Source organism: Abrus precatorius, unplaced genomic scaffold, assembly GCF_003935025.1.
Source record: "Abrus precatorius isolate BTA unplaced genomic scaffold, Abrus_2018 Scaffold11, whole genome shotgun sequence".
In the NCBI taxonomy this organism is placed as follows: Eukaryota; Viridiplantae; Streptophyta; class Magnoliopsida; order Fabales; family Fabaceae; genus Abrus; species Abrus precatorius.
Genome location: NW_020874303.1, coordinates 1,441,702 through 1,513,790, shown reverse-complemented (window position 1 = coordinate 1,513,790; position 72,089 = coordinate 1,441,702). Strand labels below are relative to the sequence as shown.

At 26.4% G+C, this 72,089-nt stretch overlaps 5 protein-coding genes across 7 annotated transcripts in view; 1 reads left to right on the top strand and 4 right to left on the bottom strand.

Annotated features, from left to right (window-relative positions):
- Positions 1–217, bottom strand: part of LOC113856392 (HVA22-like protein f) — a 1,574-nt gene extending 1,357 nt beyond the window's left edge. The window contains exon 1 of the mRNA XM_027488189.1: positions 115–217. Within this exon, the coding sequence (XP_027343990.1) occupies positions 115–161 (47 nt within the window). The 5' untranslated portion in view covers positions 162–217. The remainder of the gene's footprint in view (positions 1–114) is intronic.
- Positions 218–12,611: 12,394 nt separating this feature from the next.
- Positions 12,612–19,702, top strand: LOC113854034 (agamous-like MADS-box protein AGL1). 2 transcript variants are annotated; one of them, XM_027484848.1, is made up of 7 exons: positions 12,612–12,841; positions 16,340–16,421; positions 17,388–17,449; positions 17,533–17,632; positions 18,229–18,270; positions 19,375–19,416; positions 19,535–19,702. In XM_027484848.1, the coding sequence occupies exons 1-7, from the start codon at positions 12,612–12,614 to the stop codon at positions 19,700–19,702; spliced, it is 726 nt and encodes a 241-aa protein (XP_027340649.1). The 2 variants fall into 2 exon arrangements, with proteins under 2 accessions (XP_027340649.1, XP_027340650.1); XM_027484849.1 differs by having other exon boundaries at positions 12,660–12,841; positions 16,361–16,421.
- Positions 19,703–23,862: 4,160 nt separating this feature from the next.
- Positions 23,863–31,985, bottom strand: LOC113854990 (probable galacturonosyltransferase 15). Of its 2 annotated transcripts, none has more exons than XM_027486383.1 (6): positions 31,332–31,985; positions 30,336–30,379; positions 27,112–27,255; positions 25,541–26,116; positions 25,133–25,435; positions 23,863–24,742 (listed from the first exon to the last, which is right to left on the bottom strand). In XM_027486383.1, exons 1-6 carry the CDS (start codon positions 31,564–31,566, stop codon positions 24,452–24,454), a joined length of 1,593 nt encoding a protein of 530 aa, XP_027342184.1. In that variant the 5' UTR covers positions 31,567–31,985; the 3' UTR covers positions 23,863–24,451. The 2 variants fall into 2 exon arrangements, with proteins under 2 accessions (XP_027342184.1, XP_027342185.1); XM_027486384.1 differs by having other exon boundaries at positions 23,874–24,742; positions 27,112–27,247; positions 31,332–31,377.
- A 20,708-nt stretch (positions 31,986–52,693) lies between these two features.
- On the bottom strand, positions 52,694–54,803 carry LOC113854209 (trifunctional UDP-glucose 4,6-dehydratase/UDP-4-keto-6-deoxy-D-glucose 3,5-epimerase/UDP-4-keto-L-rhamnose-reductase RHM1-like). The gene is made up of 2 exons (XM_027485098.1): positions 53,289–54,803; positions 52,694–53,140 (listed from the first exon to the last, which is right to left on the bottom strand). Exons 1-2 carry the CDS (start codon positions 54,801–54,803, stop codon positions 52,694–52,696), a joined length of 1,962 nt encoding a protein of 653 aa, XP_027340899.1.
- A 6,645-nt stretch (positions 54,804–61,448) lies between these two features.
- LOC113856454 (protodermal factor 1) lies at positions 61,449–62,990 on the bottom strand. The gene is made up of 3 exons (XM_027488272.1): positions 62,846–62,990; positions 62,339–62,645; positions 61,449–61,779 (listed from the first exon to the last, which is right to left on the bottom strand). Exons 1-3 carry the CDS (start codon positions 62,988–62,990, stop codon positions 61,449–61,451), a joined length of 783 nt encoding a protein of 260 aa, XP_027344073.1.
- Positions 62,991–72,089: the final 9,099 nt, after the last annotated feature.

Below are 72,089 nucleotides of genomic sequence, written 5' to 3'. Positions count from 1 at the left end.
AAATACTACGTGTCATTACTTAATCTAAAATCTTAATAATAGAATTATAAGAAATTTTAGCTAAGATTTCTGTTAATAAAAAGAACTGGCATAATGATAGAGAAATTAAATTACCCTATTACTGTGTCCAAATGTCTTGCCATTGTTCCAAGGAGGCCCATGATGAAGAAGATGAGTAAATAAGATCTTTTGTGGTGAGTATGTTTAAGATCGCGATTATAAGGTATGATGGAATATGAGTTGGATCTGTACTTAGTTAGATATAGTTGCAAGAAGTTCAGAGGGTATTTGAAATGTATGTATGAGGGTAAACAAAGCAAGCAAAGAATGTTTGAGGGACGACCCAAAAGTCTTCTTTTCCCTAACGAGAAGAAAGAACCATAACGGTTAAGTATATGCAAAAGATTGGGATTTCCATGTTCTTTTGAACATCTCTATGTATATATTTAAAATGAACTACACTTTAGTATTGAGTGTCTACATATATATAATAAAAGTATTATTAAATGTTATAGTTATTACTTATAAAATATGTATAAAGTATATGGCTTTTCATACTACTAATTTTTTTTTAAAAAAATGAATACCAAATAAAAATAATTGTTAAAAATTTAATATAATTAAAAATTATTATTCTTTTGGATAAAATTTAGTTTATAAACATGTTTTAAAATAAAATATAAAAAATTATCATTTTAAATAAATTATTATGATTTAATTTTCATTTAACATAATATATTTATAAGGTGTTTAGCCTTTCATAACAAAAAATTTATTACAAATATAAAACTAAACAAGAATGAAATTATTATAATTTAATATCTAAAACATTATATTGAAAAAATCATTTTGTTAAGTATTATTTTAGAAAAAACTAAATTTATATCTGTTTCTTAAGTTTATAGGTTTAATTATTTTTTAAATAAATTATTATAAATTAGTTGAAATTTATAGTAAAAACAAGATTTTTATTTATTACTATTTATAAAATATTTAAAAATGTCAACATTTAAATACATATTACTATGACTTTAAATTCTTTAGTTTTCTTAAAATTTTAACAATTTTATATGAATATTATTATTTAACTGCATAATTAATTTTTGCTTTTATTTATAATAAATTTATTTTATTTAATAGAAATAATTAAATAAAAATAAAACATATTGTACAACATATAGATTTTTTATACCTTAAATAAACTAAATTGCATTATTCTGTACATATTGAATAAAAGAACAAAAGTAAAGAAATTTATTTTATAAATATTTACATATACTATTGAGAAATATAATAAATATTGCGAATTCATCCTTTCCGTAGTATTTTTTGGTAAACTCCTTTTAGTCATTTGGATTCATTAAAAAAAAGAAACAAAATTACACTTAAATTACAGAAACAAAATTGCACTTAAATTTAAGCCATTAAAGGAGTCTGTTGAATCTTTTGCCTCTCCAACTATTGAATCTACATCTTCATCTTTCCTTTTCACAAATCTCACCAACTTTACTGTCTCAAATGTTCAACTCAAAGCTTCTGTTATGTTAGCATTGCTTTTCTTGAGTATTACAACTTTTTTACTTTTAATTATAAAATTATTAACTTATTTTTGTTTGAATTTTATTTTTAAACATTTATAGGAAACCCAAAAAATTATTATTATTATTTGCAAATATTTGAAAAATAAAAAGTATAATAAAACTAAAGTGATACTTCTGTAATTAAAAATTAAATATTGTGTAGAACCAAACATCATTGGGTGATTTGAAATACCTATTTCGGTACACAAATCACAAGAATATGGATTTACTAAACTGTTCATTCTTAATTTTTCTTTTTTTTAATTTTTTGTTCAATTTAGTTGTACTGGAATTTACAGAAGAAAGAGATAACTTTACAAAATTAAGAAAGCTATTATCTAAGAATGCTCAACAAATTTAATTCAGTATTTAACAAGTTTATCATGAGAGTTTATATCACAAGATTACCTCTAAAATTTACTAAACAAACCAAGAACCATTTATTTTATTAAGTTTGACTGTAAATTTTATTAAAATAAATTGAAAGAAGTTAGAAATAAACTAAAGAGGATATTAAAAGGTTATGACTTTAATCCAGTTTTAGTTTTTCTAAAATTTCCCTTTTGGTCAATATTGGTTTTTTTTTTCTTCAAATTTTCGGATTGTTTATTAAATGGGCCAACCTCTGATTAGGCCCATTTTCCTCATTGATGGGGACAAGGTATGTGTGTTTGCTATTAGATAATTATTAGAAAAATAAAGGTGGGTCTATTATAATTTTAAAATATTTATTATCATATATTTAATTTTATTAGTTAGTTAAATTAATAATAATATTTAAATAAAAAATTCTTAATAAGATATAATACTAGTAATTGATATTTTAAAATGACAATAAACACTCTCAACGAATAAACTTCTAATACATTGAAGTTAATTTTAGTAAATGTTAATAGATTCAAATTTTGGATTCAGTCAAATCCTTCAAGCAGAAGGATGGCTGTAAATATATCTTTCATTTGGTTATATAGGACAAAATTTTCATGAAATAAATAATTTAATTAAACAGAGGTTCAAAATTGGAAGAGGTTTCATCAGAATTTATAGATCTAATAATTCGAAGTTTTTTAATGTATAATTTATATTTAATGTTTAACTTCTAAATTGACAATTTAGTAGTTTAATGGTCGTTAATACAGGAAAAAATATGTATTGAAGAATATCAAATAGTAGGAAGAAGAGAAAAAATAGTAAATATTTTATTTTTAAAAAACTTATACAATATTTATAAAAATAAATAAAATATGCATACATTAAAATTATTCTAATTTATTATTTCATTTTAAAAATATTTAAAATTAGACAATATTTATTAAAAATAAAAAAATTTCTTCTCTTTTTTCTTAAAATACAACTCCCAACCTGCTCTATTGATAAAAGGTAAAAGGAATACATTCTCATAATAAAAATATACATGTAAGATTAGAACTTGAAATTCTGGTGACAAGCACACATATTTCAATATAACTTGTGTTATCATAATAGTTTCTAAAATTTAAACAAAAGCAAATGGTTGATGTAAGATTTAGGGCAAATCATTTATGCTTTTTGAGATTTAGCAAAGTTTCATCTGATATTCTTTTATTACATATAAACTTTCTATTATTTATGTAACAATATAATATCGTATATTATTCTCACTTATATAAATGATTCCTATTTTATATATATAACTACATGTGTGCAAGAAAGATTAAAGTAATGTACGAATATAACAAATATGAAGTAAAATTTTTTAAAACTTTATAGAGTGTGAATTTAATTGTTTCTAAGATTTAAATCTCCACAATGTATCATTTGGATAAAAGAATTTTATGATGAAAAAAAAGAAGCTTAGAAGAGCTCGATATCTTGTTGCTAGATTGAATTTATGAAAAAAAAAAATAGAAAAAAATGGTAATACAATTTGCATCTAAAATTTTGTTGTTATATTAATAAAAAAAGCACAATAAAAAGAGAGAGGTAATAATAAGCTATCATATTTTATTACACCGTAAAGATTTATATCATGTAATTATAATATTACTTTATAAAAATTATCGTTAAAAGGTGACAAGCTATCTTTATATGTGTAAACTCCGATTGTAAGTTTAAGCAAGTGCTGTAAACTGAAAAGTCAAAGAAAAACTAGTTGAAATAGTTTTGAAGTAACAATATAAAATTTTTACGCCATCTTAAGAAGTCTTATCAATGTAGAACCAAACAATTATGATACTTAATCATATCTAGAAAAGGTTCAATTGCATTGAGTTGAAGATTGCCAAGATCATAGATTCATTTTCTCCTTCCTCCATCTTCGTTTTTACCTACACGAAATTGAAATGTTTTATGTGTAATGGATGCTACGTGTTCTATCACCAATGGTTGAAGAGGAATAACAACAATTCATGTGGATAAGCTTTGTTTTGATTCTTATCTTTCCATTTTTAGTTTCAAATCCAACTTTACGCTTTTGAAACCTATGAATCTTAGGCTGAGTTTTTTGCCAAATACAACTTGAAATGGATGAAGGTGAAATTTTGACCAATTGTTTTATAAGTTGAATTTTAGTGTATTATTAATCTAAACGTTTTACTATAAAAATTAATAATTCTCATTGTCACAATTTATAATTAGATGAGAATTTAATTATCAATGTATTGAAATTAAAATTCTTATTTTATCTCGTCACTTTTTAATGTTTTTAAAGGCAACTTTTAATATTAAAATTTGTAATTCTATTAAAAATATTTATATTTTTTGAGAAAAGCTTACCATTTTTAATATTTAAACTTAGTATTAAAAACTAAAATTAATAAAATCATAAAAGTATATAATTTAAATTAATTTATATATCAATTTTATTCAATAACTACAAGATAATTTCTTTAAGAACTATGAATGGGCCAGGATTAAGAACTTTTTTCCCAAAAGAAATTTTTTATGTTAATTTGTGGGCATTCGCATTCTACAGATAAAAGGAAATAATCTGTGTTTTATTTTCTTAAAATATAAGAGTGAAAAAGGCAATTCCTCTGAGTCCACGCAATCAATTTTTTTTTTTATTCCATGAATTTTTTAGGACAAAAATTATATAATATTCTTACAATAAATTTTTATAATAATATTTTTTATTATTTTTCTCTATTACATCACTCATCTTTTCGCTCTTTTTCCCAAAATTGTATGAATCTTTTGTATAAATAACATTTCTAAAAAAAATGTACAAATATAAAATTTACTTAATATAAAATTATTTATTTCATTTTGTTTTGTCAAATTTAAATTTAACATATTATATATATGTATGTATATATATTGTGTTATGGTTCCTGTCCAAATCAAATAAAATATAAGAATGAATTGTCACTTTGCTGCTATTTGTATTTCTGTTGTTTTGCCTAAATAATCTCATCCAATAAAACATGACCTCACTGAACGTTTTCAAATGAACTTTAACAGTACATAATAAGGAAACCAATTACGTATAGCGTAGGAATGAATAAATATTGCTATTTTCTTTTATATGTCGTATTGGTAATGTCATATTTTATATACTCAGAGAAAAAAAAAAAGAAAAATACTAATTAATGTAATTAAAATATTATTTAAGATATTAAAAAAATAACAACTAATATAACATGAAAAAAGGTTCTTGAATTTAAATAACTAGTGATACTTTAATACCACTATAAATTCTTATAACAGCACGTAATTGTTTTAGAATTGAAATAATTAGACATAAATAATTATTACGAGATGTATTTGTTACCTTTGTTTGGATAAGATATTTAAATTTTTTTATGATTTATATATTTAGATAATAAAAAATAATATTAAAAGATTATAAATTTTTAATAAAATAATTTTTATGTTAAATACAAAAAATTTAAATGACTTATGTTTAGAGAGAGAAAGTTATTGAGTAATTTAGTATATTTTTTTAAAAAAATAAATAGTCGATAATTTAGAGATAGTTTTGCAAAATAGATCAAAATACCCTTAAAAAAATTCTTATTAAAGAAATTTGAAAAATATACAACATAATATGAAATGCACACTATTTCAAGACTATTTATTTTAAAAGTTTTAAATATGATTAAAAAATATATAAATTAATATTATAATATAAAGGCAATAAAAGCATGTGAGTTTGAAAACATGTATGGAAGTGGTGTGATTTTGAGTGGTTAATTAATAGTCTACCTTTTTGGAATGTGTATAGCTTTGATGGTTGGGTTCTTGACATCCATTTTTAGGATCAAAAGTATAAACATAGGTTGTAGTTGTGTCCCTCACCCTCATCTACAGTCGCTAGGCCCACTACTACTAACGCATTCACAAGACTGTGAATGATAATAATTTATAAGGATATGCTTTGTGTATGTTATTAGAAGCTCTATTCTCCAATGAACCAAATAAGACTCATATGACATGTTATTCCAAGTTAGATATTTCTGTCAACTCTCTTACCATGCATGGCTTAACCAATTCTCATTCTTAATTTTTTGACCCTTTTCATTTACATAACCATGCATGTATATTGGGGACTAATAATCATGACTTTACAAACTATATATTGTAATGATTCATTTATGTGAATCCCTAACGCCAACTTAAACTCTATCATGTGATTGGTGAGAAATTGTCAAGGAGAATGTGATTATACTCCCAAATACCAGACACCATGATTAGGGGTTGGTATAAAAGAATAATTGCACTTATCAGAGGGTTATTGTCAAACCCCTTTCCATGTTACAACAATGTGGTCCTCAAAGAAGAAACTTCAAGGAATCATATTTCCTTTTATGATGTATGGTCACCTAGACATGCAATATAGCCTTAATAATAATGGCATTAAACTGCTTCAGAACAGATGGCATGGGCAAAAAATTGCATTTAAAGATGAGCAAAAAATCGTGCATTGAAGAATCATATGTAGCCATAGTATCATAAGCAAATTGACAAGGATTAGGAAAACTAGATATATGATGAACAGAGACCAGTCACATAGCAAACTTGATCTATAAATGAACCTATTAAATTGATGGCACTACCAAGCATAGGCTGTCTCTGACAATATATCTATAATTTTGTACATTGTACCTATATGAAACTCATTGCGTTTTGGTATTTGCAATTGAGAGATATAATCATCTTATGGTCCACATCTTCGAGTCAATTATGCCATGGAAAATTTGATGAATCATTACAACTAGTACTTACAACCAACCTATGCAAAAAATGAAGAAAAAGTGGAGACATTGAGAATGATAATTATTTGCTTTGCATCCTTTCTTTGAACCTTGTTCTTTCTTTCAGATACTCCTCTATGGTTATTTGTGTGGAAGTAGATAAAACCATTTTCCTTCATATCTCAGCATCGTGCTTAGCCTATTGAAACTATATATTTATATAACTGAAACAGAAACTTTTTAAAAGCTAGTTTTAGATTTCATATTATCAGTGATTCAGTAAAATATGAAGATGGTGCCGTATAGAATGCAAACTCCTTCAACAAGTGCAGTTCAAGTCAATAATTTATTCAATTACACAGATACCTACTCCACTTGAGTGAAACAACTAAATTGCTATATAGGTAAGGTTAAGCCTAATAATGTGCAAAATCGATTTTTTTTTTTTTTTTTTTTTTTGTATTTTATGAATATCTCTTCAGCATAAAACATAAAGCCTTCCTACATCAAAATAAAAATATAACAAAGCTTTCCATAAAAAAAAGAAGTGTAATGGATGAGAGTGATATCTTCTTTAGTTTAGAAAAGAAGAGGAGAAGAAAAATAAATAAATTTATCATTATGTATGTCAAGTGAGTACTTAAATTTGAGTAAGAAAAAGATTATAGCCTCCGCCCTTTTCTTTTCTTTCTTTAAAAATATTAAACCAAACTTAATCAACAAAAATTACTTTTCTTTCATTTCTTTCAGAAAACACTGTACATGAAGAAGCTAAAGTAGCAGTAAGAATCAAAGTAAAATGTAACTGCTGTTTGTTAACTTCAGTCTCAAGTTTAAGCTAAGGAAATTTTTTTATCACTTATAATAATTTTATTTAGCTCAATCAAAATTGCTTTCGGTAAAAGAAGCTGATAATCTATTAAAAAAACTTGAGTTTAAATATTTAAAAATAATAATATTTATTATATTTTTATATTCTTATGGTAAAAAATATTTTCTTATTTAATAAAAAATTACCATTTAATAATGCTAGTAATACACTTCTTCCTGACACACTCTTTGTAAATACTTCTTCCTGACACACTCTTTGTAACATACTTTCATGTTAGCTAAAATCATAAGAGTCACATTTTATTTTTTTTCATTCTTAAATTAATATTTCTCATTTATAGTTTTAGTTTTCAATAAATGTTAAGTAACAACAAAAAATTGTGTTAAAAAGAGAAGATTAGAGAGTGAGTTGTTAATATTTCTCTAATTTAAAATAAAAAGTAATTATTTTAATGATATAATGGTATTTAACTGGTGCGAATATTCTATATGAGAACTGGCGAATTAATGACTTACGAATCAAACAGCCATGACTACTGTACATGGTGGGTAGGAGAGTGGCATATGAAAGATATTTTTCAATGTGACTCTTAAGAATGAGATTCGTATAACTTACGCTATGAAATTTTCGTCATTTCACTGCTAAATGCAAAACTTGTGGTCTCATCCAATCGTTTTCTCTCTAATGGAATTTGTATTATTAGGAGAATTCGTGCTCAACTTCGTGTAATTCCCTTTGTGATAACTTGCAATGTTCTATAATTATTTCATCTTTGCAAGTGTCAAGGAAGTGTGTGTGAATTGGGGTTAGACTTCATTGACAATATTATTAATATAACGGATTGATTATAATTTTTATTTTCTCTATTTAAAATACAAAATTATATAATATTTTATAACGATTATCAGATTATTAAATAATTTTCATGTATGGTGTGTAATTAAAATTCATTATTTTACCCTCAAATTTAAAAGCCCCTTTGTGCTCACCGTTGGAAAGTTCGAGAGTTTAATTCCTCACTCTTTCTTTGTATGTTACATGCATTTTCACATACTTTCCAAGATACTGAAACTATTACAAAAATTTGCTTTGGTCGAATGGAAATTTACGACATGAAAGGAAACAAACTTTTTAAATTTTATCGAATTTTATTACTTATTTTTTTCTCTTTTTAATTTTTTTTTCTTTCTATCTCCCCTTTTCACCCATTTAACACATAAAAAAAAATATCAACGTATCACTTTTTCTTATTTTCAATCTTTATTATGTCGCATTATAGAAATCAAAGGTTCATGGTGATCCATGCCCTATTTTCTGGCAACAGTACTAACAATTGTTGTTCATCAAATTAAAGACCCTGAGAACACACTCATGATTCTCAAGCCTCAGTCAATCTAATATTAATTGTTGCATGCGTAACTTCACATTAAACTGGCAACAGGAACAAGAAAATAACTTTATTGGCTTTTTGTTTACTATTACATGGCTAGTTACAATGAATATGGCTCAACAGTGTGCTCTTTGTCAAAGAAACCTGCGAACAATTACTAGGTGGCTAGATCAACTTTCCTTTCTTAGACATTCTTAGCATGTACGTGGGGCAGAGACGTTGGTCAGAATTCAAGTTCTCCCAGCACAGAATTTTCTCGTAGACTATACTCTTAGTCTTTTGTCAATTAATTCTTGGACAATAGATTCAAAGTGAATGCAGGAGCTTTTATGTATACGACCGTTAACTCTGTTTACATTATTTGTTTTCGAGAAAATAAGAACTATCGATTCTATCATGACAGATATTGACTTCTAATACAAACAAGTCATATATTATTCATGAAGAAGAGTGTTTTAGAATGTATTCTCTAACATATTTTAATGTATTTTCATTAAATATCATGAAATTATACGTAAAATCAATAAATAGAGAATATATGTGTACATTATTTCATAATATTTAGTAAATTTTAATTAGTAAAAAACATGTTTAAAAATGCAAAAATTGTTTATAATTATTAATATTTTTATTAATAGTCAAGATCCGTGGAATACGATCATACAAAAAATGCTTTATTAATATTTTTTTTTACTTTTTTAATACGTGTCTAAGAGCGTGCAATAAGATTTATGTATCATAAGTTTTTATTTTAAAAAATATATATCATAATCTCAGTTACTAATATTGAATGTTACCGTTTTCAATACAAATATATTAATTTTTAACGTGTTTGTTGGCACACATTTAAAAAATTGAATTGTTTTTTATTTCAATACTGAAATTTAATGATTTTATTTATTCATTAAAAGTGTAAAAAAACATATTTTATTTTTTTCTACTTTTTTATAAAGCAAGTTAGATCTCTATGAAGATATAACAGCAATTCTGTTTTAACTTAGAAAGTGTTTAGAATTATTTTTAAATTTTGCACTATCTAATGTGTTATATTTAAAAAAGTAGTTAGATAACCGTTCTAAAAAAGTACATGTCACTTAGAGAACAGTAAGAAAGATAAAAACAAATATGAAAGACACCAACTTTGTTAACACAAAAAAAATGAAAAAAAAATTTAAAAATGTAAAAGATACTAAATTTGTTAGCTATAAAAGATGAAGAGAACTTACATATATAAAAAAAATTTATTAGCAAGATAAAATTCATAAAATATAAGTTAAGTGTGTTTCATTTATAAAATTAAAAAAACTCTAAATAACAGTTATTTGTTAATTGTTCTCAAATATTATTATAGAACAATTTTTACTGACTATTATTTAAGTTAAAGAATATTTAAAACTTTTTAAATATTTTTTATATTAAAGATATAAAAATATAATAAATATTTATTTTATAAAATCTTGCTATTATAAATTGATTACATTCCACCCTAAACTATAAATTAATGAATAATATAGTTGTGTCGGCGTAAACCAAAAAGATAGTGAATAATATGATGTGAAAAGAAAATATATAAAATGAATATAGAAAATGAATTTTATATATAAAAAAATCATGTTAAAAGAGTAATTACCATTCTTTATCGTCAAAATTTGTATGCTATTAATTCTCAGTTGCTTATTTTTAGGTTTATGCTTAATGCATGGTCCAATAAAATCATGAAAATTTATGGGTCTTGTTAAGCAGCGATTCAAAGATATTAGTTAAAGAATTAATGCATTAACAAGTATAGATGTGAATTTATTTTTATATTTTTTTAATAAAATACTTTTATTTATAAATTTTTTAACAAGTGTCCTAAAAGCATTTGTTGGGATTTTCCGAAGTTTATTTATGTTGTATTCGTGTTGTTGAATGAATTTACTCTTACGTGTATGAGATAAAAAAGAGTTTTGAAATTATAGAGAATAAATTTATTGGCAAATGATTCACATAAATAATTTTGAATATTTCTAAAATTTTTATATATAATTTATATGTTTAAAATTTTTTATTTAATGGTTGATTTGAAAATTAAATTAGTTAATAAAAAATTATTAAACAATGTAAAAGTATGTGTAAAAAGCATATATATATATATATATATAAAACGTGCAACATGTTAGTCAAACTGATATTTCAAATATTTACATAAAAATCATATACTCATGAACCGTTGCCTAACACTTTATTAATAGTTCATTCAAATGTTTAATTAGATTTGCTAAGATATTAACTATGCCATCAAAATCAATGTGAAGAAAAGGGAAAACGAAGAAAAATTGCAACTGAAAAAAAATAGACTAACTTTCCCATCACCACAAAGAGTAGCTAAATATAACGAGAAGAATTGAAGATTGTGATCAGACATCACGTGGGAACCTTACTCACTTAAAATTGTAATAAAGAGAGAGAGAGAGAGAGAGAGAGAGAGAGAGGTTTCAGGCATTGGGAACTCAGGTTTCAATTTCAACTATACGAAATAAAGAGATGCAAAGCTCAGATGCAGGAAACAAATCTACTATATATAGACATATAATTCTTTGAAATAAAAAGGCCAAAAACTAAAATCCAACAAGTAATACAGTTCTTTTTCTTTAAGGTGGATACTAACTAGTGTCTTTATATATTAAAAGAAATTTTAAAAATTATTAAAAACTATTACCTTTATCATGGTTTTTAATAAAAATATTCTATTTATTAATTTTTTTATTAATACTATTAAAGCATTAATTAATTAGAACTCTTAAAGTTAAGAAATTTCGGAATTTTACATTTAAATTTTTATGTTCATGTTCCTCTCATAGAAATTGAATCAAACCCCACATTAACAAATTAAAGTCACTTTCGAAAAGACCCTTTCATTATCTTCCTCTCCTTTTCCCCATACATGAAGAAATGGATGGTTTATGGAGCATGAAGGGTGAACCTCAAGTCTCTTTCTCTCGCTCTCAAACTTTGAATTATTTTAATTTATTTCTAAAAAAACTCTGAATCTGAAAATTTTGTAAAAATAAAATTAAAAAATGTAAAAATTTAAGTACGTATTTTTTTAAAATTTCAAAATATGTCCTCCTTTATCGATAGTATAATTGCATTTGTTTAGAAATAGAATATAAATTGCTTAAAAGTAGTGCAATTTAATTCTCCAACACGAGAAGTTAAATTTTAGAGCGGGTTGAGATTGTTGGAAGGTCTATTTTCAGTCCATAAATACCTGTCTGCTAGGCCAACCCACTTCCATATTTTGCATCCTTTGTACCTGAGTTCAAGATTAACACCTTAGAACTACATATAGTGCTGATTCACAAGGTAGACATAATAGCCTTGTTTGTTTCATCCTCTTACCCAAAATTTTCTTTGTCTATTATTATCTCTTTTCATGGTTAGTGGACTGCTTATAGCACACCAAAGTCTAGATCACAAAAAACCATTAGACACATCCATCCATTTAACACCATTTTTTTTTATTTTCTAAATTTCCCTTTCTCTTGAGTTTATTTAATTGTTATATTTTGCAAACATATATATTTTTAAATTATTGAATAAGGGTATTGGGTCATTTAATTAGTTTTGGCTATTTCTTTTAGTTTCAAACCATGGAGCTTCCCAATAATCAAGCTCAAGAAGGATCTTCTCAGAAGAAAATGGGAAGAGGGAAGATTGAAATCAAACGGATCGAGAACACCACAAACAGGCAAGTCACCTTTTGCAAGCGCCGCAACGGGTTGCTGAAGAAAGCCTATGAATTATCAGTGTTGTGTGATGCTGAAGTTGCTCTTGTTGTCTTCTCAAGCCGTGGTCGTTTGTATGAGTATGCCAACAACAGGTTTCACAAACACAACTCCTCTTAATTTTCCAACCTCCAAAATCTTCAAGATTCTTAATTGGTTCTATCTGGTTTTGTTTATTAATGGCTAATATTTGGTATAATCGTCTTAAAATGTGTCAAACTTGTTATAACCTTATATTGGGTCATGAAAATTTTGGTTTTTAAATATCATAAAATTGATACTTAAAAAAGTTTTAATTTAATTTTTTTTTTTTAGGTTAAGACCAGGTTGCAATTATTTTCTTCATTTCAAAGTGACTATTTGCTTTCTCCTAAAATCTTAAATTTGTCCCTTTTGGTTTTGTTTTCTTTCATTAATTTTATTTTCCTCTGAGCTTTGTAGTATTTGTATAATTTATTTATCTCTCACCCTTATTACATTTTTATTCTTGTTCCTCCAACTGTTCGTTTGAAAAGTTGCAGATCTGTAGTAAGGCATAGAAATAGGTGTTAAGAAGATACTAGGAGTAGCACATATATAATAGATGAAGAAAAGGAACAGCTTTAAATATAGTTGCAAAGATTTGCAGGTCAGAGATCTTAGCTTCTTTGTGTATATTCTCCCATTCTCTTAAGCTTTTTCCAATTCTTTTCCTTTCTCTCTCTCTTTCCCTCAACACGTCAACCATAAAACCCACCAAAGCCTGCCACATGAAGCTGTCTTACACTCCTTGATCCTCTTCTCTTCTCTTCATCACGATCACTTTTTCTTGATACTCCTAATTAACTTGTCAGCTCATCAAATTCCAAGTTAGGGTTTCAGATTTTTCACTTGTTACACCCAAATCTGTTCATGTCTAAGTCTTTTAGCGAATCCGAGATATAGACATGTATACCAATTCAATTACCCCATTTTGTAAATGGAAATAATAAAACATGTCTTGATTTATTACCGTACAAGTTCGTAATGAAGAATAACCTATCAAAAAAACAAATATTAGGGCTTCTGGGGTCAACGATTTCATATTCCTTTTAAAGTTGAAAGACATTTTTTCTCATTATTCTGTCACAAATTAAGTTGTATGCAGAGGTTCATGAAAGTCTTAAATTTGTTCCCCACATTATTCTGTCATAAATTTTGTCCTTTACATTATGGTCGAAGATACTTGCTGCAGTTAGGGTTTCCCATCTCGTGTTGGATTTATCAATGTCAATAACTCATTGTTTCCACAAGAAATTTCTGGCAGACGGGTTTGATATATTTGCAATTAGTTTCCAAAAATATCTTGAAATGATTTACTAAAACTATATTGAAGCTTATGATGGAGAATTGAGTAAAAGTTATGAACTAAGGTCCTATTTATATTTTTTTTATAAATAAAAGATAAACAGAAAATATTATTATATAACAAATGTTATCCTTTAAGAAATTTAAAAAATATTTTAAAATGTCATTAAAGTTTTCTTTAGTTTTTAATGTATCTTAACATGATTCCTAATAAAATCATTATTTTAAATTTTTTTAATTAATATATGTTCTACTTAGCAAGACTCAAAATTCTTTAAACTTTAATATTCTTTTCTTATTTGTTTTTAAGTAAAATAAAATACAGCCGTTTTCCATTAAAGTAAGGGTCATAAAATACGATTCATCAGTCATGTGAAGTATTATTTCTTAGTTTTTCACTAAGAACAAATAGGGCTCAGTGATATTTATTCTTCCCCGCAGGGTATTTCATTCACTATATATATGTATATATAATTGTCAAGATAATTTTCTTTCCCATTTTGCAGAATTTTTAAAATATTAATATCTGGAAGAGGTTATATATTATAGTGTTTTGGTGTTATTCTTTCTGGATCGTTTGTTTTTTACCCTGAGTTGCTAAAAGTAACACCATGATATCAGATTCTAAGAATGGCTAAAAGCAAAGCACCCCTCTCCTCTCATCTTTTTTCATTGTTTTCATCTTTGAGGAAATAAAGCTTCTACTCTTGACGTCAATTTTCTACCTACTCTCAATTATGTGTTTTGGGAATTTCAATGAAAAAGGAAGGTTACATTTACATTATTACAGCCTTATATATGAATATAGTGTATAGTCCTCTTCGTACTCAATGCATTAACTATTGGTATACTAGTTTGTGTTTGAAGTTTGAATTTTAAGAATTAGTTCAGAGAGAGAGAAAGGGGTTTGCATTCTTTAGAATATTTCAAAGAATGAGACTTCACATATACGGATTCAGCTTCAGCTGGATAGTGTTCTTATAAAAATATAAGAAACAAAGAGAGTACGATCCAATGAAAATTTCTGAGTTGATGACATTTGTTTCTTAGTTTTCCAAAGTTCACTGACACTATATATCTTTTAGTTCTTCGAAAGAGTAATTTGAATAATATTTGCAATTCAAAGGGTTTGTAGCAATCGAGGCGTAAGAATTAGGGATTCTCACGGTTATTAGACCCTCGGTAATGGGGCAGTAGTAACACGTTTTCTCAACTTAAGAAAAGGTTTTATTATTATAGTTCACCCAATAAGTTTGCAAGATATATATATATATATATATATATATATATATATATATATATATATGAATAAGTTAGTTTTATGAGCATTGCAAGTCTTTAATTAGTGGAAGAATTGTAGTTGTATAAAGTTTATAACCTCAAAGTTCTTTACCCTTTCATTATTTTTCACTACATGATTGCATTTATAGCTTAAACCTCAAATTGAACCCAAAATTTAGTCTAAATATTTGATAAAATCAATGATTTTCAGAGAAATTAAGGTTGTGTTTAAATAGAAAATTTTAAAATTTTAAAAAATATGAAATTAACAATGAAAAATGATAATCAAATATAAAAAAATAATGTATGATAGTTATAAAAAAGTTAATATAATAGAAAAAAAAATTAAATTTTCTTTTAAAACTTGTCATTTGAAAATTTTCTATTTATTATTAAAATTATCTTACTAAACGTGCAGAATATAATAAAAGATGGCTTATATTATATATATATATATATATATATATTCAGCCACACAAACGTTTTATTTCACACTATATGAATTTTGTTTAAACATCATATTGCACCGTGCAATATACAACCACATTGAATATATACAGTATAGGTAAACAAAATAAACTCTAAATATCTAGAGTTGTGTTTGGGAATATTTCCAAAATGATATATCATCATCCATGTATGATAAGCTCAATTTACACGCTAACGATGTAAATGTGATACAAATGCCAGTTTCAAGTTGGTAACTTAGTCATATATATATATATATATATATATATATATATATAAGATTTCGTGTCTTCAGATGATAATGATGCATATTTCTTACGGCAAATGGTGTACACATGATTTTACACATATAAAATTTCAATCTCAGCTCTTAATTTAAGAATTCAATGTCTAAGAACAATGATTTCTCTTCAGTAATATATATAATGCCGAGTTAAATGTTTCGGTCAAGAAATTAATTGTTGTATATCACTGGTTTATGCAATTAATTGCTTGTATTGATTGTATATATTTGGCAGTGTTAGAGCAACTATTGAAAGGTACAAAAAGGCATGTGCTGCTTCCTCAAATGCAGAATCTGTGTCTGAAGCTAATACACAGGTGAAACTATTCAGATAACTAGTATAAAAGAGTGGAATGGATCACTTGTCATGTGCTGAATCTTACTGATTATATATTAAAAAATTTATAAATAAAAAATAATTAATAGTATTAAAATAAACGTAAATTTATGATTATTCAAATATAAATCTAAACACTAACTTAATTTTTTTGGAAGAGTAATGAAACATTGATAACTAGCTTGACCCTGTAAAAAATTTAGAAACCCATCCCCACTGCGTTTATTTATTTATTTGCTAATTTCGTAATTTTTAAAAATTAGCAATATATCAAATATATTTTATATCTAATTAGAGCAGGTATCCCATGTATTATGGGTGTTTACATAATACATGTAAAATATGAAAATATAAACTTAATAATATTTAAGGAAGAATATTTTACCAGGATTAAAAATATAAAATATAAAAACAAAAGTGTTTGAAAACTTTATTTAAGGAATATAACACTTTATAATATATAAAGGTGAACGCTGAAAACTTAAATAAAAAAAACGATTAAATATATATTATTATTAATACAAATATGTAAAGTCAACTTTATATCTTAACTGTATAATATTGTAATTTATTTATAATCTAGTTAAGTTATAATATGCATTTGAGGTTAGTGTTTGTATAATTATATCTCCATAAGCCATGCCATCTACAGTTTAGTATGTCACAAAATTAACTGTTTTTGTATATAAGTCTTTCTATTTGGTTAATTATTTTTCATTTAGTATTAATTTTTAATTAAAGTTGGACTTTTATCTCAAAAATATGTAATAACATTTAATTCTTATCTTTTAACAAAATAAAATACTAATTTTCATTGAAAAGCAATACTAAAAAAACTTTAAAAAATTGCCTAAAATTTCTCCACAATTTACTGTATTTTAATTCTCCGCCATAAGATTCTGAAACACATTTTATGTAAGTATGACTAACACTATATCAATATCAGTTTTACCAGCAAGAATCATCCAAATTGAGAAGACAAATTCGAGATATTCAGAATTTAAACAGGTTAATTTCTTCTTGATGTGTATTTTTTTAACATACTCTTTCCACTGGATAAACCCATCAATTAGTACAACTTTGCTTTGCAGGCACATCCTTGGTGAAGCACTTGGTTCCCTGAGTCTTAAGGAGCTAAAGAACCTCGAGGGTAGGTTGGAGAAAGGTTTAAGCAGAGTTAGATCTAGAAAGGTACATTAATACAAGCTTTTAGTATGACAACTATTTAAGGTATTTGGTATGTAGACAATATAATTCATTTGGGGGAATTTTGAAGAATAAGTATATTCTCACACTTTTTAATTTAACAACATTTTATATCTGAATTAAAAGCATCTATCATTTACTAGTTGATATTTCTAAAATGTAAACTTTTTCATCAATTACTAAAAATATGGGTAAACAAGTCACACAGATGAGAGTAAATTAATTGAGTAAAATACAAGTAGAAAAGAGCTTTAAAATTTTATATTAAAACCTAGTTTGAGTGAGTTTGTAAATATATAAAAGAAGAAAAATAATATAAAAAATGAATAAAACACTTGTTATATGTTAAGATTAACTTACTCTATTTTTCAGAGGAAAATTTCATTTATTTTTTTAAATTTGAAGAAATAAATTATTTTTAACTTATAAAAAAAATTATTCATTTTTTATATTATTTTTTTCTTACAAGGATTTAGTAATTTAAATTATATGCTTAACCAATTATTTGGAAATGTACATTATTTTTCTTGCTGTTAGTATATGTTTTATTCCTTTGGACTGACGCACTCTAAATTTTGCAGCATGAAACCTTGTTTGCTGATGTTGAGTTTATGCAAAAGCGGGTATTAATAATTAATCTCCTTTCGTATTATTAACTTATGCTTTGTTTGTTTCTGTATATATTGTAGTCGATCACCAGCACCATGCTAAGGTTCCAAATAAAATGAGAACATAGAAGCTGTATTCATTACGTATAATCTTTTATCTACTCTTCTCCCCTATAAAAATAAAGGATTGTAGGTGCTAAAAATTATGAACATCATATTAAGATTCAGTTTTATATCAATGTTATACAAAGGTATCAAATTATAATCTTTTAAGTTGAAGTAACTTTTACATTGTTTAATAACTTTTTATTAAATAATTTAATTTTAATTATATAGATCATATTTGTAAAATTTTAGATCAATTTAAAATTATTTATACCTTATTCTTATGCATCTATTTAACATAATATATACATTTAAAATATATAAAAATAAATATTTTTTTATTTTGTCACAAATAATCAAAATAATATATAATTATAATACATATTCAATTTCGTTTTGCTATTTACTGCCATTGTAACACTGAAATTGATACGAGCTATGGAGTTAATAAAATATAAATTATTAAATAAGGTGACAAAATTAAAAAAAGACAATTATGTGTTAGAATAAAAAATAATATTTATAACTTTTATATATGGTATTTTTTCTAATTCCAACCCTTAACTTTATTATGATATAATTTTAATATATAGTATTATAAAGAACAGAAATTTATAAGAATCGCACACATATATAGATAAGATTTAAATTAATAAACTTATTTTATAAAATAAAATTAAAAATAAGTACAATGAACAAAAATATATTTTGATCAGATGATAAAGGGCAGCAATAACAATTTTGGGTGCTAGTAATTGTTTTTAATCACTGTTTATGAGTTAATTTATCGTGTGTCTTCGTTATAAATCTTCTTGATAAACTAATTTCCCTTTTAACTGGAAAGCCTACTTGTAATTTGATTTCACCATATTGATCCTGGTTGAAATTACAACATATTAATTCTATGCTCCATTATTAAAAACGGACACTGAAGCAATAAAATCATCTCAATTTTGAGCCAAAATATTTACACTGGTAAACTCATGCTGACATAATTTTGTTGATAATATGCAGGAAATTGAGCTGCAAAACCATAATAATTATCTGCGAGCTAAGGTTTCTCTCATTCCCTTAACACACACTAATAATCAATCTGAAGTCACATAAATGTGTTGTATTGTATCATTAATCAATTGAGTGGAGTGAATGATGAAATTGTTGACGAATGGTGCAGATAGCTGAGCATGAGAGAGCTCAGCAACAGCAACAGAATATGATGTCAGGAACTCTGTGTGAGTCCCTTCCTTCACAACCATATGACCGCAATTTCTTTCCTGTAAATCTAATAGGTCCTGATCATCAATATTCACGTCAAGACCAAACTGCTCTCCAACTAGTGTAAGCAGTTCATCTTCCACTATTCACAATTGATTGCTAAATTACTAATTAAGTCTGTTTAAAAATATTATGAAAAGTTTATATTTATAGAACTAACGCAAAAATTATAACTACTCCTGTTAAAGTAAATGTGAACTATAACAATTGAAATATTGAAATCTCAATCTAAACTAATATATTGCTTAAAGAATTATGAAAACTGTGATATATGGGTATTTGAATGCTTCATGGGGCTGAATGACCAATGCAAAAGTTATGTATTTTCTTTCAACAATAAATGATCAACACTGTCAATAAAAGTGCTATAGTTATTTTATAAGCTACCATGCAGTAAGTTTTGTTTATTTCACGTAACTTTTTTACACTTACCTTCGCATTTATTGGAAAAAAAAGTTTTTTGTTCTATGTCCTCTCTTTTTTGTAAAAATGGTTTTGTCATACTTTCAAGGATGTATCTATTCACCTTAGGATAATGAGAAACAAAGAGAAAAAAAAAAAATTAAATATGATGAGTGATGTGATGGGAAGTAAAGAGTGTGTGTAAAAATTGTAGGGGAAAAATTTTAAATCTCCTTCTTCTTTTTTTCTGTCAAGTTTACATTTTATAAAATGTAAACTTTGAAGGGCGCACTAAGCATGAAGTTTTCTTGCATGGTGAGGAAGATGTTAAACCTTCTCCAAGGTTCAAAAAAAATTAGAGAAGAAAAGGAAAGGGAACAGTTTGTTAGATTTTGTGTTGTCTTTTTTTGTTGTATAATATGCTTCTACGTTCAGTTTAAGTTTATTGTAGATTTATTAAGAGGTCGTTACTCTACATAGTGATCATGATTTTATTTGCTTGTTGTTTTCTATACATAAGAACATGAGAAATGCATCCATCACACTTTTTCAAATATACTCTTTGTTATTAACTAAAATTTATTAAAAATATAAAAATATGTAGGCCCTATTTTTAATTTATGAGTCATATTCATACTTTTGTAATTTTAGTGAATAATTAAAAATTACCACATAAAAAGCACGTAAAAACATAGTTTTTAACACTCTTCATAGCAACATTCTCCATTTTTGGCATGCTCCTAACTTCCCATTTTTCATCTTTGAATGCAGCTGATATGCTGGAAAAGCCACTGGATGTTGTGTCACAGTCTTTATATGTTTAATCTATTTAAATACTTACATGTAGTGTCCATATAGTGGAGAGCCCATAAGGGTATACATGCCTGTGCCTTTAGAATTACTTTGCTAAAGGTCATTGGACTGTGAACTAAATGAACCAGCATTTTGGGCCCATATTTCATACAATATTGTTTATGTATCTTTAATAAAACAACTAGTTTATAAATTTTAATGCCTTATACTTGTGTCTATTTTGGCCTCCTACTATAAAATGACAGTTTTAAAGATGAATTACTTGGTATAGTAAATTTGAAAAGAATGGGGTGTCAACACATCATACACAAATTTCATATTTTTCCACCAATTTATTGCCGGTTTTGAAATTCTTATATATATATAAGCTAAAATATCCCTCATCATTATTTTGATTATAATTTTTTCAAACATGCTCTGATATATATATGAAAAGGTGTTAGGGGAGAGGTTAGATGAGGGAGCCTTAGAAAAAACCAGTAAACATAAGTTTATTTTCATTTTTCTAAAAGGTTTAGTTTATTTTACTTTCTTTCTTCATAAATATTTATAAAAAATTTTATCCAACCTAAAATTTTTCTTGACCTTCAATAAGCGCTTCTATCCTTCACTTGTCTTCTTTTTAGTTTTCTTCATTCAATTTTGTTCCTTTTATCCTGAGACTTCAAATTTGCCCAAAGAAAATATGAAAATGATATTCCAAATTGGTCTTCTTCCTCCTAATTTCGGTAGGAGAAATTAGTGTAGAATATTTCATTCTCGTTGCTCAATTTAGTCCATTCAAAACTTCATTACCAGAGAATTTTCATTCTTTGACAAATATGTGACAATAATATACAGTGTGAAGAATATTAAAACTTTTGAAATCATGGCCTAAAGAAGTGTCAAAGCTGGAGACCTGACTAACAAGTGGATCAAAGACAACTATCTTCTCTTTGAACTTAAATTAGACATTTATATGTAAGATCAGATCAGGCAAATATTTAATGACTCTTTTTGTTTCATTAATAATGTGTAGTGTTTTGTATAATCATATGTATCATATTATTAAACCTCTCTGGTAGTAGTCACAAACAACAAAGAATAAGTGTGGAAAAAACCAGGTCGCACTCTCGAGAAGGAATCAAAGTTCAAACTCCAGAAAAAATGGAAATTGTCGAGAGGGCCCTCTAGTTGGTATAATGTTAGAGAAATAACTCATAACAAAGCCTGTACGGATAGCGTGATTAAGACCAAAAACCACCCTTATGACTGTCATCATAATAAATCTCTTTTAATAAATTAGTAAAACATAATTGAATTGTTAATTTAAAAATATATTGCGATTAAAGCCAATAAATTTGAATCCATATCTAATACCTAACGCATTAACATTGATTTAATAGCTGCAACTAGAGACCGCACATGAAGCTTGCGTTTTCTAGTGGGTGATAGTTGTGGTTTCACATGGAGTGTTAGAGCATTGGGGGCTAATAAAAGGGAAAATTTTAAATACACTACCCTTACATATTTTTATACTATTTTTTAAATTAAAATCAAAATTTTAGTTTGATAAGCAATTATATTGTACGAGTTATTAAAATAATTTTTTATATAAAATAACTCTAAAAATATTTAAATTACTATACTAAATTTTCTCACCATACACCCAACTACTAACACTCTTCTTTGCCTCGGCAGGAAATGTAGGAAAAGCGACAAATTTGGAGAAAGCAACGTGCATGCATGGAAAGTTATCCCAACGTTACTATAACACTTCAAGAGAAACAAAGGATCACATGTGGGAACCTATACTGTCGGTACTACTGTGTGAGTGGAGCCAGTATGGAGTTTTTTTTTTTTTTTTCTTACTTCATTAATTTCATTTAAACTATTTCAATAGAGAATCAAGATAATTGAGTCAGAGAAGTCAAAATTCTGATTCCATAAAAGACAAATCACTAATTGCAAGTTGAAAAGTTTTTTAATTCTACATTGAAACTCTTGAGCAAATAACTCCATATGCTCGATTTGAGCATGTTTGAAAATATGGCACTAGTATGGTCCAAGTAGATAGGTCTTAATGCTGCTTTTCTATGTAGTTGACTTCTTGCAACAGTGACCGAATTCGCCAGAGCATGTTCCTTATCTAGGTTGGAGGCACAGAAAATTGTAGCCATCAATTGTAAGTTGTATTATTATTATTATTACTTTGCCCGCTTTTGAAAGGTTTACATGTCTATTGAGCTTTAGTGTTGCATTGCAAGGATCAAGATAGTAAAGAAATGGTGATAATTGGTATCCGTGGATAGTATTATTATTTTTCAGATGCTTGTTATGATATCCATAAATTTGAGAAGATGATAGTGATTTTTTTAATATTTTAAAGATTAAAGAGTATTTATTTTATAAAAGCATAGAATGTCCTCTTCATTTAGGTAAAAATACTACTTTTTAATATATTTTAATAACATGAGGATGGTATTACACTTGTTTCCGGGCAATTATATTTCGAAAAAAAAAATACAAATGATGCACAGATCAATTATTTTTTGGGTGGCATTTGAAGTTTGAAGAATGTAATACTAATCACTTTCTTCTGCTTCATGTTCCACAGCCATTTCATTCATTGCGTTCAACTGCTCAAGGATAGCTGCTATGGAAGGAAATACTATAGCAAACAATAAAAGATTGTTCAAATTTAATTTTAGTCTTTCAACTTGCATCAAATTTTGATTCTAGTCTCTATAATATTTTTCCCCTTTCATCCCTATATTTTAATAAATTTATAATTTTAGTCCTTACTTATGTAACTTTATGAAAAAATTACGTCAGAAAATTTGACTTGACAACATCTAAATTATCCATCCAGAGCATTATTTAACATTAATTGGGGACCAAAACTACACTTTTTTAAAAATATAATTTTATAGGAACTAGAATCAAAATTCAGTAAATTTAGAGAAAATAAAAGTAAATTTAACCTATAAAAGATCTAACAGAAAAATTATACTTTACGGGGCCAATCCTTGAACCAAAATAAGGAAGAACAGCATGAGTTCTGTTTTCGAATTAGTGAGTTGAAAATACATCTGTACAGATGTTAAACATCTGTTTTACTTAGTCTTTTGTATAATTATCTCCATATACACAATAAGAGAATAAAAGAGTGGAAGTGATGTAAAGCAAAAAAAAAATGCACAACCTAATTTGTCAGGCTCCTTGAATAAGCACCTCCAAGATCAAAGTTATGAACCCCAAGCTGCATGTAAAGTGATTATCTGAGAATTTTATGTAAAGAGGCTTAGAGAACCTTCTAACTGAAATTTCAAATCATGCAAAATAATTTCTCCATTCCAGAAAGGTAATTTTCATAAGGAAATTTACGGTATTGTCAGGCAGCTAGATCATCGATGATTATATCTTTCTTAATTGAAGATACTGCTTCCAGTAGGGTAGGCTTCATCTATTTACTATTTATATGGACATGGCGTAGCATAACTGATATACTGTGCAGAGCGTAAGAGTCAGAGACTGAAGGCAGAACCTTCTTCCCTCTAATCCCATACGGTATCACTGGTTGAATCTCAATAAATATTGGAGGTGAAAGAACTTTGTACCTTCACCCTGTAATTCTACATTTCCTAATAAACTTATTAGAGATATTTACGTATCTACTCCATAACCTTCGAACCTGTGTGGAACCAATTTCAAGCCATGGCTTTGCAGGGCCACTGAAATGAACCACAGCGGCAGCTTCCAATCTCTCTTTGCTAATTTCCTCTGTTTGATAGCGATAACCCAAATCAGTCACAAGCATTGATGAATTTATAGGATGCACTTGACCCTCAAATGCAATCAAGGCAGGTGGAAGCACTCCTGGATTCCACAACGCAGTCTCAGAATTGAGATTCTGTGAAATCAAATAAATATAGATGTAAAAACACTATAGAAATTACTAAATTTACCATGCTTTGATTTTGTTGACGTACAAGTCCAGAATTCTCTCTACTGTATGACTTCTAAATTATTAAGCAGTTCTCACTAATGTTAGACGTGTATGCAGAATGTAATGCATTAAGACCAATTATTGTTTAACAGTGTGTAGAGGAGTTAAAACATCACATGAACATTTTAAATCACTCAGGTTCTTCACTGAGGGTGAGATACGCTTTATTGGAAAAATGGAAATTTAAACCTTGAGTCGCTAGTTTAATCTTGATGCATATGGAAGATTACCAAAATACATTAAATAGCCGAATGTAGAGGCTTCATTAAGCGCATTACATCAGCGTACACTTACAAGTTTCAACCATTGATGGTAGGTCTTCGTTATGTTTGTTTTCCGCCAAGCATCAAGATCAAATATATTCATGCCATAGAGCCATACACACTCATCACCGTCAAAGTTTGACGATATGAGAGGATGAGAAAAGTTCAAGTAGTTCACGTATTTGCTTCCGGGGCAGCAGTTGTCTCCACACCATGACTTGAATACAGAACCAATGGCTTTGCCATGAAGATTTAGTTCCCACAAAGAAGATATGTCATGTTGTACTACAACATCATCATCCAAGAATACTATCTTTTTGAGATCTGGAAACAGCTGTTGTGGACCACAAAAATAAGATGATGACACAATCATCGCCAAGAATTTAGACTTTTTATCAGTTATTACTCAATCAGAGGGCTACCAAAAATAACTAATTACCTCAGGCAAATAAATGCGGAGTTGATTCATCAAGGATAGGCTGTTGGGCCTTAAAGCCTCCACGTATCTGTTATGCTCCTGACTATGGTAGAGGTCCTTCTCCTTATTATAAAATTGCTTCCAAATTAAGTGATTAGTTTCCAGCATCTGTTTAACACCAGCATTCACTTCTTCAGACCAGTCATATTGGTGTAATCCCCTAACTTCCACCACTGCTGATTTAATAGAATTGGTGGCAAACCAAGCATGCATTGGAGCATAAGTTTTTTTGTCAGTAACAATATGAAAAACTAAATTCTCTGGGTTGATTGAACTTTCAACTGTTGAGGTTACAACAACAGAGGCAGCGAGGACATTGTCAGTAAGGAGAACCAGGTGGTGAAATGTAGGGTCAACAAGGCGAGATACAAATTCAGGAGGAGGTAGACGAGATCTGGCCATGGCATTTACAGCGTATTCTTCAGCCAACTTTAGACAAAGACAATGTAGACTTTTGGGAACACCATGAGACGCTAGATGCCAATAAACTGACTCTTGCTGTCTTGCTGATTGCACCTTGCGTTCCAACTTTGATAGCTGAATATATAAAGAAGAAATTGCATATTTTGTGAAAAGATTAAAACTTCACAAACTATGTTCAGTGAATTTAATATATGTAGCAAACAAGAACCTATGCTTCATTGGCAAACAATTGAATGAAGCAAACCACATACAGATAGATTTTGATTATGATGCTATCTTCACCTACATTCCTTATTCCTTATAATACTTATTTTAGAATTAATCAAACCAAAAGAATGCATATACTCTCTTAGGCTAGTCAGGAATTACCTCCAACTAAAGGTCCTTTTTAGAAAACCTCCTGTAATTCAAAACTCCACAACTCAACTCCCTAAACTTTCTACATCGTTCAGTGTAGTGAAAAGTTAACCCGTCCATGTGCAGAAAAGCCCTGGTAAAGAGTTAATATGTACAGTTTGATAGGTTGAAGATGACTTGTTCTGTTTTGAACCAGATGGACCTCTGAAATTGACTGAGTTGAAGGTAATTTCTTGCATTTTATCCTACATTTTACCTGGACCACTTTTACAGCATTTGAGCAAATGCCATAAATATTTATCAAAATTGGAAAATAAATAATCAATACTTTAAACTTCAATTCAACTCAGTACATTTCAGGTTAAGTTAACTTTTTATTACACATTCCTAATCTACATCCATGTTCTCTATAGACATCCAATTAGAACACATGTGCCTCAAACCATCAGTTGTGCAAGTTGTATCAATTTCCTTTCTTTTTGTTTTATGTTGTTTAACGGTGCAAGTGTCTGTGTTTTAGTGCACAATTATGATATGTTTATCTGTTAGTCGCGTTGGCTTCTCCTGATTTTCATTCCTGAAATGTGCACACTGACCTAAGCAATAGGTATATTGGGATAAGAATTTACCATATACGGCGCCTGATTGTTAATAAACATCAGAAGGAAACAAAAAAGGAGTCACTAGGAAAATGAAAACATTGATATCATTATCATAAAACTAGAAAAAGCAAACAGCAAGTTTTTATATACCATGGCTTTGGTCTTTAAAGCAAATGCCTTGAGGTCTTGTTTTGAGGTCATCTCTTTCACAAGTTCATTGAATGACTCGGCTCCTTCGTTAACGTTACCATCGTTTGCCTCTATTAGCGCTTTGGTCAGCTCATCTCTGAGTTCCTTCAAAGACATACATCACCATAGTAAAAAATAGAACATAAATTATCAATTTTTATTCTTAAAAATTTAAACGGGGCCCGGAGTCTAGAAACCGCGTTGACGATTACAGGAGAGTGCAAACCAAAGTTAACTGTTTCCCACATCATTCCAATTTTATATCACGACATTGCTCCTAATATCATGTTTAGGAAAGATTATTTTTTTCGAAAGTTTAATTTTCAAAAATTTTCTTAAGAAGTTGATAAAAATAAATGGACAATTTTGTAAAATAAATCGATTTAAACATGTAATTAATTGAACGATTACATAGATTAGAGACAAACGATCCCAGTAGTGAAGGTGCTTGTACAAAAAGGCAGAAGAGGAAGAAATAATTACCCTCCAAAATGGCATAGCCATGGCCCACAGGTAGCAGGAATGCAACTTGTGGAAGTTCCGACAATGCACCACCATTATAGTGGAAGCATTATTCTTTTTTTTTTTTTTTCTTATTTTTGTTTTAAAGGAAAAGAGGTTTTATTATGTACTGTTTCTCAATTTAGACATACTTAAACTAAGTGTTGATACATTATTTAAAAATAATGAATCTTCCAAGAAGCAATCGTCACCGTCTAGCCATTTTTTATAATAATACAATATAAATTATTTTTATGTAAAAAAGAAACTATGTGTCAAAATTACATCCAAACACAAATGTCATTTTTAACTCATTAGATGTTTAAATTATATATAATGTTCGCTTGTATTCTATATGTTAAATTAACCTATAGGTCTTTGAATAATTTAGAAATCTTTTCAAAAATTTCATACCTAAAATTTTAAAAATAAGTTCTTAAATTTTTAAATTAATTTTAATCGAAGTACTGAGCATATTTTTATTAAAGTTCTATTAGGATTTCACTAAATACAAAGATTTAGTTAAAAGAATTATTGGTTTAATATAATAATTAAATTTATGAGTTAATTCTTAAGTTGTTTAATTTTTTTAATTAAGTATCTGCATTTAATGAAACCATAATACATATACCTAATTAAAATTATTTAAAAATTCAAAGACTTAGTTATAAATTATCAAAATATCAGCCTTATTTAAAAGTTTTCATCTTAGAGATCTATAAATTAATCTAACCTATTTTATATTTCATAGTGTAACTTTAATTTTAATTATGTTGTACAGGTAAGCAAGTCAACTTTTTTATGGTAAGATAAATAGATGACCCATCCAAGCCATAACAAAGTAGGATAAATATACACTAAATACCTACTTTAGTCCATCAATTGTAAATGTCCATCACATTAGTTTATAATTTTACAGAAATCTTAATTTAGTTCTTATTTTTTAAAAAAATTAATCAGTTTAGTTTTATTTTATTTTATTTGTCTTTTTACAAAATAAAAATAAAAAAAGTTACAACTTGAAAGACTAAAGTGATTGTTCTCTCTCTCTCTCTCTCTCTCTCTCTCTCTCTCTCTCTCTATATATATATATATATATATATATATATATACGTGAGAAAATGTACCCCAAACAAATGATCGATTTAGGATTAGGTTTTTGTCGATATTCATTCTGTAACTTTTCCCTTGTCCTTACTCCTTTTATTACATAAATAACCCATCCTCTAGCATCTGACAAACAACTTTAACCACATGAAGCAAAGAATTCAAAAGCTGAGATATTTCGTTCACAAGATAATGGCAAGTCAAGAAAAGGAAAGAAAATTACTTTAAAAAAAAAAAAAAGATAAAACAAAAGTATCTCGTACTGGATGGATATGATCCATTCAAAGGCTGTCTAATTTTGTCAAAATAATGCTTGATGGTTGGAAGGACTGAGCTTCAGTTGGTGACAGATAGACAAACCCCTTTAATTATTTATTTATGGAATATTTCGCGGTACTGTATATTTAAGATCATTCATAAATCGACATAACAACTTAGTTCATTGTTGCAATTTTAGTTTATTTTGCGAGGGCCGCAATGTTTTATTTTATTCTATTTTAATATGTCTACTAAATACTCCCTTAATCTTGTAGAGATGGCTACAACTACAAGAAACTTCCATTTGTAAGATAGCCTTTACTCTTACGTTTGTGTCAAGTACAAAAGATAATTTTAAATACTTCGTCTTATTCTTTGGGTAAAACCTTATAATTATAATGAACTCTTTACTGTTATTTATATTCTTCACACTTAACCAAAAAAATTTGCAGATTAATTAATATAAACATAAAATAGAGAATCAAGTAAACATAAGCGAATGCGACCCAAATAGCATAAATTTTAGGTTTTACTTTTAAATATATTGAAATTGTCTCCGAACACAAATACTGACAAAATTCTAATAATTGTCCATTTGATAAAATATTACGTCAAACTTACCAAACATACAATATTACATTCTGTTTAGCCAATATCCAAATAAATTCTTATAATACAGTATTAGCTTTTTGTTAATATGCAGAGATTTTTTAATCCGTGGACGTTCACTACTAGTTGCCCTTTTTCAATAAATTAAATATCAATTACTTTTTTCAAATAGATTGCGGCCACCATATTTGAAAAAGGTACTTGACTTTTTTCTTAGGCAAAAATGGTTTAACGTTTAAAGAGTTTGAAATTGAAAAGTTGAATAAAGTTAATTTTAAATTGTTAACTATAATTAAAATATGTATTGAAATTAATAGTAACATAATATTTTACATTAAAATATGCATATGATGTAGGAAATTGATTTTTTACGTAAAGCAAACAGAAACTATTTGATGAATTTGAAATTAAGAAACCTACAAGACCATTCACACTAGGTAAAATGATTTTTTTTTTTAAAAGTAGTTTACATTATAACTGATTGAAAGCTATAGTTGGTGTATCTTTTGATGTCACAATGTTTGTATTAAACAGGAATTTTCATAAAAAATATTAAAAGTCTGCGTCTTAATAAATTTCTAATTCTAAATATTGAGTTGAGTTAATTAGAGGGGGGCAAGGGAATCAAGTAACGAATGAGGAAAACATATTAAAACATGGTTAAAATATAAAGAAAATAAGAAGGGTAATTTAGTAAATGAGATACTTACCAGTGACGTGTCAACCCCACTGAAAATCCTCCACCCAGCACACTCTGCAACAATCATTTTCGCCGATACGCTCTAATCAACATCTCAATAAATGAATTTATCCCTTCTACTATTTTTTATTTTTTTAACGCATTTAATCATTATAAACCCAAACGAGCAAAATTTCTGAAAATGCAAATTATTAAATGAAAAGCTTTAAAAACATCAAAAGTTAATTCTTCAGAAAGAAAATCCTTCTCTTCGGACTTCGGTAGTCTCCGAAAATGCAAATTCAGACAGAAAAAAAAAATACTATTCGAAACGGATAATTTCAATTATATTTTTTTCAAATAAACTTAATTTCAAATTAGTATGTAAAGACATATTTTCCAATTTCAATAAATTGAATTCTAATACATTTGCAACATGTTTCAACTTTTACAACTTTTATATATTTCCAAATTTAAAACAATATTTATCAAATAAATACAATTACACAAAATGTAAAATTAAAAGAAATTATTTTAAAAAAAAACTTCAATTTTCACTCAAATTTAAACATTACAACTCGTATTTAAATATTTTAAAAAATAAATTACTAATTTACAGATATTTAATAAAATTTAATTAAATTAATATTAGAGTAAGAATCAACACACAAATGTTAAGGAAATAATATCTATATCACATTTTAAACGAGTAAGCAGAAACCGTGATTCTCTCCTGTTTAAGCGCGAAAGCACAAGCAAAATTTTGTATTTTTATTTAAATAAAAATATTTAATTTAACCAAAAATACAAAATTAACGTTAACGTCCAATTACGGAAGAGAATCGGGTCCGACTAAATAGTGGCCAGAAAGAGTAATTATTGTGAAATAAAAAAAATTTAAAATAGAAAAAGTTTACAAAACATGTCTTTTTCTGCTGGTTTACTGAACCCAAAAGAGTTACTGAAGTAACTGGAGTGAGAGTGAAAATGGTAAGATAAAATAATTGAAAAGGTGAAAATAGATTACCCAATGAAGAACAAGCCGCAGCTGATTCGAGCATCAAGATCGCGATCCTTACGAAGAGAAACGGCAACACGATCCCTACCACCAACACCACCGGAAGCACCGTGCGAGCCGAAATCCGGCGACCGGAGGCGCTTCCGGTTGTCGCCGTTGTCGTCTTTGCCGATCCTTTTCCGGCGCCGGTACCGTTCGATATCGTCACTCTCTTTATTCCCTTCGTTGATATGTAGAACTTCATCTCATCGATTCCATTAATCAATCTAACTCCTCTACTCTTTGTGTCTATGTCCTTCTTCTTCGGATCGATTCAGCTTCTTTGATTCTTCATTGCTTCGAGATCTGAAGCTTCATTGCCTCTCTCTGCTTCCTCACTGGTTTAGTCGAGAGAGAGAAGGAGTAGAGTATTCGTGTTAGCGTGTTTAGGAAAGAGAGAGAGAGAGAGAGAAATTGCATTTGAAGCAGGGAAAAAGAGTTCACGGGTTTCGAATTTTTCTTTTTTATTTATTTTCTTTTCTTAGTTTCTACGGCGAAATCAATTTTCCCCGAGAAAGAAGAGCGAGAAAAGAAAATTTGATTTTAAATTTTTAATAATAAAAATAGAAAAAAATTGCTGTGAGAGAAAGTGCAAAGCCGCGTTTAATGCCGCGGGAAATTATTAGATTGCAATGGACACGTTAGCTATTTATATGAGGGTGAACTATGATATTACTCTCTTGCCACTGGGTTTTCGAGTTATTTACGGTTTTGACATTAACTCGTTATCTCGCCGACACCTATGTTACGTGGCTTGGATCGGATTCAATGTCTTTGTGAGGTCGCTTGTAGAGCATTGTTTTCTTTCTGCAACGGAATTATTACACTTTTCAAGATAAAATCAAACCTTTTAATTATGAATCAAAAAATTAAAATCAAACCTTTTAATTCAATTTTTTGAAAAATATTTTTTCCTGATGAAAAAAGTATTTTTAATTTCAATGCAAGTAGTGTTAACGAAACGTTTGTAAAAATTTATGATAATTTGTGAAAATGATTTACAATTTTTGAATTTGTTTTAATAAATTTTATAATCAAAATTAAATTATAAATTTTATCATAAAAAATTATTAAATAAATTATTAATTAATTTATTTATTTAAATATATTTTAAATAATTGAAAATAATAATAATAAATTACTTTTCATATTCTTTTTAATCTTTTTTAAAAAGTAGTATATTATAGAATATCAAACTCAAATTTCTTATTCATAAATTAACACACCAAATTTACTATAAGAGATTAATGCTTTTTTATATTAAATAAAACATATGATAATGTATAACTTTTGTAATAATTATTTTTAAAAGTATATATAAAATAAAATTTATACAGTTGACTATATAAAAATTATATTATTATTATTTCGCCATGTCAATGTTACACATCCATATCCATAATTTTCACTATTTTGCCCGATTGCAACAGTTGTTTGGTATACAAGAATGGAATAGGGAGTCCAATTGATGTATAAAATATGAGGTCGGAGTTCCAAGTTCAAAAGCTCAATTATTTTCTCAAAGTGCGTTACAACCCTCAAATTAATTTCATGTACTATATATTAATTAACGTTAATAAAGACACATATATAAAAAAAAAATTGATAAAACATTATTGTAATAGTTATATACAAATACATTTTATGCTTTAATGTGAACTGAAGAAATTGTCAAAAAATACTTTTTTTTATTGCATCTTAAAAATAGTGATGTGTCCAGGGAAGCTAGACAATGGTTCTCTAATTGTGCACAATTAAAAGTACAAGTTTTAGTTATAATAGTGCCTGTGGATTGTTAAAATGTTGCTTATGTTGGAGCACCAAAAAGGAAGAGTGCAAGCTCTAGCAAACTCTCACTGCCAAGAAAGTTGCCACCTCCTTAATTTTTTTTTATTTTAAGGAATTATATAATATCATAAAAATGATTTAAAATATTAATATATTTAATTATATTCATATATTATTTTATATTTTTTTAAAATATAGAATTGAATAATATTAATCAGAACCTGCGCCCTCCCCCTTTTGCCACGTGTTTTCTCATTTATTGTCTTTTACATTTTGGTAAATTGGTGTGGTGATGGAAAGTTTTAGGTTTTGTTAAGCATTTTGGTGTTCATATGGTTTTAATTAGGTTGCACTTTGAGTTTGTAATCAACATACCAGAATGGTGTTGCTGTTTTTTGTTACATGCATGTTGCTTGAATGAACATATTTATAATCAACCATGCCTTTACCTTAACATCTTAATAATTTTATTTTATTTTTTGTTCTCAAGCACGAAGAATGTTATAGTTAAAATTATGCAAATTAATAAAAGTAATTAAAAACAATTGAATTTTTTTATTTTATAACGTCATTTTATCTTCATTTAATATTATTCAATCTAATTTTACTATCAATATTTATCTTTTTAATTTTGATTTGCATTTCTCCCGACTTCATTATTAAGGGGCAAATAAAAAAAAAACACGTTAAATAGTAAATACATAATAAAAATTATAAAATGTCTTATAAAAATCACTAAAAATTTTAGAACCCTTTATATGTTTTTTTTATATATATATATATAAAAAGTCCTTTCTAGCTTAACGTAAATATCCTTTTTTTCCAATTTCTTGTCTAACTCCTCGCCATTGCTCTATAATTAAAAATAAGCTAGATTAAGATTATTCTTATGTAACGTGGCTATTTTTTTTTATCTTTTTTAAATTTTGTAATTTATGTGTTAAAATTAAAACTCAATTTAATACTTGTGTGTACATTCTTAGAAGTGATAATGTTAAAGAATATTTTTTGCATCATTAACTAGTTTTACGAGTAAACATGACATACTTCATCAGTCCTCTTGTATTGTTACCCTATAACAAAATGGGTTAGTTAAACGTAAAAATTGTCATCTTATAGAAGTAGCTTATACTCTAATGTTTGAAATGAAAGTTTTTAAACTTTTTTGGGCTGATGTTGTTCTGATTGTTGCATATTTAATTAATCGCATGTCATAATCTGTGTTACATGGTGAGATTCTCTACTCTATACTTTTCCTATTACAATCTCTTTTTTCTTTACCTCCTAAAGTTTTTGACTACACTTGTTTTGTGTTTGATGTTTGTCTTCAAGTAACTAAACTTGATCCAAAGTTCCTAAAATGTGTGTTTTTGGGTTATTCTCGGTCACAAACAGGTTACCGTTGTTTTTCTTTTGATCTTGGTCGTTATCTTATTTCCTCTAATATGTCTTTTTTGAAAGATTTTCATTCTTTAAGTCCTTGTCTTCTGAGTACATATATGAGGTAGATGAACCTTTCTTCACTTACACTATTGTCCAATCTACACATTCTGTTGTACTGTAACTCCTGTTAATGCAAGTTTCAAGTTCTTTGAGCGAACATACTCTTGCCGACCGAAACAACCTTCAGACGATGTGCCCCTGTGCTTAATGATATTTAAGATGGTACTCAACCTCTACCATTATCTTCTCTCAAGTGTTAACAAATCCTATGTCTGACCTTGACCTTCCTATTGCTATTCGTAAAGGTAAAAGATCTTGTACCTATTTTATTTCATCTTATGTGATGTCTACTCATTTATCCTTTATGTCTAAATCTTTCATGGCTGATGTAGACTCTCTTTCTATTCATAAGACCCTTGTAGATGTCCTCAATCATGATGGTTAGCGATATGCTATAGTGGAAGAAATGTTGACTCTTGAGACGAATGATACTTGAGATTTGGTTCCTCTTCCCAAGGAAAAATAAGCTATTAGTTGCAAGGGGGTTTATAGTGTGAAAATTAATATGGATGCTTCTGTGGCTCCTCTGAAGCATGACTTGTTGCAAAAAGGTATGCCTAAATTTATGGCGTTGACTACATTGATACATTTTCTCTAGTTGCTAAACTCTCATCTATTTGCATCTTCATCTTTCTTGCGGCTATGCATCATTGGCCATTATTCCAGTTAGATGTCAAGAATGCATTCTTACATAGAGACTTACTAGAGGAGGTGTACATAAAGCAACTAACTGGCTTTGTTTTACATCTTCAATGACGTGATTCTAGAATTTGAATTAGTGAGGAGTGAGAGAGATCATACAATGTTTTGCAAAAAATTGACCTTGGTTGCAACCTAAGGAAATTTCTTCAAACCAAGTTTCAGACAAAAGACTTAGGAATTCTGAAATACTTCTTGAGCATTGAAGTCATGTACTTCAAGCAAGGAATTTTTCTTTCACAAAGAAAATATGTCTTAGACTTATTGACTAAGACCGAACTAAAAGGAACTAAACCATGTGAGACACTTATGGAGTCAGGAGTGAAACTGACAACAGATGGAATTCCTTTTGTGGATCCACAGAAATATAGAAAATTAGTGGGCAAGCTGAATTACTTGACTATCACAAGGTCGGATATTGCTTTTCCAAAGAGTGTTGTTAGCCAGTTTATGTCATCTCCGATAGATACTTATTAGGAAGCACTAATTCGCATTGTGAAGTATTTGAAGAAAGCACAAGGAAAAGGAATTGTGTAAGATTATGGACATGCACAAATAGAGGTGTTTTCTGATGCTGATTGGGGAGGACCTGTGGACAAAAAATCTACTACCAAATATTGTATGTTCTTGGAAGATAATTTAATTTCATAAAATAGTAAGAAGTAAAACGTATTGAGATTGAGTGCGAAATCAGAATAAAAGACAATAGCTCAGACTACTTGTGAGTTAATGTGGTTGAAACATATGTTAGAAAAGATAGGATTTTGCAGCACTAAACCTATGCAATTTTGGTGTAATAACCAAGCAGCGATATACATTGCCTCAAATCCAGTTTTTCATGAACGGACAAAACATATTCAGATAGATTATCACTTTATTCAAGGAAAAGTTTAACAGAAGCTTATATCTATTTCTCACTACATGAGCCCAACATCCATGGTTAGTGTGAAAGTGCATCGTAGAGAAAAATAGTGACACTAGAGCCCTAGCAGAGAGCTAGTGGCACTTACGTGCAGAGGATGTGGAGCCCAAAAAGTGTCGTTGAGTGGACGACAACCCATGTGGAAGAGAGCAAGGGTTGCTTTGATGTAAACCATAGATACTCGTGATGAAAAAAACTTTTGTTGTGGAGGAGGCCAATATGGAATAGATAGATTCACACTTGAGGAGAAGTGTTGAAGTCAAGTATGAATTAGTCTCATTTCATATAGATAGATTCACACTTGAGAGGGAGTGTTGGAGTTAAGTGTGAATTAATCTCACATGGGATATGAGCAAGTTAGGGGTCTTTAAGGAGATGGACTCATGTACCTATTGCCTTAAGATTTTAGGGTTGCATTGTAGTATTCTATTCATTGTGAGGCTCCCTACCTAAGAACTTTGTACCCTAAGGCACTCATGGTCAATGTGAGAGTGCACTGTAGAAAAAATAGTGACACTAGATGAGCCTTAGTAGAAAGCTGGTGGCACCCACGTACGAAGGGTGGAGCCCAACACCTCACATGGAAAAGAGCGAGGGTAGTGGAAGAGTGCACCGTAAAGGAAACAGTGACACTAGATGAGTAGACCATGGATACTTGAGAAGTGTATAAAATATGGGCAAGTTAGGGGTCTATAAAAAGATGAACCCATGCATCTATTACCTTAAGGTTTTAGAGTTGCATTGTGGTGTCCTACTTATTGTGAGTTGTTCCTCCTACTTTGTTATTATGAATATCTAAAATTTTATCTCATGTTTATTTTAGAAATTAAAATAAAAAAAGTAAATAATATTAAGAAATTTTTTAAAAATATGCATGTGATAAGATAATACCTTGTTGCTATATGTTTGTTGCATGCACCCTTTAATTGAGGCTAAATTTGCGAAAGTGTTAACAGCAGAGGTTAGCTGGATAAAGAAAATTGCACACTATCCTTTCATTTCTCTATGAATTTTTTACATGACATAGAAAAGAAAAAAGAAAAATGCTAAAAATGGAGGAACAATGTTGAAGAGGAAGAGGTTGATCTGTGAGGAAAAGGGGAGAATTTTCTTACTTTGGAATTTTAGTCTTGATTAAGAAAGTACTTGTGCTTGGCCTTCAAAAGAGAAGGAGAGAGTTCTCTTGGAAGAGGAGGGTGGAACAAAAGGAAAAAAAAAGAAGGAATAGAGAAAGAAGAAGGGAATTTAAAAAAGAAAATAAGACAGAAAAAAAAAAAAAGAGAAAGATTTCAAATGGATGTTCCTTCTTCCCTCACCATTTTTTAAAACTTGTAGTTGCTATATGAAAATTGAAATCTCTTTATAACTCTCATGGCTACTCTTAGGGCTGGGCAAATTCGAGTAAACTGTTTCGATCCGCAAGAATTCGAGCAATCTACCCAATTAAAAACTGATATTAATAAGCTTCGAGTAAATAAAATACTTTTTATGAATTAATATGGTTAAATAAGGTCGGTATCGGATATAAAATTAGGAAACCGTCGGTAGCCGAAATTGACTAAATACATATGTGAATATTTAATTTATTAAATATGAATCTCGAATCTTCTAGCGTCGCTCCATCAATCATTTTTCTGTAAGACTGCAACATATCATTACCAAGTACTACCAAGTCTCTCATGTTTAATTTGGGCCTAAGCCCAATTTAGTTATTAAATCTTTAGATTTTAACTGAGAGGGTGAGAGTGTAGTATTTCTTTTTCACTTTTCTGTGTGGCGCATCCTTTATCCAAACTAATAAATCGATTTAACACTCTGTCCAATAGGCCCGAATCCGATTTAACTGAAAAAAATTTGGATAAAATTGGGTGTTTTTCTAAGTAATTCGGTTAACTATAATAAGGTAAATTTAGACTCAAACCCACCCAAAACCGACCAGTGACCACTTCTAGCTACTCTCTTCACAAGTTGGAACTTGTAGCTCAACTTCTCTAGATCTTCGAATAAGATTTACTTAACTTAGTAATACTTTTTTTAACTTTATATCTTCTTCCATTGCTCTCAGCTAGTGTTATTTTTCTTTGTTCAAAATAGAGGATATAAAACTATAATTTCTAGATATATATGTGAGTCACAATAAAATATACAAGCACATTCTGCTATTTACTTACATTATAACCTATGCGCAACATGATATGATGTCAAAATCTATTCCTTTCACCCGTGAATGTAATATACTATTCTTGATTCAAATTTTAGAAATTAGGCAAAAGCCCAAAGCCTTTTCAATGAAATCTTTTATTAATCACTTACATTATGTATTGTATATATTTATATCTTTAGTTTCATAATAATTAATCCATTTATTTTTACTCTATTTTATTATTATTGTATTTATATTATTATTCTTATTTTTTTATAAAGTAAACTTCATTTTATTTAAACTTGATGCAACTTTCTTATTTAAAATTAATAAATCTTTTAATATAGATATATAATGACTAAAAAATAAATAAATATACAAAAACATTTCATATGACTATTTGACTCCTTTAATTGTATCTCGCATCTCTCATAAAATAATAATAACAATAACAATATAATATTGAAATAGATGAAAATAAAAAATAATAAAAATTATAACTTTAAAATCATAATTTTAAGTTAGTACTTGTTTTATTTGGTTGTCACTATTTTTGCTTTAGTCATTGATATTTTTTTATTTATAATATAGACATTGTTTGATATAAATTTGTGTATTGTCTTTTAATTTTATCTTATTAGATTTATGTTTTTTTAAATAAATAAAATTTTTATAATAATTTATATGGATAGTGTGTAATTATTCTATCGCTATATGTTATAAATAATTGAGAACTAAGAACCTTAATTCTTTTCGTTAGAATTAAGAATGTCTCTACTACATACTTTTAAGAAAGAGAATCATGCTTGTTAGAGTTTTTTTGCATATTTTATATGAAAAATATTGTTGTTTGTACATGTTAGATTATTATTATTTGTTGCATTTGTTAATTTTAGGTCTAAAACTTATTTAGTTGTATTGTATTTATTAATTTAATATGTAAGACTTTGTGCTACTAATTTGCTTAATGATTTATAAATTGATATTCACATTATTATATTTTTTGTATGTGTAATGATTTATTTATTTAAATTAAATATGTGGTTTGAAAATGATAAATAGAAATATGTAATTTTATTATACATATTCAAAGTGTTGATTCATTTTTTTAATAGTTTATTTAGATATAAATTATATAAATTTTAAAAGACATACCTATTTGATAGTTTAATAATCTATTTATAAGGAAGTTTAATAACATATTGAATGTTTTGATACCAAATAGGCCATTAAAAAGGCAAATAGGCTAAATCTATCTTTTAAAAAGGTCAAACTAAGCTTAATAAAAAACTTATGATAAGTGGCTTAGACTTCAAAATTATTAGACATGTCCTGCCTAATGCAAAGTCTAACCTATTTCCATTTCTAAGGTACTTTATAAAAAGGTAATAAGAGAAAATACCTAATAATAATATTTTGCATGTCTCTATTGATGCTTTTTGTCCAATTCCTCTTGCATATTTGTTTATCAATGATCATACATAGATGATGAATACTTAATACAAGATGATTAATTAAAACATGAATGAAGATTTTTCTTGCTTTTTATTTTAAAGTTTATCAATTTTAATCTTTAAAATTGATTTAAGTATTAAAAATTATGTTCATCATATTAAAAATTTAAAAGCATAATAACTATTTATTATGTATATAATTTTATTATTAATAATTTATTTATTTATTATTCTCTTAACACATGATCATGTGAGACTCTCGTGATAAAATATGAAATTTATTAAGTGGTATGATATTATCTTGGCGTCTTTCATTAAATATAAGATGTTATGCATCATAAATATTGTTGAACAACTAATGGTACAAAACATGTGCTATGTTGAATGAGTGTCTAATTGTCTAGTGGGTGGGATTGAACTAATACGATACACGTTTCCCTTCTTTATCTTTGTTGCAGCAAAATAAGAACACACATGATACTTAATGCAGCAATGTTTTATATAGTACGAATACACGTGTAGAAAAACTATTTGATGAATATTAAATTAAAAGGCATAACAAATACAGTTTATGACAAATGAAAGTTTCGTTATTTAAATATATGTGCAATATCATAAATTTGATAAAGTATTATATATTTTCTTTAATTTTTTTTTAATATCCTAAAGATGAAAGAGTATTCATGTTTTTTCTTTAACTAAATCACTAATTTTATTATTAAATTCTCTTATGGAGTCCGTAGATTTTACTTTTAATAATATATATTATATTATAAAAATTCTTAAGATAAACTAAAAATAATTTATGATGAATTATTTTTATTAATCAAATGTCATAATTTGTGCTACTACTTAAATATTATAGTTGGGAGGTTAGTACTAAAATTTCTCTATAAAAAATGTCAGAGAGTGTTTACATAGAAAATGATTGTTTGCTTTATTACACTAATTAGTTAATTAAATTAATTAATAAATAATTTTTTTATTTATAGTATGATTAATTTATTAAACTTTTGACGTGTTAATATGTTTGTTCATTATTTCTTTTTATTAAATGGACATAAGTAAATCATAATATGTGTACCAAGTAAGATAATACTCGATTTTTTCTAAAAAAAAAGAATCGAGTACCCCTTCGATCAGGTCAAGCCGAATACCCTCTCAGCCAATATTAAAGTTAATTAACCCTATTAAAGATAACAACCAAGTCATTAATCCTCTATAATTAAAAGGTCAAAACTAGGCTGACTTAATAAACCCATTAGCCCATAGTATTGCTTATAAAAGGAAGGTAAGAAAATACAGGTAGATGTAAACTTTTCATTATTAAATAGTATTTATTGCTCAAAATTAAATCCTAACTTCAGCGTCAAAGTGCCTTTTGCAAGTACTCTCCCTACATCAGCGACAGTCAGAAGGACGTCACCGTTTCAAAACAGAGACTTGAAGACTATTATTTCTCTAACAAGAATAATATGTAGCTAATATTTTTAATTATTAACAACTAAAATAATAAAATAACAATTTTTATCATTGTATACTCAATTAAGTCAATGATATTATACAACTTAAATTTTATTTTAGGATAGTTATAAGAAAATAGGATTAATGAAAATCTATGTTTGTTTTATTTTTAAAATATTTTTACTTTATTTTTTAAAAACAGTTTTAGTTTAGACCACAAAAAGTATTTATAAAAGTTAAGTTTACCCTAACTAGGTAGAATCGTGCTAATCATAACATATGATTTATGGCTATTAATTTTAGACCTATATATAAATTTAGCCGACACATGGGCATGGAAATGGAATTTCCCTTTTCAGAGTAATGTTTCCATTGCCTCCAACACTTTTGCAAACACTTGTCTCTACTCTCTGCTCTGCCCCACCCATGATGCAATAATCTCATAACCTCTGCGTCACTCACTGCTCTATTCATTCAGGGGTTCAGTTCTTGTTTTTACTATATTTTATGAATTCTTACCACTATTAACAATAACATTCAATGATCAATATTACTTTTTTCAGGTTAATTAGAAATTTTATTAAGTTCAGAATTTTGAAATGTGAACTATAATTGATCATAGAAAAAATCATTATACGTGGTTGTCATAATTCTCTCATAATGAGAATGTTATATTAAGGGAATGGTGGAGGAAAACAATATCCACTAAAGACATGGTACTCTCACTACTTTAGTATTTAATTTGCATTGCAATAAATGGATAAGGATCAAAGTTCATAGGCTAGCTTGTAGTTCTAGCACTAGAGAATTTGCCACAGTGAAATGACCCCACTTTAATTTCAATAGAAATAGAGAATAGCATTATTATTATTTATGAATAGAGGATAAGGATTATTGTATTTTGGCAAAAGAATATACATTTGTATTTTCTTTTTATGAGTCTGCATCACATCACTTTCTGCGTACTTTCAACTTCACTACTTAAATTATTTTATAAGCTTTTTTTTTCTTTGCTTAATTTTCACTTAGATATATACAATTTTTTAATAAATTTTCATATTATAAGTCAATTAAAGAAATTAAAATTTATTTAAACATTTATTTTCACTTTCATCACATACAGTGACTAAAATTCGTGGGAAAGAAAAGTGTAAATAAGCTTCACTAAGAGCATTTTTTATTTTTTTTTCGATATTTTTTCTTTTTCGCGAAAAATTCGGCTCGGCCATAAGGATTTCACAAGTACACATCAAATGATAATTAATTGTTTTCTTTTTTGGTTTTATTTAATGAAAGAAAAAGGAATTTCAAATAATATTTAATTTTTAAAAGTAAAGTCTAAATAGTAATTATTAAATAGAAAATAAATATTAACTTCTTATATTCGTAATCTATCAAGGCCTATTTTTTTCAACTTGAAAAAGATAATTCTGTGATACAGCATTTTAATTGTTTTGAAAGTTGATATTTCTTATTTTTAATTAACAAAGGTATTAAAACAATTTATAATTTTTTTTCCAAAATATTATATAATTGTTATAATTTCTCTAGACACGTGTTTTTATAGTAATACTTACATTTGCAAGATGTACAATTGACGACCCTCTCATATTCAAAGTCTGATTTGAACATTTTTGAAGATTATATATATATATATATATATATGCGAAATCAAAGGCCACAATAATTTGTATTGATTTTTTTTTCTTGTATGCAGAAAAGAAAACATGCTTTTAATAAATTCTTTTACAAAATGACATGCATGAAGAATAAGTGAAATGTTTTGTAAAAATTAATGATTAATTAAAAGGTTTAATTATATTTTTGTTCTTTTAATTTAGATTGTAATTTAAATTCTTTAATTTTATTAATTAGTTTCCTTTTATTTTTAAATTAAGAAAAATTGGTTTCTTCTTGGATTTTTTCTAATAAAAATTTCTTTTTTTTTCTAAAATATCTATAGATTAAATCAAATAAATAATTTTAAACATTCTTTTGCTAAAAATTTATCAACAAAAAATTAAACTTCACTCAGAATATTTTTTGTTTTTACTTTTCAAACCTGAATTTACATGCTTCTTTTAAAATTATTAAAATCTATTAAAGTTTCATTAAATTTCTGACTTAAAAATTTTAAAATTAATTCATATCTTAAATCCATCTTAAATGTCAAATATGTAGCTAGAAAATGAGAATTTAAAAATTACATGGAGAAGAGAATCAATGAATGATATTAAGTATTTTAATTCAACATGATAACTACTTTTTAAGAACACAAATGGAATCGTTTTTCTTTATCTTGAATAATTTCTTATACCAACTTGCTTAAAAAAAAAAAAAACTGCCTGTAATTTCAGATATAGTGGAACGCAAGTTGCAGTAAACATTAAAAGATGGATACTATCAGATCTGAAAATAATTATTATTATATATATATATATATCTATATGCAGAACAAACGCTGTTTCTCAATTGACAACGTTATGATATGTCAAGTCTTTTCAAGATCCATAAATTGAAACTTAGTACATGTTTTTTTTGTGTATTGGTGTAATCAACTTTCTCTTTCGTGCCAAACGCTGTCAAGAGTTTCTTTCTCCTTTCCATTTGGATTATACTTTCAAATAAACAAAAACGATGAACTGTTTCAATTGCAAAAGCTACCATACGCCAATATACATTTATAGATATACATGAGAAGAAATATTGACATGTTACAATTTAGATTCTTCCATCATTTAATGAATTTCTATATTATGCCATAATAATAAATTTCATCATTAATTTAAATCTTTTAATCATTAATTTAAAAAATAGATATTTTATTACATTACTTTAATTTAACGTATACTATATTTTTAAAATATTAATATTAAATTTTAAATAACAAATTTATAAATATCTAAATTATGTAAAATTAATATACACGTATAATCAAAAATTTAATATAAAATGATTTAACAATTAAATTAAGTTAATCTTACATTTTATAAAATTTTATTAAACAGTGTAAATATTTAAATTTGACACCTACACACACATTATATATATATTTTTTATCATATAATCATTTTCAATATTTGATGGTTTCATATTTTGATTTTAATTATTTATAACAAATTTAGTGGTTAAAATTTGCAAGGTCATTAATTTTGAAATTAATATCATGATATAGAATTAACAATAGATTAAAATTAAATGTTGCTAAATGATGTCGATATATGATTCTAAGACAGGAAAGTGATAATTGGTGACATATAAATTTGAATGAGCAAAGCACATATATGATCGTATAAAATGGAATTTTGAGCTTGTTACTAAAAAGCATGGGTTTTAATTTACAAATTTTTGTTTGGCTTATAGGGATAAAGGGAGTTTTGAGTCAGTCGTGTGTTAGAATAGCAACATTCATGGGTGATTGCGGGTGCAAGAGTGTGGATTAACCTAAAGGGATATTAGAAGGACATGAGAATGTGAAACGTGGTGCTTGTTAAGCCAATTGCCCAATAATAATGCCCTATATTAGGGGATGCTTATATTATGCCAAATATCTCTCTGTCATGACATTTAATCGATTAAAGATAAACAACTGTTAGTGGGGTACCAAAAATGGTGATCGAAAATCAATTAGATTATATGGTCCAAACTTTGTGATTCCAAAGTAATTAACTGCAGGGATAAGATTTAGAAGCTTGCTAGCCAAAAAAGGTGGAGATTGGAGAATCATTAATGGTGCAATGTTTGGAATCTCTTGTATCAAAATACTGAAGAACGAATATCTTTCTAGATTGATTTTTTCAAAACCAAATTGATTCTGGGCTATTGAATTTTGGAAGATATTTTTTAATTATAGAAATTCTGCTTTATTTTTGTTTATACATTTTTGCATGAAAAATAATGAAAATAAGAAAAAACATGTTTTTATTATTTATTGTGTAAATATTTAAAAACAAAAAATAGAATAATAAAAATGAAGTGATATTTTTGTAATTAGTAATAAATCTTCAGTATAGTGGTAGATTGTGTACTGTGACAAAGAGAGAATGGTTTGGCTGTGGTTTGAAGGTAACTATACATCAATGAGTGAATTAATGAACCATAGATGGTGGTCGTGTGGTTCTACACAGTTTGTTCTTTTCTACATAAACACACACCTACCACCTATGTTTCTGCATCATAGTTCCCACCTTCAATGTATGCTGCTCAATCACAATCTTCATTTTTTATTAAATACATTTGGAGGAGAAAAATAGAGCAACTCCATTTCTAGTTACATTACATCAAGATAATAAAAATGAAAATAGTTATAAAATAAAAAATATAATTTATTAAATAGATTTGTCTAACACTGAATTCATTCACTCAAAATATAATATACTTGTACTCTTAGTTATGTGACTTTCTGTCTATGAAATTGTATCAACACAGATATAAGATGTATTACTTGAGAGACTGATAAGTTGTTACCTATCACTTAAACACTTATAAAAAAAATTTATAAATAATTTATTAATGAAATTTTTACATCAGCAATTTAATTTAAATAAATAATTGTGGAAATTGAATCTTATTCCTAAAACCTAAACATCTGATGTGCGGCGACTGAAAGCTAACAATAAATGGAACACATTTTTAATATATTTTTATTTTAACTATTTTTTAAAGATTGATGAAATATTTAAATGTAATTTAATATTTTTAAAAATATTTTAATTTTTTTATATTTTTTACTTGGTATACATTTTAATAAATTATAAAACAGTATATTTAAAAAATATTATTAACAATTCCCTTAAAAAATAAGTTCGGCTAACCCTTATGACATCATATCCAAATCACTGAAAGGGATCGTCTGACTCCGTAATTTTTATGTCTATTTTTTTTATAGAAAATTGTAATAGATGATTTATTTTTTAATAATATATATTATTTGTAGGTATTTAAAATTACGTTTAAATGTTAATATTAATAATTTTATTTTTTATAAAAGTCTACTTATTTAACGTTTAGATCCTGTTAATAGTATCATTAAAATATTAGTTAAGGCGTTCATAAACAAAAAAATTATTAAAATTTATATTACGGTGCATTAAAGATTATGAAGAAAATGTATTTTACATATTTTAACATTTTTTTTATAAATTTTTAATATGGTACTGATTAACATTTTTATTAATATTTAGGGTCTTATTATTTGTTACTTTTAAGGTATAGTTAATAATATTTGAAAACTATATTAAAAATATATCAATAAAAATAATGAATATACATTTAATATCATTTTTAAGGTATAGTTAAGAAAATACTTTTTAAATTATATAAAAAATATATCAATAAAAATAAAGAATACACATTTAATATCATTTTTAATCAAAACGAATTTTGTTTTAATTTTTTAATTTGTATACTTCGGACATCGGTTGGTATTAGGTATAATTTTTTAAGTAATTTTTATGTTATTCTTAATCAAAATTAGAAGTATTTGTAAAATATGAGCATTCCATATTATTTTATATTATACGAAAAGATTAATATAATAATATATTCTTTAACATAATTTTTATTATTAATTTAAATTTTATAATATCTAATACGTGTTTGAAAATAAAAAATATTTTTTAATTAAAAATTATAATATCTAATATTTTTCAAGTATTGGTTAACATATCTATTAAAAATTATTATATGTTATTTTTTAATTTTAAAAATAAAAATTAAAAAGATACAAATTATTTTTATAAATTGATTTTAAAAATAACATTCAACATATTTTAAAAAGATGGTAAAAAAGAAAAAATCACTAATTATTCCATCATCATCCACTTAGATTGGTTAAAAGAAGAAAAAAGTAGTAAGTTGAGGGCATAGTGGAATAGAAGGGGCAAGGTGGTGCTGCCGTCATTGCTTCCGATAGCCACCACATTATAATTTGCCATCCAAAGCCTTTCTTGCTGCAATAATGAGTTTGAACTTGCCACATTTTGGACATTATTGTAATTATTTGAAGATAATTTATTTTAACTTTTTTGTTTATTTAACACACGTACCACTCGTAAGATTGATTGATTATGCATGTTTAAACTTTTTACGAGATGCATCTTAGAACACAAATGCTTGTGCTTGTTCTATTAATATATTGATCGATCAATGCTTTTTTAGATTTTATGCATTATAAAAGAAGGCATTATAGAACACTTACATTGGCTATGTTTCACTCTTTTAAGGCTACTTGGGTTTGGATAAAGGCCCTTCAACACGTGCCTAAGTTCCCACATTTTTGGTCATATATAATATTACAAGAAATGCTAGAAAGAGTTTTTAACATATCTTTTAAAAATATTAATTTAAGAATAAAATTTATATATATATTATTAATCTACTGTTTACAAACACGAATTAAATATATACCCAATTAGCATCACAGCATGAAAAAGAAAAGAAGAAAACGTTTAATAGAGATCTATGAGAATTTCTACACCTTAAGAAACAAAATGATAAATATAAAGAATAATATAAAATAAATAAATAAAAATTGGCATCATGAAAAATATTTAAATTGATAAATTTGCAGGGCAAGAAAAAGCAGTGAGCAAGTTGGTATTGCTTGTGTCGCAAGACATTGACGTGGGGAAGCATAATTGCTTGGTTGGATGTGACACGTGAGCAAAGGACCCAAATTGCACGTGACTGGTCTTGTTTTTGGACCACAAAAAAATATAGTATATGGTTAACCACTTAGTGGGCCTGCTTCTGGCCCACTTAGAAGTTGCATTGCCCTTTCAAGCTTTCATGAAAATAATAACAGTCTCAACCAAATGCATGCTGCTTCATCCCTTCATCACCAACATACTCCAAAGATGTTCTTTACCCATCAAGATATATCACTAATGACCTTTTTATTAATATTTTTAATAATAAATATTTCATTAAGAATTACAAAAAAATTATTTTTAATTATATATTTATCAATTATATATTATTAGTATATGCTTTACTTTACTGTCAAATATGTAGTGGAAAAGTAGAAAAGACAAGAGAGTTGCTTTTAAGAGGGTGAGGGTTTTTAAATCTGAACAAGGTATTTTAAAGGAAAATAATGTGGACCCTTTAAAATAGGCCAAGAAAGAGAGAGATAGGAAAAAATAAAATATAATAAAATATAGGATCGATCATATGATGGAAACAAAAAAGAGAGAGAGAAAAAAATAAGAAAATAAAATTATACTTTTATACAATTATGAGAAAAAGGTCAAACGATGCAGACTATTGATTTTTATTCAATTGGGCAGTTCTTAACCAATTTTGAAACCATTTAATTCTTGGAATTGTTTGAATCGGTTAATTGACTAGTCTTCGATTAATTAACTTGACAGTCCAGTTTTTAAATTATGCTTTTTATTTAAATTTTAGTTTAAGGAATTAAAATTTATTTATTTCACTTTTTATTAATAAAAAACTGTTCTCAGAATCAGTTTCACAATTGGAACGATTACCATGGCAAAGAAAATTAAACTTCCATTTATAAAGTGAGCAACCATTACTTAGGTTAAAAATTCAGACAAGTAATATAGCAAGTATGACAATGATACTAGTACTAAAGGAGAAAAATGAAATAAATATAAATAATGAGATATAGTTAAGTGGAATAACTTGTAAGATTTATTTGGTAAACTTTTCAAAATTGCACAGCATTAGGGAGAAAAATTGTTTAAGTCGTATAAAATAACAGAAAATAATGCAACATGATATAATTACTTTACAATTATTAAATATTATTTATCATGGTGGGTGCAAACTGAAGCTTTCCATGACCAACAAAACAAAGAATTTAAAAAAGAAAAATAACCTATAAAATGAAAGAAAACTTGTGTTATGTATATGAACATAACGTGAAGAGGTGAATAAATGATTGATAGCTTGATGGGTAATTTTGCAGCATGCACATGCTTTGAGCTTTGTTTCCATGCTGCTTGTTGGTCTTTGGATTCTTCTTTTCTGGACAGAGGGGTACAAAGCACGTTCTTCTTGAGCTGTTTTTTAAATATTTTGTTTTGGGTCATAAAAGCTTGTTGGCAAACACAAACTATAGAGGATTTTAATTGGAGTGGCCAATGTATCATTGAGCACTTATAGCACTTTGTGATTGAATATGTACAAAACACAGTTTCATTGGAGTGCAATGATATGTGTATCACTGGGCATTTATAGCTTTTCATGATAGGGTATATATATTTATTTAAGATATGCGAAATCTTCCCTGGATTTTCATTTCCTATTTGTGTGCATTTGAATTGTTTTATTCTCATGTTTTTTGGTGATATTTGATTGAAATGTTTATCTTTTTAATTAATGTGGTGTGCTGGTTTTGGTTAATCTGAAGTTTCTAACACACAAATATAAATATGGGGCGAATAAAATTGTCCTTTTTAAAATATATGTGATCTCAATGCATCGCTGACTAAATTAATATGTCATTGACAATGAAGTTCCTTCAAAGCTAATAGGTTACTTCCTCAATTAACATTTTTTTTTGGGCACATTTGAGAAATTTTTTTTTTCCTCAATTGAACATTTATGTTACAGATAATTAGATTCAAATATTAATTTAAGGATAAAAAGTAAATTCAACTCATGATGTTTTGTAAATAATTTAAGCGTTCTTGAGCTATCAGTAAAAGATGTTAAATATTAAGAGCATTACAATAATAAAACTATGCATATTCACAACTAAAACACAACTTAGCAATCCCATGAATACTAAACACAGCAAAAAAATAAAAAACAAATCTACTTCCCAGCCAAAATATCTAACCACAAGAATATTTTTCTTCTTTTGGATTTGCACAAATTCTACCAGCAAGTCAACAAGAACTAGAAACATTAATTAAAGAATTGGCTTAAATCATCACTTCATCATTTATCAATAAAAAGTTGTTGCTATAGTTCACTGAGACAACAACAATGAATCAATAATATGACATGATGACACTTTAAAAGAGTAACTTTGATGAATTTGAATGAAAAAAAAAAGCATCACAAATAGTAGGAGGAAGATAAAGGAGAGGTATATAAGAAAAAAGGAGAGCTAGTCACGTGAAAAAGAAATTAAAAAGAAGAAAGATAAAAAAACTTTTACAAGAAAGAGAGAGAGAAACTTGTAGTAAAAAGAAAAATCTTTACACACAGAAAAAGGAATGTGCTTTTGTTTTCTTTTCTTTTTGGTCCATTATTGCCTTCATTTTGTGTGGAACTTGTAGTCATAGGGCCCCCAAAAACCTGCTAAGCCCATTACTGTGTAGAATATAAATTTTAAATCCACACTATTCGACCAAAAAAAACCTCCACACTAAATTTTTTTTCGTTTACTAAAATTTGTTAAAAATATAAAATTATATTGATCTCGCTCTTTTTATATTTAATTAACCTCATTCATGAATTTATTGTTTTAAATAAATTTCACTGAATAAAAGAGATATTTTAAAAAAGCTTTGTTGTAAAGAAATTGTTAGCACTAAAAATAACTACCTTCAGATAAAAAAAATACAATGGAAACTATACTCAAAAGAAAATGTCACAGCTTAAGAAATTTCTCCTCACTAATAGGAAAAAAACCCATAATGAAAAGAAAAATGTTTAATATAGAGGAAAAATGAAATAAAGGAAAAACATGGAAAAAAATCAATTATTCATTAATTTCTGAAAAAAAGAAGAATAAAGTCCGTTGTTAAAATTAAAAAAATTAATACATGATTTAAAATTAATAGAAAGAATACATCTTAATTCAAATAATTTATTTTTAATTTATTGTTCATTTTCTGAAGTGTTGTTTCTTTAATTTATTCTTATGAAATTTTATTACGAATAATTTGAATAAAAATAACGTTATTTCATAATGATTATATATACATGTATAAGGAAGAAATAAATTATATTAGCATAAGTTACATTCATTCTTACATTGTTTAATAACTTGATATTTTAAACACAAAATCAATTGTAAAATTAAAAAATTTAATTGTAGAAATCATAATATAGAATTTTAAATTAATTAAAAATAATTTAATACCTTATTTATATATATAAAAGTTTTAATATCAAGACTTTTTATATATATATATATATATATATATGGAAAAAATTTTGTTACACTAATATAAGTTTAAAAAATTTTACACCCAATTTAAACGGTCAGTAAAATAATAAATAATAACTTGTTAAATAAAAAGTTTAAATTTAGTGTAAGAATTTTTAGACAATAACATCTTGTCCTGTATATATATATATATATATAAAACCCATAAAAAATAAGAACCAAGTGAGATGATGTATGCATCTTTGGTCTAGAATGTAAAACTACTTTTATATATTAAGAGCATCTTCAGCGGAGTGTTTAACTACCTTTTCTAAATAAGTAATTGTTGCTTATCAGAATTATGCATTAAAGACTATTTATCGAGGTGAGCATAATAGGAACAATTGCTTAATTAAGCAACCATTGTTTAACAAAAACTCTGAGCTTCAGTAGTTATTTAAAGTTCAAATAAATGTTAAGGTATAAAACGTGCAATAATTGTGAGATTCATTTAATACAACACAGATGTTTTAAGTGGTTGTTTTGTGTGTTTCTCAAGTGACGTTGAAGAATTGATTTGTTTTTTTCCTTGAGAAAATAAGATCTCAACAGACAACAGAGGGGTTATACATTGGAAGTTGTGTAACTTCTGTTTAGGTGGAAATCAAAGAAGCCCCTAATCTTCACCTTCAATAGAAAAGTTGTTAAGATTTTTGAAAGTACTTCTTGGAGTTATTCTTCATTTTTTAATACCTTACACATTGAGTAGTTAATTTTCTTTAATTTAATTTAATTTTTTAATTAAAAAATCTAGTTAATTTATGACTATTTAATATGATAAAATATTTAGTATTAATAATAAAAATTATTTATAAGATTTATCAGTTTTTAAATAATAATACAATATACCTTTAATTTTTTATTGAAAAAATTATGTTATTATAATAATATCTACGTAGTGCAAAGACACTCAATGGTAAAGAATTAAAGATACAGGCACTTGATGAAGATCTATTCATGTATTTGTTCAGTCAAATGATTCATGTTACCAATTTACCATAGAGCCATGTGACTAACAAACTTTTAGACACTCGGTGCACGCAAGTCAGATTTATTTTAAAGAGCGATAAAGTGCTCTCTATAAGATACATTAGCTCATTGGAGTTGTGATATTGACAAACTAAATATTAAGATTGAAAAATCTAAGAGCAAAAAGCTATCAAAGTATCCCAAACCACAGTACCCAAAAAGGGAAAATAAATACATAGATCATCTGTATACATTTACTCAATAACCTAAGTTTTTCCTTTTTGGTTCAAAGACATGTTTAACCAATGAGTCCTTGATTGGCAACAGCTCAGGAAATTCCTCCTTCAATTTTGATGCATCAATTTCATTAGTGCTTGGAGAATGGAAATGAGCCTGTTGTTCAAGTGTAAAATTAACCCACATAAAACTAGGGTCAACATAATTCTTGTACATTTCAAGAATCTCATTGCATGTCACAATACCAGGATTTGTGAAGTTCCAAATGCCCCTACAATTCCTTTTAGCCATCTCAATTGAAATAGGTAGAAGCTCATCCAAAACAGTGATGCTGTTTGGAATGTTAGCCACTTTATCTGACCTTGTTATCTTAGTGATGAAGTTATGTGGGTTGCTGAGATCAGATGACACTGGCAATTGGATTCTCAAGGTGCACACATTTTCATATTCCTTTAGAAACTCTTCAACCTGAAATAACCATATTGTGATAAAAACAAAGTTAGTGGCCATGCAAAAAATGTGTAACAAAAACAAATCTCACTAGGTGAGGTGAATTTCGTGGATCATGCTATGCTAACAGATATAACACAATGCAAAATTTTGTTATGAACCCTACCTTGGCTTGTGTCTTAAAATAGAAAGAATCAGTGGAATTTGTTGTGACTTCAAAATTACCACCAAAGGCATAATTCATCATGGGGAGACCATGCTCTCTACAAACATCTGCCAACGTTAACACACTAACAATGGCATGTATGGTTTCTGGTTTATGAGCTTCAAACCATTTCACATTTAGTGCACCACTAACACTAGAGGCATTGAAAACATGAGTTGGTTTAATGGTCCTAATGTCAACCAAGATTTGTGATCTGTCACCCAAACCCCCTGTACCATACTCAAAGGGTATCCCTTGCTTCTCACAAATGTTTCCTAGAAGCCCTCCAATCCACCCTGCACCACCATATATCAAGAACTTCAAAGAAGGCTTGTATGGTGACACATTTTTGTTCCTCATAGTTGGCACCACCACTGTATTCTGATCAAGATTGGAAGAATTTTTGGTCACATCAGTGCCATCATAGTACTTCTCAATTCCTGGCATAGTGAGCATTCTTGGATGAGGAAGCAAAGCACCAGAAACATCGCCCCACCAATCCGGATTCTTAACATACCAATCCATGGTTTTTCTTAGACCCTCTTCCCAAGTAGTGTTTTCAAACCACCCCAAATTCTTCAGCTTCTCATCATCCAAGAAGTACCTTTGATCATTGAAAGGCCTATTCTCCACAAACTTTACATGTGTATCAGGATCCAAATTAAAAAGCCTACATATGTCCCTAGCCACATCAATCACTCTTCTTTCCTTCTTTGTCCCAATGTTATAAACATGTCCAACCTCACCCCTGTGGAGAATGATCTCAAAAGCCTCAGCAACATCTTCACAATAGAGATAACTCCTAACATTAGACCCATCACCGTGAATTGGAAGAGTCCTTCCCTTCATGGCTAAGAGCAAAAATTTTGGTATCAACTTTTCAGGAAACTGATTAGGCCCATAAACATTGTTCCCTCTGGTGGTTATAACAGGCAATCCATATGATCTACCATATGCCATTACAAGCATTTCAGCACCAGCTTTTGTGGCAGAATATGGATTGGTTGGTAATAGCTGAGAAGCCTCATGGTTTCCCACAACTGCATCCTCTTCTGTCTCACCATAAACCTCATCAGTGCTCACATGAATAAACCTCTTCACTTGACCACCAGAGACTTTGCAAGCTTCTAGAAGAACATGTGTGCCATAAATGTTGTTTTTAGTGAACTCAAAGCTGTTACCAAAAGAGTTATCAACATGAGTTTGTGCTGCAAAGTGCATTATGGTATCAATAGACTCAGTGAGAAGAATGTAGTTGACCAAGTCAGCACTTCCAATGTCTCCCTTGATGAACTTGAAATTTGGAGATGAACGTGAAGGAATAAGGTTCTTCAGATTTGAACAGTAATCAAGCTTGTCAAGAACAACAATTTTGTAATCGGGGTAGTTATGAACTATTCTGTTGCATACATGCGATGCAATGAAACCTGCTGCACCTGTGATAAGAATGTTCTTTGGCTTGTAGGTGCTAGCCATATCTGCATAACTTTTGTGTAAAGCAATGCAAAGTGAGATATATATCATAAGTTCTGCACAAACTGTTGAATCATGTCACATAAGAATTTGTCAGAAAACTATGAACTTTTAGAACAACTTTAACACTTCTATTGAACATTTATGTAATGTTGGAGAAGAATTTTGTTTTATTTTATCCCTAGTTTTGGATAACCATGAAAAACAAATAGTTTTTTCTTTTATCTTATATTGTGTTCTAATATGCCACTCAACAAAATAAGTACAAACCACTAATGCAGTATGAAATTTCATTTCAATGAAAACTTATCCTATCAAAGTTTGATGATAGAAAAAGCTCAAGTGCTGCATTGGCGCTTACTGCATATTTGTTTTAATAATCCTTTTAAGAAGAAATTACATACATATTAAAATGACTTTCCTTTTTTCAAGTATAGGTATTATTTTTATAATTGGACCTACTCAAGGGGCGTTTGAATTTTATTTTTTTATGAAACATATACAGACAAAGAAAATGGCTTATAACATTTTTATAAACTTTTGACAATTAATTTTAATAAACTTTACAAGAAAGCTTAGTAAAACATTTTTTTGTAAGATTTCAAGAAACTCCCATGTTAAATCTATTTATCCCAATTGCTATACAATAGTTTTCTTAATTACTATATAATTATCATAAATGATATATACCTTGAAATGGAAGAAATATATTCTAGAGAAACTGCCTAAAAGAAGAACTTGCAGGGTGCAGTACATTAAGCTAAGCTCTCACACCTCTCCATCAATAGAAAACTTGCTTCCAACAATAAAAATAGTAAAAACCATGAAGAACTAGATAACTATTATCAGCAGCACAGAAGCAGCTAGAGAAATATAATTAAGATTTACAAGTTTCTTCGTTTAATTTCTTAAAAAGCTTTACACTTTTAATTTATTAGAAAGGTTTAATTTAATTTAGTTTTTCAATAAATACTTTAGCTAGTATAATAACAACTAACAGGGGAAGCAGAGGCATAAACACAAACAATTAAAATATTCAAACATAGAAACACAATTGTAGCAATGAACTGAAAAATGAGAAATAACTTACAAGAACTCTTCCTCAGCCACAAGAGAAACAAAATATCAAACTTGAAGCAGAAATTGAACTTTAGTTTAAAAGTGAGTGTTATGAAATGAAGTTGTTGCATGGTGTATTTATACTTTCATAATAATAATAATTGATAAATATACTTCTCTTAATTCATCACTCTCATCAGTCTCATGGAACACGCGTTATTTTTTTATTAGTGTCATATCTTTCTTTCTTTTCTATTCATTTTTTTTATTGTGTACACGACAATCCTTGTCAAAAATCAACATACTGTGGCACGAGGATCGTGATTTTAAATAAGTTCACACGTGGCAGCTTTCCACTGTACTTAGTTTTTAGTAATTATTATTTATAATTTTTCTTAGGCTTGATTTATATTTTAATTATTTTTTATTATTGATGTCAAGTTTTTTATAAATATGTTTGTAGATGTAAAATTCCTTGTGTATTTTTATATTAACATTATACAATGTAAGTTGTAAACGATTAATGTGTTTAAGTTAAAATTATTTTTAACAATAATATTAATTATAATCGTTTGAAAATAATAATAATTTCTATAAATTATAATGGCCCATATAAATATTATTCCTTCCTTTTTTAATTTAAATTTAAATTAATTATCTTGAAATTTAAAATATTATTAAACAATAAAATTTGTTTACTATAAAAAAAATTGTTCAGCGTACAATGTGATTCTCTTAGTTAATAAATATTTATAAAATAAAAATTAAATGATTTATAAAAAAATTATAAATCTATATAAATTATTAATGCTTCATAATCTTTTAGTATCTACTAAAAACGAAACTGCATTCACTTAAATTTAAAATTTTATATATTAACGATACATATTATTATTTATACTAACAAAATTAATTATTAATATTATATATTATATTATTAATGTAGATTCATGGCGACTATATTAACACAGGCGGCAAGGATAATAATTGACCTTTGACATATGACTGTGTTGAAGTGAAATGGACTTTAATACGATATTAAAATATTTAGAATACTATTTTATTTTATTAATTCTCTGTATATTATTTAATTAATATTTAAAAAATTAAATATTGATTAATATTTTATGAGTTTATTAAAATAATAAATAAAATACCCGTTGGATAAAAAAATAAAACAAAAAAATTGGTTCAATAAATTTAAAACATTTTTGAAAAACATTTAAACGTTTTATAAAGATTAAAGAGCAGCGTTTCGATATTATGTTATATTTAATTTGTTAAAGTATATGTTAAATTTATAAAGATTATAGTTATTATGTTATCGAATAAGATAATAATTTATTTTAAAATTCATGCATGCCTTCGGTGGCCTATGAAATAAATAATTAACTTAAGCGTGTTACCCGTGGGCCGTGGCTATATATCTTTCTCAAGTCGACGTCAGAGACTACAAACATGTCATTTTTTAGTTCCCTTAGATAAATTTTTAGAAAAGTTTTGTAAAAAAATTAATATAAAAAATAAATAATTTTTTTATAAGTTAAAAATATTTTATTTTTGATATTTTAGAAAAATTAAATAAAAAATCTCTTAAAAATGAATATAAGTTATTTCTAATTATTAATTTATATATTAATTAATTTTTCTCTTAAAATATTTTTAAAATTTATCTAAACTGAATTTTTTTATAATTTTAATAATTAAATTTAATAGTACTTATATTTTTAAAGACCAAATCGAATGGTGTTTAAAAGTTTAAAAAATAAATTGTTAGATTTGTACAATATCGACACTAAAATGATTGATTTCTTAACTTTAAGTAATAAAATAATTAATTTTTAATAATTCTGAAGATTAAATTGATAATATATATAATATTAAAAATTAAAACAATTGATTTTGAGTAAAATTTTAATTTTTAATAATTTAAAAGACTAATTTTTCTATAAATTCATAATTTAAAAAACTAAAATGATGTATTACGTTGTCATCTATGCACCTTTTTTATATTTTAAAATAAATTATATTTTCTTAAATTATTAAATATTTATTTAGAATTTATTTGGTGGTTAAATGAAATAAGTTATCATATTATATAATATTAATTCAAATTATTATTGATAATAAAAATATTTTTTTACTAAGCATCAACATTTTATTAAAAATAAAATATGAATATAAGAAATACTCTATCTTATTACATCTCTAAAGAGAATTAATAATACATATTAAAGGATTGTTAATCCAATTCATATATATATTTAAGCTTCCTAAAAGTTTTGTCATAAGTCACTTCTAAAAATAATACTTAATAGAATCAAACATTTTACTAATATTTAGTACACTGTTGTCAAAGATAATATTATTTCTCTTAAATCAAATTATCTCTACTATTGTAAACCATAACATTAGAGCTCCCTTTTATTTCTTTTTTCTACATGAAATTTTATATATACTTAATAGGTAAGCATATACTGACATTAAATCATTCTAACATCGTATATCACAGTCTCATAAAAATATTGCAATGAAAAAAAAAAGATACAATACCTCTTTATTTTTTGTATCACAAAGCCTACAAGAGTATCCTCTTTAATATTTTATTAAAAAATAATTATAAAAATATAATTTTAATAGTTTTTAATAAAATATTTACATGAACATTATTTTAAAATTTTTTTTATGAAATATATCTATGTAAAAATTTTGATAATATTTTTACATATTTATAAAATATTATTAAATGTATTATAATTTATGAAAATAAAAATAGTTGGTTTTGTTATATATACATATATTCTATCAAAAAGTTAAATTAAAAATTAATTTAGAAAATTATAGTAATTTTAATTAAAGGATAATTATATCATTTAAAAATCATGTTTATTTTTATATTATTATTTTTAATGAGATTTTTTATAATGAATTAATCTCTGAATAGTTATTATTCATTAATTAATATGTTTCGGTAGACATTTTTACTTTTTCAACAGCTTTTATTATTAAAAATCGTTAACTTTAAACGTTATCTTTTTTAAAATATATTTATTTTCATATTAAATTTTTAATAGTTTTTATCATCAAGTCAAATTTATTTGGATTTATTAAATATTATTGGTTTACTTTTTTTATTTAATCAAGCATGCACAAAAAATTGTTTAATAAAAGAGTGTAAATCCGTTAATGTAGTCCATATTTATCGATAAGCTAAAAATGTGTTAATTATTTTTTTTTTTTCATATGAATCAGGATTTAGATAATAACTGATGTATTTTAGAACAAGCTCCATCTTATCTAGGTTATTTGTTAGGATTTAGATAATTGATTATCTAAGAGTTATTTTGTAATTATTTTATTTTATTTTATTTTTTATATTTTAAGTTCCCTTCAATAGCTACATATAAACAAGATGTGATATGATATGTTGAAAATTTTAAAATTTTTTAAAAAAATTTTATAGGCAAAAAATAAAAATAAAAATATTACTGATAGTACAAAAGTTATTTCAACCCAAAACATAAATAAAATAAAATAAAATAAAAGAATAACAGCAAAAATAAAAATAAAAAAAGACTACAACTAAATTAGATTAAAGAAAACAAACCGAACGATTAGAACATCAATCAATCAAATTAAATAAACACCCCTCAAAAGAATGAGATTCACCCCTCAAACGAACATCCCTTAACACTACTAGTTAGATAATTTTTTAATAAATTAAATAATATAAATATTGTAAATTTGTACTAAGAGATAGCTATATTAGTAAATAAAATTAATATATGCTATTTCTAGATTAAATGTTAATATATGGTGCCCTTAAGTTAACTTAGAGTTTTTTTTTAAATAAATTTGCAAATATGTAAAATTTAGAAAATGCTAACAAAATCTTCTAGGAAAAAATAAAAGTATTTTATTAAAAAATATAAAAATGCATCCACCTTCATAATTTTCAATAATTCTAATATTTTTTGATAAAAATTATTATTTACCTAATACCTTTAGAACATTCGCATATCATCATTAAAAATCATTACATATTACTTAAATGAAACTTCAATTCTAATTAAAAAATAGTATCAACAATATTTATGATACTGCATTTAAATTTTGTTCTTTCAAAACACACATTAGAAGATTTATAAATATAAATTTATTCAGTCCTAATTAGTAAAATTAAAATAAATATTAATCCATAATAATTTAAATATGAATTTAATCACACGCTTAATATAATATTCTTTATTTATGGGATATAAATGTCGTGGACCAAGCGACAGTCTTATACCCTTTATTAAATTTTCGGAGTTATTAAATTGGCTTCAACTGGACATCCCATGGCCAGTCTCTTCCTCCTTTTAGGAGTTCTGAAATTCTAAAATTTAGTAACAATAAATTTGATATTATATATAATGAATCTTATTTTATATATATATATACATTTTAATTTTTTGTTTAAATTAAGGAAACATTCCAATAAATATATATATATACAATATAATTTCCTTTTGTATAATGGGTATCTCTTTTTCTTTGTCTTCAAACAAGCTTATAGACAAATGCAAAAAAAAGAAAAGAAAAAAGAAAAGAAAAAGAACTGAATCATGTGTACTATACTATATTACTAGGAAACAAATACTAGGCTATACTACAAACACATCATGCAAGATTTGGGACATTGCTGGTGTGCAACTCACCAATCATTCCAATCATTTGAATGCAATTTGTGTAGTGAGTCCAATCTACACTTCTAGTCTGTGGCTACATCGCTATTACTCTGTTGGGAAAATTATATCACTTTGAAACTGCTTCATACACAGGGATTTATGCTTTGCTTAAATGATTTGAAAATATAAATAGTGATATATAATATTTTGTTATGTTAAAGAATAAATAAATAAATTTCTTATAAAAATTCTTCTTTAATTATCTCTTTAATTTTAATTTATTTTTGTTCTTTTCCTTCTATTTTTCTTATCAAAGAATCTAATTAGGATTGGGCTCCGTTATTTGAGTTTTTTAAAATAAATAAAAGAAATACCTTTCTAATTAAAAATTATGTTTACGAAAATTGTTTGCATTAGTTATAAATTAAAAACAATAACTAAAAAAGCTACTTTTTATTTAAATTTAGAATTTAATTAACCTCAAGTCTTAGATTTGAGTTTAAATAAATAAAAAAAAAGCCTTTATAGAAAAACACATATTTATTATATTATAACTATAAAAGTATAATAAATTTCTTTTTTCAATAAAATTGTATTATTAATAATAAATAATTATTCGTTCCCCTGATGATAACATTTTCTTTAAATTTAAACAAAAAGAACTTGTCTTAATCAATGAAGCTCTAGACTATGTATCGATTGCAAGTTTGCAACAATAAATGAACTTTATTCAAAACCAAAATCATAAAGTTTGCATTAAATTGCATGCGAAGAAACGTGATTTCCATCTCAAGACATATTAATTAGCACATATGTGAGCCTTAAATAACATAAACTAACAAGGATCTTAGAAATAAATGCTCTTAACACAATAAATTGACACACCAAACTAATTAAAACTAATTAATCTTCGATTTCATCATGGTCTAGGCTTCATTCTTCCTTCATTGGCCATCTTGAAGAGCTGGGCTTGTGCTGCTGCAGCCTTGTTAGAGTTTAGAGATGCCACAAAACTGTCCTTCACTTGGTTGGTTGTGTAAGGGAACTTGTTGTTCACCAATGAGTTGAGAAATGAAGCTGTTCCTTCTCTGTAGAGTGATCCTAACCCATCAGTTCTGGTGTTTGAGAGTGCTTGTGGCAAGCTGAGTCCAGGACTGAACCCTGGAACACTTGTGACACCAAATGCACTACCTAATGTTCCCCACCAACCAAGCAATCCCCATATGATTCCTGGATGAGACCTCCAGTAGCTGAAGATTAGAGCAAAAGCATCCATCACATTATGTAACACTTGCAATAATACATTATGTAGGAACTTACAATATGCTACATCAAAATGAAATAAGTGTTTCATACCCTTTAAGACTATATTCTATATTTTAATGAGACATGTAATGGAAAAAAGAAAAAGAAAAGAAAGAAATAATAAGAGATATAAAATAAACACAAAAAAAAGAGAGTGAAGAAATTAGAATTTGTATAAATATTCATTTCATATTATTTCCTTTGGCGTCTCTTGCTTACACCTTTATCCCACGGATGGAATGCAAAGTGACGTAGAAATGAAAAAAAAAAAGTTAGAGACTTTTTTTTAAGAGACATTTCATATAAAATATTCATTTGTTATCATATCGTTAAAAATGTCTCAAAATTTTCCACTACTACAGTCACGTATTGTGTGTAAGAACAAGAGATAGAAATATTCTCTCTTCTTCCTGGACACGTATATGTAGGAGTAGTGTAGAGGATTTGAAGGTGACAAAAAATCAATAGTTGATAACAATGTAGTGTGTTATGGAAGTAACTTACTTGCATGTGCCTGTGAAGGGAGATGGAGAAGGAACCAAAGGTGGTGAGGGGATAGAAGGGGTGCCAGGGTCAATAGGGGTGGTTGGTGGGCTCACAGTGACTGGAGTTGGTGGGTTGTTATAGTATCCACCTGAGGGAGGGTTTGATGGTGTTGAGGGTGTTGAGGGTGTTGGAGAAGGTTCATGATGTGGTGGTGATGATCCACAGTTTCCACCTGAAGGTGTTGAAGGGGATGGATAATAACCTCCACCACCATGTGATGGTGGAGAGCTTCCATGTCCATGAGATGGAGGACTCCTATGTGAGCCTACAATATAAGACAATGTATATTATCAAAATCTTCAACTTTCATGCTAAATAAAATTAACGTGTAATATTAAATCATGAAAAAAAAAAAAAACTTCATCCAAGATGTGAGTAGATAGTAATAGTATTTATGCTTTGTATAAATATTGGACTAATGCTGATATACTTTGGTTAGAGAATTACACAGAGAATCAGAGAAACCTGAGGGAGAATGAGGATCAGGTGTATAGTAGTTCTTCTGATCTTCAACAGTGGTGGATATTACAGGAATTACAAGGTTTTGGGAAAGCAATGCAACAAGCATTGCAAACATGGTAAGAGAGACATGGCTTCTTTTCCTCTCCATTGCTTCAAAGAGATGGAATAGAGAAAGAAGGGTTATTAGAGGATTTTGAAGTGCTTTGGAGTAAGGGGTAGAAGGGAATATAAAATGGTTCACAGAACTGAAGTAAATATTAGCAGGTGGGAAGAGTGTAAGGTTAGTTGATGTCTTGCAGGGTGCATTTACTCATAGTATTAATTCACTACTTCTTGTAATAATGCCTGAATTTTTCTAAAAAACTTTGTGCACATGACCAGAATTTCAGTTGAATATCTAACATTTCATCTCTCTTAACCATGCATTTTTTTCTAGTTGATCAAATAAAAGCTTAAGCTGATTTATGTGCAAAAATCTTATATGTGGTACTAATTGAAGGTACACACCATTTTCTATGCTATGCTCTTAAGCTGATTTATGTGCAAAAATCTTATATGTGGTACTAATTGAAGGTACACACCATTTTCTTTGCTATGCTTAGACTGAAAAGTTCAGGACTTAGAAAGCTCATTTAGAGTCACACCTTTGTCTCCTTCAATGCAATTAGCTAGTAAAGTTCGCTTGAATATATAAAATATCTAATCACTTGACAGGAAAATCTACCACAGTACCCCTACATTTGTGGAAACTGATAGGGACATACACTATGTAAGAATATCAATATGCAAAAAATGATACTCAAAGAAACAGTTGTGGTTGATTTGAACAGGCTGTAGTCATCAATGCATGGTATATATTTATGCTTTTCTGTATTCATAAATACACATTCAAACGGTATGTAAACATAAAAATGTTGTGTGTACCATATAGAAAATAAATTAATATGATTTACCAATTTGCAATTTCTAATTTGCTTCTCACTTGGATCCAACAATTCAAAAAAACAAAAAAACCCTCAACAATTTAAGTAATCCTCAAGGAGAAGGAAAATTTTTTATCACTGTGATTCATAAACAGCTAGCAAAATTATAGGTTGCATATTTAGTAGAGTAGGCTATTGTGGCCAATACAAGTCCCCGAAATTTCTACTACCACTGTTTATATTATGTGGTTCAGGTCAACTGCCATATAGTATTTTGAGTCTTACATTAATTGGCACTGGGCTGTACAGTATTTGTCTGAAGTGTGGTGAACAGTTTCATTCAATTTGTGTATTCCATTCTTGCAGCAAAAATACACAGCAACGAATAGTATTTCATATCAACAAATAATATATATATATATATATATATATACATTATAATTTCATTTTTTTATTTCTTAAGCATTTCTTTACAGACAGTTGTTAATAAAATTGTTAACAATTTCCCTTTTATATTAATTAATACGGTTCTAGTGTAACTTAAAACAAACCTCTTTCGTTGTGTTTATATTTTGTTAAAAATTGTTTGCATAAAGTTAATATTCACATATAATTATTCATATACAATCATATTTCGCCTCAAGGATTAGTGATAAATAAAACAATATATGCATTCATAAAATTAAATAATATCCTGTATTGCAGACAGCTTGTAAATATAGAAGTGAAATAAAAAAAATTAAGTTATAAAAGAATATTTTATTAATATTAAAAATACATGAAATATAAAAATATATAAATTAGAACATTTTTATTTTGAAAATTTTGAAAAATGGGTTTGGTTAATAGAAGATTATTTTAATGATAATTTACATTAACTATGTATCACTAAATGGAGAAGACATGTGGTAATGCAAGATTATATACATATTCATGTTAATATTTTTATTAAATTGAGGACACAAATCTATCATATTAGATATAGATAAATAAAACTAACTATTAGTAAACATATACTTTTAATATTAATAAAAACTAATCACATATTACATTTATTTTTTATTTCAAAAATATTTATAATATTAAATGAATAAATTGATGACTTATATATTATAAATAATATAAACAAACTCACTTATATAATTACTGAGTTAGTATGTTGTTAACACAAATCTTATAATAAATAAGGTGTAAAAGTTAGTAATTAAACATTAAAAATAGGTACTTGATTTTTATAATTAAAAAAATTAATATTTTATTTATAAAAAAAAATACTAAAGGGCGTATATAATAGGATTTTGATGACAAAGGTCATTATTTAAGGAATATTTACAAATTCTATTAATATGTCTAACTATTTATAAAAGAATCAAATAACTTTTATATTTCTAATGAGATACTATTTCCGTAATTATTTATTTGTCAAAAGACAAAAAACGTTATATTGATCAAAGAAGCAAACCATTAAATTAGAATTATTTAATAATATTATTAAATTATTCTTTTATTATAGATTTTCTTTTTAACCTTTAAATTATTCAAATAGTGTAAATATTTTTTATTTTACTTGAAAATTTTTAAATTGAAAAATTTATTAATAAAATAATAATAATTAATATTACTTTAAATTTTTTAACCTCTCTATTCTGTAAAAGGAAAAGTTAGGTCAAACATAATTTTGAAAAAAATCTTAGAGGTGAAAATAACTTTTTTTAATGAATTACTTTTAGATAAACTAGTTAAAGAAATTTTTGGTGTAATTATTTGTCAAAGTTATCATACCTAATAACTTTTTATAAACGTTGAATTTTATATATTTGATTTTTAAATAAATTTTTTTATGAAGATTAAGTTTACTAGACAATTAAAAAATAACTGACACTTTGATAAATAATTCTATTAATATAATGTATTTTTGTTAATGTAAAATAATATTGAAATATAATTACTAAATAAAATAAAATAAACAAAAATAATTTTAGAATAACTTTATGTCAAATGCTAATCAATACTTTTAATAATATTTTTCTCATAATTTTCATCAGTCCAATATATTCTTTTTCTTAAATTCCACTTTTAAATTTTTAACTACTAAGTACCCTAAAAGTGTTAGGAAGACACAAACTTTATTTGCAATTTGTTTGTCAACAACTATATCTCCATATCTATACATCTATACGTGTGTGTTTGGGGAAGTTGTTCATATGAAAATGAAACATTTGGCAAAACAGTGGAAAAGAGGGACCCAAAACACTGAAATTACAAGTGAAAGAGTTATTCCAAAATAATGAGATTGGCAGAGGGTTGGTGAGGTTGCATAACAACGTTGATTTTGGATTGAATATGGAGAAGAAAATTTGGTGTACTCTGTCAAACTTTGCATTGACTTTGGCTTTCATTAGAGAAAGAGAACCGCGTGGCTATGAGCTGTTGCATTGAGGCCAGACACTACTCTGTGAATCACTCTCCACAACCCTATTTATGACAAAGTAAAATGGTAACAGCACCAGGGAACCCTTGGAACTAAAGCAAATCACTACTTTCATCTTTAATTTTCTATCTCTATCTTATATTCCTCTTTTATTTACTATTTTAATCTTTAAATTATTTAAATATATTAAGTTATTCTCCACAAAACATTAACATTAGTAATAATTAATAGATTGTTTTATGTGACATGTTAAGTTTTAATTTAACACGTTAAATAACACTGTCACATTCTAAGAAGGCCTTGTATAAAGCTAAAGGAGATAATTATTAAAAGTCATTGTTATTCTTTCTATTAGTCTTAAATCTTTGTTGATATATGTTTATTTTTTAATATTTAACATTATTTTAATTCACAATTAACATGTCAAGTTGTGAATAATGTCTTTCCTGAACAGTTTTATTAATAACAAGGATTAATATGATAGAATTTTTAACCACTCAAAAACTAAATGAAGTGTATATTAAGTTAGAGATAGAATCGAAAAGAAATTACAAAATTAATGGTTAAAGTAATTATTTACTCATTGAAAGAATTAAAGAGATTGTTTATATTAAAGGTGAAAATTGAACAATAATAAGATGATATTTTGATATTAAATATTTAAGTCTGTTAATTTATATATAAGTTTAAGTTTATTAATCTATTTAAAGATGATTTTTTTAAATTTAAGACCTTATTATAAAGTAAGTGTGAATACTAAAATTTTGATTAAAAAAAATTAATTTTAAAAAATCTGAATTTTAATATTATAAAAGGAGAATGAAAATAAATGTTTTAAGAAAAAAATAAAAATTTGTCTTAATAAAATAGAAAAATTTTAAAATTAATTTTTAAAAAGAAAATAGAATATGGTAAATAATCAAACTATTAAATCAATGTTACTTTATACATAAAAAGAAATTTTTTTAGATTTTTGTCATTTTATGAAAACTCTAACAATAAAAGAGGAGAAAAATTATGAGAAAGGGGTTCAAGAATTTTGGGAGGAAGAGATTTTTTAGAAAAATATAGAAAAAAGAGGGCTAGTGGAAAGGAGGAAGAATAATAGGCAAACAAAAATTTCAAAAACATAAGTAAGTTTTATTATGCATTTTATATTTTTTTTTCTTCTTCATGCATTTTTATATTTTGAATAAACATTTCATATATTAAATCAATTCCAAATGGTAAAAAAAAAAAAAAAAAGTTTCAAACCACCACTTCAAACATCCAAGTCTGACTATCTCTCCACTCATTCCTCCATCTATGCTCATCCAAAAATACAAAACTCACTATGGAAGCTTATTCTCTACCATTCATTCATTCTCTTCCTTTTTCTCACACTAACCTCCACTACTCAAAATCATGGCCTTCATTAACTTCACTTCCACCCTTTCATAGCCTCTTTTATTTTTCTTGGAGTAAAGTACACCTCTAACCTTAAAGTCTTTCTTCCTAAAATCGGACAATTTTAAATTTTGGACTATTTTACTATTTTTATTTTTTATTATTTTTTTGTCCTAATTTATTTATTTATTTATTATTATTATTATTATTATTATTTAGCTCAACATACAATTTCTTATTTTCTTTTTATTTATTTATTTATCATTATTATTATTTTTAATATTAATATTATTTATTATTGTGATAAATATTAATTTTTTTAATGAATGAGTTCTTATTATTATTTTTTTATGTTAGCCTATTTTAAATAAAAAAATTTATTTTAATTTATTTGTTTATTTTAATTCTCTTAATTCTATTTACTTTACAATAGTATATTTGAGTTATTTTTTTAATTTATCTCATCTTAATATTAACAATAAATTCTTTTTTTTTTATATTCCATTGTTTATATCTTAATTATCATGTTGATTATTTATTCTTTAGGATTGTTATCTTTTATTTTATTTATTGTATATTTGTAGAATATTGATGTGATTTAATTTTATATTTGTGATTACTTTATCTTATATTGTGAGTAGTAAATTAATTATTTTTGTATAATCAATTAATAAATAATAATATAATTGCATCAATTTATAATACTAATGTATAGTTTCTCTATTGTCATGTATTATAAATTGATAAAGTTTATATGTACTTACGTTACCAAAACTTTATGCAATATTAATTTATTATATATTATCTTTAATTAATTAGTTAACTACTTTAATAATAAATCAAGATATATTTTCTTTTTAATTACTGACTTACAAATAAATTAACTAATCTAAATTATTTTATTAATGAAACAATTTATAATATTAACGTATAGCGACTCTATTTTAATGCGTTATAAATTGTCAAAAATCCATGTGTATTAACGTTACCTTAGGTTTTATATGATATAAATCTATCAAATGTAATTTTTAATCTTTTTATTAAATAATTATTTTCTTTAATCAATTTAAATAAATTCATTTCTTTTATTAAAAAAAATTAATTTCATATTTTAAAATTTCTTAATTCATACTTTTAATTTTGATAAATTAAATAATTAAATATTTTTTTACTTATTTATACAAATTTCTATAATATTGATGTATAATTTATATTGCCTTTGATTATTTAATAAATTATAAGAGATTTATGTATAGCTTATGTTATCTTAAATTCTTTTTCGACATAAATTATAATTTAAAAATATAAGTTTAAATATTTTATTTACAAATTAAAACATATTTTAACAATTTGAAATATGGTTGTGTGATCTTCTTTCATTTTTCGTATTATTTTTCGTAGGATATTTGTATAATCGCGTTATCTCATATCCTAAATATTGTTTTATAAATTAATCTCAAAATAAATTTTCTTTACTAAACTTAATTTTAATTAACCAACTTCATAATTTTTAGATAGAATTACGTGACTTTGAATTCTTTGCACCTAGCGATACGAAGGAGCGATAACTGTACCCGTCAAATCAAAATAATTTTTTTCTCTTATTCTAAAATAAAAATAATTAATATTTAGGGGTTAAATAAATATTTTTTAAAATTAAAATGAATATACACAATTAATTTAAGGTAACCGTTTTTATATTATTTTAGAAAATATTTTTAGTTTCAAAAATCATATTATTTTAAAAAAGTTTTTAGTTTCAAAGATTATATTATTTTAAATAAACCTTTCCTGTTACTCTCAAACTTATTTTTTATTTTAAATATCATATTATTTTAATTTTTTTTAAAATTTTTTTTAAAATAAACTTTGGTGACGATTTCTCTTATTTTTTTAAAAAAATATTTTTTATTCATAAAAAATAATTTTAAATAAGTTGACATATTGAGTTAAGTTTTTAATAATGTTATGTTAGATTTATTAAGTAAATAGATCAAATTCGAATATTAACTTCAATATAGTCAGACCAAATTAAAACTTTGCAAAATTTAACTTAAATCAATTAATTTCTATTTCTAATCTAAATTTTTAATAATTTTATAAAAAAATTTAAAGTATTTTTTATTCTAATAAATTTTATGATATGATTTTCTATACAATTTAATTTAATAAATAAATATTTAATCAAACTATTTACCAAACCACACACTAAAAGGTCTATTGATCACTGTAACAGTTAACTTTTCTTAAATGCATCCACATTGTGACGGTTTTGTTGACAGTGCTTTCGACAACTGTTTGTTGAATAATTTTTGGGAGCTTGAAAAAAATTAGACAAATTGTTGTATAGATCATTTCAGACAATTTATGAGTATATTTAAGCCATGTGTAATTTTATTTTTGAATTTTAAAATAATGTATTTTAAATTTTAAAATTTTTAACGTGCAGAATAATTTTCAATTTATTATTTATTAAAATTTGACAGACTTTTTTTTATATGATTAGTATGTGTCAATTTGTTTTAAAATTTCTATGTAAAAAATAGAAATTAATGTTCTAAATAATGAATTATGTGAAATTTAATTATTAACCTTAAAAAAAAGTTTTTCAAGTTTAATTCTTATGTTTACCAATAGTAACTATTCATGTAGACTTTTTACATGACTTTCTTTACTATTTTTCCTTATCTACACATCACTCTTTCTCTCTCCATGAGCCTTATTATTTGCTCTCTCTCCTTCTCCATCTGCGATCTTTGTTGTATGCAGGTAAAAGAGTTTACATAGGTTTTTCCCATAACTTCAACTCTCCAAACACTCTGTGTTTTGTCAGTTTCTTAACCAATATGTTTTCTTTTCTTTTTTTCCTTCTCTCACTATTGATACTCATAGGAAGGTGGAGGTGGTTAGCAATGGATTTCAATAAGATACTATTAAGATTAGGACCCGTGAGAGAGATGGAATTTTGATGAAGATTTCGACAAAAAAGATGGTCATCAGCATGAGAATGCAGGCAAGAACCAAAATGAGAAGAGAAGAAAGTGCCATGGACATATAGATGGACATATAGTTGAACAGAAGAGGGAAATGAATGCATATATATATTTAAACTTTCACACAAAACTTGTAAAAGAGATATAGAGAAAGAAAACCATTAAGAAGGAGGTACAAGTGAATATAAACTATTGATATACATAGAAAGATCATAGAATACTCTATTAAATTTGAAGACACCAGTAAAAATCACATGCGCCCAAAATTAATACGTTTTATCCTAATTAATACTGCTCTTATAAATTCTCAATATTTTTTTTACTTTATTTATTCTAAGTATCAAGTAATGAAAAAATGATGAAATATATGAAGGATGTTTATGGGTGACATAAAAAAGTATGACCGATAATACTTTATGGTTAAATAATTTTAATATGTATATCATTTACAATCATTCAATTAATATAATGATTAATTCTATCAAATATAATTAGTTTCTACTCACTTTCAGCTTTTAATTAAGAATTTTGTTAACCTTAATTTTTAGTGAGAGGATAAATAATTACTAATAATAAAATTTTATTATACTTTTATAACTTTAATATAAAATATATGTTTTTTATTCATGGATGCTTCAACTTAATCCTAAAGATCGAAGATAATAAAATTCTTTAATTAATTTTTAACTTCTAACTTTTAATTTTCTATTAATTCTTACTAAACTTTCAACAAATTTATAGGTTTAGTTTGTTAAACACATCAATAAATTTTGTTACCGGTAAGGTAAGTGATTAAATTATACATTTAGTTGCGACTCGTCTATAATATAGTTTTTATATTTTAAAAAATTGTTTTAATCTTTATATGAATGAATTAAAAGCATATTTTAATCAAAAATAAAAAAATTTGGTAAAGTAGTCTAAAAAAATAAAAAATAAGTTACTAAATAAAATAATTATAAATTTTAAAAATATTAAAAATTTATATATTTAAATCAAATATCATTTATAATTTAAGCATATATATATATATATATATTTATTAATAAAATATTTTAATTTGATAAATATATAAATCAATTAAATAATAATAATTATAGTTAATAAATAATTAATTTAATAAATATCTTTTGGCACATTCCAAGGAACCCCTAACTTATGTTATGTGGTTAAATGGTTGCACCAAGAACATTAATTCTCATTAAGTAGTAATTAAATAACTGAACAATTACATCGTTTTATCTATTTATTGATAGATGTGTGCTATGGTACTCTAAAATTTTTTTATGAGTATCGTACTCAAAATTTATACCACTAAAAAGAAACACGTGGCAAATTAATATATATATATATATATATATATATATTTATTGTATATTAAATTTTTTATTTTATTTTTCTATTATTTTTTTTATAAATTTTTAGTTTTGAATAAAATATAATTCATATTTAAGAAATTTTTATTTATTATAAATAAAAATAATTATAACATAATATATTGATATAATAATTAT

Excerpts from the sequence above, each read along its gene's own strand:
- LOC113854990 (XM_027486383.1), bottom strand. The coding sequence starts at position 31,566 with ATGAAGTTCTACATATCAACGAAGGGAATAAAGAGAGTGACGATATCG. Across the intron at positions 25,436-25,540 it reads TCCGCATTTATTTGCCTGAG|CTGTTTCCAGATCTCAAAAA; the intron begins GTAATTAGTTAT and ends GGTCCACAACAG. Across the intron at positions 24,743-25,132 it reads ACCATCAATGGTTGAAACTT|AATCTCAATTCTGAGACTGC; the intron begins GTAAGTGTACGC and ends TTGATTTCACAG.
- LOC113854034 (XM_027484848.1), top strand. The coding sequence starts at position 12,612 with ATGGAGCTTCCCAATAATCAAGCTCAAGAAGGATCTTCTCAGAAGAAA. Across the intron at positions 17,633-18,228 it reads GCAGAGTTAGATCTAGAAAG|CATGAAACCTTGTTTGCTGA; the intron begins GTACATTAATAC and ends TAAATTTTGCAG. Across the intron at positions 18,271-19,374 it reads TTGAGTTTATGCAAAAGCGG|GAAATTGAGCTGCAAAACCA; the intron begins GTATTAATAATT and ends GATAATATGCAG.
- LOC113856454 (XM_027488272.1), bottom strand. The coding sequence starts at position 62,990 with ATGGAGAGGAAAAGAAGCCATGTCTCTCTTACCATGTTTGCAATGCTT. Across the intron at positions 62,646-62,845 it reads TGATCCTCATTCTCCCTCAG|GCTCACATAGGAGTCCTCCA; the intron begins GTTTCTCTGATT and ends CTTATATTGTAG. Across the intron at positions 61,780-62,338 it reads CCCTTCACAGGCACATGCAA|CTACTGGAGGTCTCATCCAG; the intron begins GTAAGTTACTTC and ends TCTAATCTTCAG.
- LOC113854209 (XM_027485098.1), bottom strand. The coding sequence starts at position 54,803 with ATGGCTAGCACCTACAAGCCAAAGAACATTCTTATCACAGGTGCAGCA. Across the intron at positions 53,141-53,288 it reads ATTTTAAGACACAAGCCAAG|GTTGAAGAGTTTCTAAAGGA; the intron begins GTAGGGTTCATA and ends TGGTTATTTCAG.